General features: G+C 36.4%; 1 pseudogene; it reads right to left on the bottom strand.

Annotated features, from left to right (window-relative positions):
* Positions 1–26,703: 26,703 nt before the first annotated feature.
* On the bottom strand, positions 26,704–65,674 carry LOC134381606 (transaldolase-like; annotated as a pseudogene).
* Positions 65,675–72,089: the final 6,415 nt, after the last annotated feature.

Below are 72,089 nucleotides of genomic sequence, written 5' to 3'. Positions count from 1 at the left end.
GAGACAGATAAGTTTGCATATATTTGAGACTGTTTTCAGCCTCTCTCCTCCCAAGTTCCTCCTCAACCCTGTCACCGCAGTCCTATTTCTAATACCCAAATGTCATCCTGTCATTCTCCTGATTAAAACCCTTCAATGGTTCCCTTCCCTTTGCCTACAGGATAACAATCTAAACTTAGTCTGATATACAAAGCTCTTCACAGTAAGACTATATATTTCTTAGTTAGACTCCTATACTTGTCCACATGACACAGCCTGTTATTTGCCAGTTTTAAGATCCAGAGAAGGCCCTAGAAATAATAATCATCATACTTACATCCATTGACCATTTGCTGTCTTCCTAGGATGAAGCTGAGAACCTTTTGAACATTATCTCATTTACATAATATAATAAAGATAAATATTTATTAATTGCTTTATGGATAATTAAACTGAAACTTAAGTTAAGGTTTAAGTTAACAGACACATGCAAGATTTTACAGCTAGTAAGCTGCTGAGATCAATATTAAGGCCAGGCCATCTTATTCCTCGTAGGTGGTGGCCTCAGGCCTTTGCTGGGAACCCCATGGACACCCACTGTCATCCTCCCACGAAACCATGACCCCCACCTTGCCATTTGTGTATGTCAGGATTTCCAAAAACAAAATATTTCAGTTAAGATAATTTCTGCATACTGCTTTAGTAAAATTTAAAATTCAAAGAGGCATAGGGAAAATATATAACAAAGTGTGTTGCCTTTCTGATGGCATAGACAGAAAAGAGAGGTCTTGATCCACTTCAGGTAATTAAAGAGTCTGTGACACATCTTGAAAGTGAAGAGGTATGAATTCCAGTGCCCTGGCCAAATTCCAAACCACATAATTATACCTTTCCCTTTTAACTAAAAATTTTCCTCAGAGTTTCAGCTGAAAAATAAATTCATTTCTCCTAGTAAATGTTACCACTGCAGTTTGTAAGACATCTCTATGCTTCTTTAAGCAGGCCTTTCCGGTATTTCATTGAAGAGTCAAGTTTCCTGTGCAAAGTGGCCCAGAATAGAAGATACTGTTTTGCATATCTACCCACACTCTGTTAGATACATACAGTAAGCATGGCCAGCTTACTCATAGGAAGGAAGTAGATGTACATGTACATATGCATGCATGGATAAATAGATAGGTAGACATTAGTAATATATATACTAAAATCAAAGTAATGGGAAATAATAAATATTGGATTTCTTTAAATTATTGTATGAATGCTTCATTTAAACTACAATTCACTTCTTGCAAAAATGGTGGTTCTGATTCCTAGGGATTTTTGTCTGCATGATGAAGTAAAAGAGATATTTTAACTTTAACTTAACAAAATAAAGATCAAGATCACTTCCAAGTGACTTTCTGAACTGCATTATGCTTTGGCTTTCAAGTGTAATTGAAATTTGTCTCAGTTAGTTGTCTTAAAAGTTGCAACAAACTAAAGTGGATGTCTCTTTATTAGAACTGATAGTATACTTTTTACCACTCTGTGGAGATTAAGTAGAAATCCTTGCTAAATATTCATAGAGATGAAGTACAGAAACAGGAAAAAAAAGATCAGTTTTCATTACACTTTCATTTAAAATGAACCACTAATCAAATTTATTAAAATTGCATACTTTAGTAAATTAGTAAGCTGCTGACATTTATCGAATAATATCCTCAGAATTCTGCTACTATTTTGCACACTTTGTTCTGAGAGCATTGTGGTCTTCCCGGAACTGCCAAAGTGGGGAAATAGACCTAGAGCACCCACTCATCTTACTGTTGAGGAAAACGACTCAATTTTTTTTTTTTTTTTTTTTTTTTTTTTTTTGGTGCCTGGCCAGTACGGGAATCGGGACCTTTCACCTTGGTATTATCCAACATTATTTTTTGAGCTAATGTTGAACACATTGTATAAAGAAATGACTTCAAACTATAAATTAATATTTGGATAAAACACACCTTTCAGATGAATTTTGCACTTGTAATGAGGCTGCTTAGTCAATTGAGAAGAGAAACAGATGGCTAAAATAACCTCAAGATGAATGATTGGTCTGTGAATAATAATTGCTTTAACACTATAAAGCCATATCTCATTCCAGGTCAAGAAATCTCTAGGTTTTCATTTTTTTAAATCTAAAATTTTATTTTTTTAATTATTTTTTTATTTTTATTTTTATTTTTTTCTTCCCAGCCCGAGCCTTAAATCTAAAATTTTAAAGTGTTCTAATCCACTTTTAACAGAGTTATCCTCTCAACCAAATGGAGACTCCAATTCAGTAATAATAACTTAGTCTCTATAAAGCAGAGTAAATAGATATACCAGGAATTAAACTTCTAATCTAACAATCATTATGCCTGTGTTTATCCAGTAAACCATGCAAAAGGGTCTATAGGGGTCCAGGTGCAGAATATATGTTATGCTTATTTGATCTGTTTTGCAGGTACCATGTCTATACATTCAAACACATATCTGTTTGCCAAAGAAGTAAAAACAGGATTCTGAAGTCTCCATTTGAAAGTTGAAATCTTGATCTTTTGGGGTTTTTTTTAACGGTCTTTTAGGATTTCATCATTTTGTTTCATTTCTTTCAGTTCATAATTATCTTTATGTGATGCATCTTGTTAATTGTTATTTTCTTCTTAAGGTAAATTACAGCTTTGTGAAATGGTCGATGCTACTCACAAAATGCTGTCAAACTGTGAATTCCAGAAGCCTTTGATGGAGATAATAAAGATCAAATAACATTGCCCTTTCTTTTCTAGGCTGCATTTCTCTCCAAGATTTAGTTTCAATCAATACCATTATTGCTACTCATGCATTTTTGTCATTCCAACAAAAAATAAAATTCTTCTTTGTCTTTATAACTTGTCAGATAACTGTGTCAGCCATTAGAATCTTCTTTTTTAATTTATACTTTTTAGTGGAAAGGTATTAATTTTATAGTTCCTACACTTTGCCCAACAGCCTCCTTGTTCTTGGGCGTAAGTGTGGCGGGTTGTACAAACATTTTGCAGCATCACTGAGAGCGGACCAAACACCAAAACATTAAGAGACAATGAGTCGTTCCACTTCCTCAGCACCTTATTCTTTCTGTACAGCACCCCAGCAGAGGGAACCATTTTAGAAACAGTCTGTGATTCAATAATATGTTGAACTTTCAAAAGGAGAAAACAGAACTGTGATTACTAGAGCTGGGAAAGGGGAGGCAGTTTAGCGAGAAATGGGAAAAGGGTCAGAAAGAATGATTACATTTTATAATGGTGAATATACTTAATTATCCTGATTTGATCATCATATATTGTACATTGGTATTAATATTCAACTCTGTACTCCACAAATATGTATGATCAATTATGCTTCAATAAAAAAATAGTCTTTGATTACTGTAAGCCCTAAATCATGCCCAGGACCAAACCTAGGCATTTCTGGGGAGACTTAGAAACTCAGCTTCCATTTTTTCAGGAATCTTCCATGATGCCCCACTCCTCAAGTTAGATCACCAGATTCACACTCCCAAGCACTCAGCATTTCTCCTACACAATACTAACCACACTTATACTTATTTACACAATGTCTGTCTTGCCCTTTGGATTGCAAGCCTCATGAGAGCAAGGACTTTGGTTCATTCAAATCTATCTCCCTAGGACCTAGCAGAGTAACTGGCATATAGTGTTTGCTTAAATAATATTTGTTGAATGGATACATGATCAGAGATGAGGTTTGCCTTCATAGGTTAGGTCACTATTTTTATTTCTCCCATTCTAGACTAGAACAAGCCTATTTGGCTATAAGCAACCGCTGAGGTGAAACAAGAAGGGTGTGGTGGAAATGGAAATCTCTACAGGTGCCAGGCAGGGCTGGACCCAGAGCTCCTTGTGTGCCCTGCCAGAAGAGGGCTCCAGCTCAGTATAGCCATGTGGCAATGCCAAATCTGACTTTCTTTTAAGAGAAGCCAGATTTTGTATTTTTATATAACATAACCAGATCGGCAACATTTTCTTGGTTTGTTTTTAATCTTCTTTAGGCTACCGTGATATGTCTGCTGTCCATCTTCAGTGTACAAATAGCAAATCTGAAATCTCTGATCTACCTCTTCTGTTCTTCCCTAGTTTATAAATTTGTAAAGAAATGTTTCTTGGTAGGGAATGCTTCCATTGGCTAAGATATCTAGCATCCATATTAAAATCAAGGTTATAACCAACTTTTTTGCTGTTTTTTTGGTTCTTTGGTTCAATTTTAACTTCTGTCTCCTCTCATCTCTCCTCCACGACAGGGCTCTTTTGACAATAAAAGGCTGCTGTAGTTCAGCCCCAAATGGAGTCACACTTAGAATGTTTTCACCTGTCACGAGAGATCAGCCTGAAACAGCTATTTCCAGTCCTGTTGACTCACACTGAAGGTGATCAGAGACAGGAACAAACCTGATACAACCTTTGTACCTTTCCCTCCAAGGGTAGAATATTCTCTGTCATCCTACAAGACATATCAACAAGATTATGTTTAATTTTAATCAAAGCCATATCAGACTCCCACTTCTGCCTCCATCACTCAATTTCAAGGCTACTCATGTGGACTTAAAATGCTTTCTATTCTACCTTTTGAATTCTCATTCTTTCCTACGGGGGAAAAAATCTGTGGTAGTTCTAATCAATTTTGTTCTAATTCTGATGTTAGTGTTCAGAAACAAGATGTTCCCTCTTTTCATAGATTCTTCATAACTAGCATCAGCTATGAACCCAAGGTCCTAAGTCTACTTCTTATGAAGCCTCATTCTGGACTAATGACTGCATCTCTGCCTGAGAGGTACCCCCTGCCAACCCCAGCAGGGGTGTCTCTGGTCTTTAGTCCTGGCTCTGAAGAGAACAATGGCATTATCTTCCTTTCCCCAGCCCTTTTTAAAAATTGCTGGGACAAGTCATAAGTTACATATTTTTGTCATTCATATCCCAGGCTTCGTTCACTCCATTGTGAATCAGTTAACTTTGCTTTGGATTGTCTAAGAAATATTTGTGGGTTTGGATTCTTTATCTATTTTCTGATACCCAAAGATAATTGTGATGGTAATGTTGACAAAACTCATGCTAATCTACTCTTTTTCACCTTATGTTTGCTCTGATTTTCCTTACCATTATTCCAGTGTTCAAATATTTTAGCCATAACCTATATGAACTGCCTGATGCACTTGTGGATTTAGATGCTGAAACTTTTGTGCAATAAAATCTGAAATTGGACAAAATACTTTACATTTCAGCAAATTAATAGGAGCACTGAAATCAGAAACTACAGCGCAGTACCTTAGAAGTTGTGTGGTGTTCAACAAACTAATTAATCTCTATATGGATTAGTTTATTCATGATTTGAGCAAGCTGGCCTTACAACTTTGGTGTTACTATGAGAATTAAATAAGATAATATTTTTGAAAGTACCTTTAAAACCTGAAAAGTACTACACAATATTATTAAATAATTCAACTTTAGATTCTACATTTATGAGTATTACTGCCTTGAAAGTTAAGATCATATACAGCTGTGAGTATCTTAATACACAGATTGGTATGTATTTCCCAGTTTTATACTATCTCCTTAAGTAAGTGAAGATATATATGTTGCTTGCGGCTGTAAACTAGAAAATGGGGTATGGTCTGGATTGTGAGAGGTTGTGACAGGTTGTACAGTCATATATTACTGAGTCTTTAGTCTTACCAATTTTAACTTTTATCAGTTTCTCTATTTAATGGCTTTGATCTTTCTTCTATAAATGGGATTTGCTGTAGTCAGGTTTTTTGGGGTTGCAAAAGATAGAGAGTCTGACCTGATGACCAATTGTTCCGATCTACTGGGACAGAGATGTTTCCTGGCAAGGACTTTCAGTGTCAAAACTGGGATGGTCTCAGGAAAATTGGGATGATTGGTCACCCAACTCTGTCAGGAAGCTTACTGAGAGAACATACTAGCAAAGAATGCAAAGAAAGCTTAATAAGGTCTCAAAATAACCACCACCAGTCAGTTTCATGGCCACTGATCTTCTCTGTGTCTCTTTCGTGATGTCATTTCTCTCCGCATATGTCAACTCTATGCCCTTCTGCCCACTGACTAGCTTCCCTTGCTTAATCTTTGTTTCTGTTCCTGCACAACCTCAGTTTATACTAAAATGCAAACTTCACAATGACAGCTTACCTTTAGAGCCAGAATATAGGCTACATAGAATATACAGTTCAAGCAAGACTTGAACAAGCTGTTCTTAGATCTGAATTGGCCATGGCAAGAAGTAAACAGAGAAGTGAGGTCATGTGCAACCAAACAGTGGGACTTTGGAGAGCAGAGCCTATAAGTTTGAATATATCCCTTAGATGGCCGTGTGAGTAGGACAAGCTTTGCAATCTGTATCTGGCTTACCATTCTCACTACTACTCAGTCTTCCCTCCGTAAGTTCAAGTTTATTCTCAGACGCAAGTTCACGTACAAGTGCGAGATACAAGCATAAGATTTCTCAGTCTGTAGCCAAATATCCTTAATTGATCTTAACTTTTCACAACATAGCCTTTTCTTCCAGTAGACAGTTCAAAGCATCTGCAGCCTTCCTCAGGTCTTCGGCCATATGGCTCCAAACTTCGTGGTGGGCTCTTAAAGACTTCTAAACTGCCCTTTTACAGGAGAAACATAACATCACAGTCTGCCCCAAGATTTCCTAATTCATTCATAAGACTTACTTCTTCACCAATAGAACGATATCATCTGCTTATTTTTGTATCCTAACATTCTGATTTTACCAAGTACGAGGCCTTTATTTCCCAATAATTTGAAAAAAAAATGCAGCATGGCTTTCAACAGTTAAGCTTAAAACCTCACATTCCTCAAATTATCTATGTAAAATGTATGATTCATAACATAAATATCTTAAGGTAAGTGGTAAAAAAAAAAAAAAAAAATCCACCAGAATTGAAACTTTTGATTTGGTAGCTTCTTTTGTACTTGAACTATGCAATGAAACCAGACAACAATTTCTATTACTTTCTGAGGAACATTCTGTCTTGCTATCTTTCTTTGCATAATGTGATTACTGATTAATTTCTGCTTCTCATCTCAGGGCTTTAATTTACTTTTATTATTACTTGGATTAATACAGTATCAATTTTAAGAAATACTCTTTCAATAAAGATGTATTTCCATAGGAAACTATCCATAAAAAGAAAAGCATTTTCTGTAATTATAATTGACATATTTTATCTTTTATATTATAAAAATCAATAACATCTGTCTTCCAAAGAAATCCTTCTATTTCTATTTATCAAGAAAATCCACTTCTAGAGAATCAACTGGGTTCTCATGCATTTGATATAAATGATAATTTACTGGATTTCTACTGCTATTCTAATACAGCCATTGAAACTTTAATAACACTTATGACTTACACTTTGGCATCCACTTAGAATTTATTAAACTCAAAGAGCTGAGGTGACTCATTGATCCAGAAAATACCTTCTGAAATATTGATTTTATAGTCAGCTTGATACATTCAACCTTCAGATGTATCAGCATCAATCACTCAAAAGAGGATATAAATAAGAGCTTTTCATTTACTGGATGAGCATACACATTCATCTTTAAGTCTGTGATGCAGTTTATAAGCCCTAATCTACAATCCATGGGCATTTTAAAAATTTTCCTGAGATGGCCAATGAAAATCCTCTGTCATACTGACTTTACTATACATTCATTTTATTCAGTTAAAATTTGGTTTTCCTTTATAATCAACATATGTGTGTTCCTCTTATTTTTCTCTTGTTTACTCTTCCTACAACTACCTTAGTATAGGCCTTCATCATCCTCAACTGGGTTAATTCCCTCCTAAGTAGTAAAATTCCCTACAGGATCTTCCCTTCACAATCCACATAGCATATTCTGCCATGCTGATCTTCTTAAAACCCTGATTTTGATATGTAACTTCTCTACCAATATCTTCTAACTTTATGTCAAAAAAAAAATCATCTTGATGTAACAAAATTTTGAAATTATAAATATCTTGGATAGAAGGAATCTTGGAGAAATTTAGACTATCCTCCCAAAGCACCCATAGTATATAATTTATTCATGTAGTCCACAAATATTTATTGTATACTTACCATGTTTCAGACATGAGTGTAGACCCTAACGATAATGGTGGTTAACAGAACAAATTATAGTTGCGCTCTTAGAAATACATTCTAAGTGAGAGAGAAAAAAACAAAGAAACAAGAAAAATAATCAAGTAATGATAAATACAAGGAAGAAAACAAAATAGCGATGGTGACTTCAAGGGTACTTTAGATTGGATGGTCAGGGAAGGTGCATTCGTTTCCTAAGCTGCCATAACAAATGACCATCTACGTGGTGGCTTAAAACAGTATAAATTTACTCTCCCACAGTTCTGGAGGCCAGAAGTCCAAAATCAAGGTGTAAGCAGGCTTGTGCTCGCTCCAAAAGGCTCTAGGGGAGAATCTTTTCTTGCCTCTTCCAGTGTCCAGTGGCCTAAGACATTTCTTGATTTGTGGCTGCATATAACTCCAGTCTCTTCCTCAGTCTTCACATGGCCTTCTCCTCTTCTCTATGTCTCTCCTCTGTGTGTCTCTTATAAAGACAGTTGTCACAGGATTTAAGGCCCACCTGTATAATCCAGGGTCATCTCAAGATTCTTAATTAGATCTGCAAGTACTTTTTTTCCAAATAAGGTTATACTCACAGGTTCCAGGGGTTAGGACAGAGTCATATCTTTTGGGGACAGCCATTCAACCCACTACAAAAAGATCTTCTAAAGAAGTGACATATAAGTTGAAACCTAACTTTCAAGAAGAAACAAAGACATGTGAACATCAGGGAAGAGACCACAGGCAGAGAAAGCAGTCAGTACAAAGACCCCAATGCAAAACCAAGTTTGACATGCTTGAGGAAGAGAAAGAAAATCAGCATGGCTGCACACATTTAGGATGGACAGTTTTACAGAATGGGCTGAGAGTGCTGGACTGATGATGGATGTTACAGTAGATGCTTAACTTAGTGGCGAGGCTGGGGTTATAGATTGTGTGTCTTAGCGAAAAGTCACTGAAGAGTTGTAAGCAGGACCAGGTATGATGCAACTGAAGTTTCAAAATTTTAATTTTGGTTCGTATATAGAGAACAGATTCTAACAAGCCAGGAGGAAAAGCAAAGAGAAAAGAAGTTTATCAAATAAATAGTTCAGGCAAAAGACAAATGTGGCCACAGCTGGCATTACTTGGTAAGAAAAGTGTATGGATTCAGAATATATTTTGCAGATATAGTTGATAGGATTTGCTGGTTGACTGCATCTATGAAAGAGGAGGGAAAGAGATGAATCACAGCTAGCCTCTAGGTTTTCGGTAGAAAGTATTACTATTTCCTGAGATGAGAAAGACTTTGAGAGGAACTTGTTTGAGGTGGAAAAACTAAGTGCTTGGTTTTGGCCATTGTCCCTGTGGAAATGTCACATACTTTGATACAGAAATCTAGCATTAGGGCAAAATGTCAGAGCTGCAGACACAACTGGTAGTTATCTTATCTCCACTTGGACAGTATTGATGATCATCTAATTTTTAGGAAGTAAGTTATTTTGCAGGACTTGTAATTAGAGCCAGTGTATAATCCAGGCACACTCATTGCACTCTTTACTGGCTGCAGGTCCCTAGGCTGTGCTGCCCCCATCAACACACACAACCAAAGGAATATTAAGCTCATTTACCTAGTTTATTCACTTCATTTCTTAAAGTCAAGTTTTCACTGAAATTACAAGGACTCTGGAAGAAATTCCAAAGGAAAAATTCTAAAAAGTTGGAATTGTAGCAATATAGTCATAATAATTTACATGGCTTCCCAAAGTACCAAACTACTCTGTAGGGAGCAACATTCATTTCAATATTTTGTGAGTTCTGGAGTATTTTTTAAGACTGTTTATATTCACATCTTACATACATTTATATCTATGTATATGTGTGTGTACATATATAGGTAGACATGATCTAAATATGTGTGTGTGATAGATTATAGGTATAGGTAGAAAAAAAGAAGAAACACATCATGGCTTTAATTAAGAATACCATACTAAGTATGTGAAGAGCTTACAGCCTTACTGCAAGAGTAACAAATGGCTTTTAGGGTTTTCTAATGACTAGAAAGTATGCACATAAACAAACTTGGGAAACTCACAGTGCAAATTATGTGTTCTGTTGCATGCTCCCACAATTGCTACTCATTTTTGTCCTGTGTAACAATCTAAAACCCAATTGAAAATGCTATTCTGCGTAGCAGTGTGGTGGCTCTTACTGTGTCAGAGTGCAACCCTCCCCTGGCCAGTCCTCTTCTTTTTAACTCTTCCCAGGTGAAGAGCAGGGAGCTTCAGGCCAGTACCATTCACTTAAATTTGAGAGTAAAATTAAATTTAGTGCTTAAGCAGTCTCAGTTTATGATTTGATCTGGGACCCTTCAGTTTTCCTTACTTCTCAGCAACCATAAGGAAGGATTATTTCTAGAATAAGCAAACTGACAACATAAAAATACACAAAGAAGCTGTGAAGTACCAAGGTGGAGGCTACAGTCTACCTCTGTGTCTGTGAATGGAAACCTGGGGATATGGAGAGCCGACTATAGGGACTGGAGCATCCATGCTATCTGAGGGGGTCCTGGATGCAATCCCCTGAAGATAACAAAGGACAACTAGACTTTGATACAGAAACAAATAGGCCCGTGTAATTTGCTGTCCCAGAGTCATCACTGGAAGGTGGCAGTTGCCATCTTCAGACCCGCTTTGCCTCTCTGGCAGACCATGCGATATTTGGAATTTGAACCAAAGCACCTGGGTTTGAATCTGACTGTATACCACTTAGTAATGTATGGCTTTATGAAATTTGTTTAAATTTTCTGAATCTTCATTTTTTTTTCATCTGTAAAATTTTAACAATATCGCTTACCTCATAGGGAGCTGGCAAAGTGATTTGAAGTATATTCATATTGATTTTTCTTAATTATCATCAATATTAAAACCCACTTTTTAAAAGTTTTCAGGGGATTTGAGTCTGCTGACATCAGTTTTAGGAATGTTGGTAAAAATAAAAACTGTGGGGAATGATCTAGAGAAAGGTTTGGGATCATAAAAAGAGCTTAAAAACCCTCCATGGGGAAGAAGAAATGGGAAGAAATGTATGGGACCTTCAGAAAAGGGAAAAATGCAAACTTTGAGAAGAGAGAGAGAAAAACGTAAAAGTGCCTTCTGGTGGGTGGCTGAACTAGAGTGAATTGGGCCACGAGAAAGGAAGTGAGTGCATTGAGTAGAGATGAAATGCAAGCATAGAAGCCTGGGAGGGGGCTGTTTACCCTGGATTCAAAGAATATCTGTCAACAAAAGTAACTGAGCCTTGGTCTGTGTATAGAAATGAAAAGTAAATTTGCGATAAATAAATAAATAATATTAAAGGTCAGCTTGAAAAATGGCAAAATGTGGACTTCTCTAGATTGATTAATGTGTTTGGCATTGCCAATCTATTTGCATAGGTTGCAATGTATACTTTAAGCTTGCCTCAACTGTAATATGCACCATAAGAATTTCTCCACTATGTAGACTAATTGTGAGTTTTTCTTGTGTAGCCTATAAAAAGATAGCAGCATCATGAGCTAAAAGTACTGCGGAAAAAAATAAACAGAAAAATGGTGCAAATTAGAGATGTTTATGGAGGAGACATTGCCTTGGTCCTTCTTAACAAGGAATCAACCAAACAAGCACAGAACCTAACGTGGGAGTCTTCTCTTCTCACTCCTTTGAAGAGTGAAGGAGGCATTTATTCACAAGAAGAAAAATAAAAAAGTTGCTTGGATAGGGCATCATGTTTTTGGTTCCCAGATCTTTCACTGATCTGTCATTTTGCTATCTAGCATAGTGCCATTAGCTAAATTCAGAGCTAAAGGAGGAAAGAGTATTGTGTGTACTTAAAATTGTAGTGCACCAGAGCTCTCAATTTACTAAATTGAAGTGGAACCAGTCCTGTCTCAGAGACAGTTCAGTAATTTGAGAAAGGCCAGATGAAGTTCCAAGTGAAATAATGATCACAGAGGAAGGAGGATGAAACAGATTATAGCCTGCAGACATATAAATAGTGTTATTTTTAATATCATCAATGAATTCAGGATGCATATATATCTAAATTGTAAATCAGCTGACTTTTTTTTCAGCTTATACTCTCTAAACTCCTAAAGAGGAAATGAAAGTAGTAAAATTCATTCATTGGCCCAAGAGCAAATAAATTGCACAAAATGGCCACAGGGTATCAGCCTAGTTGCACCCGTGCTTGGGTTATGCCTGTGGTACCATTCACTGTAAGCTTGCGTGCTTCCCCCAGAATAGTTTCTGAGAACCTAACTTTCTTCTTCCTTGCCTGAGTCTCTTTCCCCTTTAGTGGAACAGGTCACAGACAGTATCACTGTCTTCCTGGGATGTTGTTCAGGATCCTGATTCATGCTCCCCCTGGGATCTCACCCTGATCATACATCCCAATGTAACTTGAATATTATTGTTCCTGTTATTTCTGTTAATTATCGTTTTAACTTTGATTATGTGGATAGGATATGGGCTATAGAATTGAACTATTTCTATTTCTTACTAGCTATGTGGCTTGGTTAAATTATTTCTCCTTCTCTAGGTCTACGTGGACCTTTGTTAGGTGCGCTCTATTGCTCTTATCCCAAAGGGGCCTTTCCTGTGTATTGCTACCAACTAGAAAGACAAAACTTGCACTCTGAAGGGAAATCATAAGGTAAGGTGTGGACATGCTGGGCTTGAGTAGATATGAATATGATAGGCAGGTTAACACATTTGTATCTTCACTTATACCTGAGGCTTATCTGAGGATCTAAAGCTAAATACACTCGGTATGCTATGTACATTACCTGAGCTTGTTCCATGCAGAACGCTTCAAAAGCTTTCATGACTTCCCGCTTTCTTCAGGCTAACATCCAAATATGGCATGAAATTTAATGCCATTCATGTGCCCCACCTCCACTCTCCAGGTGTAATAATGCTCCAGTGTATACAGGATTCTGCCTTGCTGGAGATTACAGGGTAGAACACAGAATTCTCATCTGCATACATGCATTACATATACATACATATCAAGTGCTTATAGATAGAATCTTAAAAAGTTGAACTCACAGCAACAGAGGGTAGAAGGGTGGTTACCAGGGGTAGAGGGATGAGAGAAATGGGGAGATGTTGGTCAAACAGTACAAAATTGCAATTATAAGTTCTGGAGACCTAATGTACAGCATGGTGACTATAGTTAATAATAATGTAATGTCTATTTGAAATTCTCTAAGAGAGAAGATCTTAAATATTCTCACCACACACACACAAAAATGGTAACTATGTGAGGTGATAGACAGATTAATTAGCCTGATTGTGGAAATGGTTCCACGATGTATACATATATGAAAACATCACCTTTTATACTTTGAATATATACAATTTTTATTTTTCAATTATACCTCAATAAAGCTGGGGGGGAAAGCCAAGTTCTGTTTTATTAAAAGCAGATACCACATATTACAGAAAAAAAATAAGCTACAAAAACATGCCTTTGTTTAAATAACAAAATGGCCACATTCTATTATACAAAACAATATTCTGAGAAGAGTCGTGATCCATACAAAGTTAGTATTTCTTTTCTATGTAGAACCCTGTGGCAGATCTATCTGCCTTTCAGTATAAATGCTAAACTTCCATATTTTCTTTTCTTCACCAAAACTTCACACATTTCAAGAATGTATCAATCAACTTTATCTGAAAATCTTGATCTTTCCAGAATTCTAATATTGGTACAAATGACATATGGGTTCTACAATAATCTTATTATGGTTATCTTTATTATTATTACCAAATTATTTTAAAATTCATTCTGAATTTTTTTTCTTTAGTTTTCTATTTTTTTAAAAAAAATATTTTGGTGGCTGGCTGGAGTCACAGGTCCTGCCACACTCAAGGGGTGAGGACTACCAAACCCATGGCCTCGGGGTTATAAGGGTGTGCTCTAACCAACTGAACTACCCAGCCCGCACCCATTCTGAAATTGTTAAGTACAGGCTGAGAAAACAAAAGAAATCTGTCTGAGAGGGATCATTTTGATTTCCTTCATTAATAATAGAAACCTCAACAATTTGTTCAGGTCATTTAGTTAGGCATGTGCCTGTGTGTGTGTGTGTGTGTGTGTGTGTGTGTGTGTGTGTGTGTGTGTGTGTGTGTCATAACTCCCTTTGACATTGTAGGAGTCTTTATTTGCTCTTTTAAAATATTGACCCTAAATATATTTTGAACTGCCTTATATTCGCAACACACTCATTAATATTTTTGACCTGCTCTAGTATTTCAGATAAAGTTTTTACCCTGACACAAATCAATAATGAAATGCAGTTTTAAGGCTTCCATTTAGAAAGCCTGATTTTCTTAGAGATAATATGTGATATAGTAAACATCTTGCTTCTGCTTATGTGGTACTTCCGGGAGCTGAACAGTCTGCCCTTAGGCAAATGAATCCCAAGCCAAGGAGGGATGCACCCTTCATATTCTGTTAATTGATTGAAAGGGCAAATGATCTATAGGAAAAGTTGCATCATTAACTTAATTGAGGGCAAAGCCTAATTAGAGGGGAAATGGAGTAGACAGAGCCAGAGACACAGCAGGCCTTCATCTGTGATGTCAACAAACAGACCTTGTAACTAGAACCAGACAGAGATTGCGGGCCTTCATTTACATCTTCAGTTTCAATGTGAAAACATTCACTGTGTGAGTGTGTGTGTATGTGTGTGTGTGTTTGGCCAGGGGAAAAGCAAAAGTTTACATACTTAGATAGAAATCAGTTCCTCCCAGGTAGAGCTGCCTAGTTGGAATCAATATGTTTTAAACAAGTTAACTGAATTGTATATATTGGAGTGGGTAATCTGAAACACATTTGAACTCTAAATTTGGGGGAAAGGGAAGGGGTGATCCTATTCTCATTTATAGAGTGAATTCAGAAGTAAATCAAGCAAATGTAAGGAATTTTTTTTTTTCCAACTCGAATGTGGGCAGATTACAGTGGGGATTTATTTGGGACACGATTATATTACTGTAGGAGCAGTTATGAAATATTTGAACACGTTTGAGTCAACAATTTATACTATAATGAAGAGTCATTCCAAAATAGGTATAAAATTATACTGCATTACAAAAGATAGGAGTTATTGATTCCATAGCAGTGTAAGTTGCGAATGAGGGTATCCAGGACCCCCTATATGCTGTAAGAGAACTGCTTTCTAGCAACTCTGGGCTCCTTGGGTGTCTTTTTAGAATCAGAAGTTGCTATATCATAAACAACAATACTAAATTTTAGATGCTTCTTAGGTGTTTTAAACTTCGGATTCAAATCTGAGCTGAGACTGAGACAGGTGTTGAAGGTCAGAGCATGTGTTTTTTATTCTTTTGGGAAACTTTCCACATCGAGTTCACTGTTGAGTGCATTTTTCTCTGACTATAGCAATACAAACAAAACCTTTCTCCAGAAATGCCACTTATGAGAAATAAAGAATGCAAGCAGACATGTTTTGGCTACAGCACTAGCTGTTAAAATACATGGACATTCTTTTACCATTCAGCTGTAGTCACTGACTTTACAAAAACTGGACGCCATTTCTTACTTCTCATGCATATGCAGATTTCTATATTTAAATAAGAAAACAATAGCAATGTTAATAATAGAATAGCTAATAAAATATTTCAGCTAAGAAAAAGAAAAGTCACACGTTAATTAACTAAAATTTTATCTAGTTGAGCATACTAACTAGGCATTTATTTGAGCAATAAAATCAGACCTTTTGTATATAAGGGAAATTCTAATGACATTGGGCAGGAAACCAGTAACATTTTGCTTCGGCAGAAAGTAAGATTGTATTAATACATTGTCTTATTAGAATTCTGAGTCAATAATGGTATTTTCAGATTTGCTTAGAAAATTTTCTCTTTCTTTTATTTTCCTGTCATTTCTGCTTTTCAATTTTGATTCATGTGCAAACTGCTAAAGCTTTTAAAATTGTCCAGTCATATTGTCAAAACCATATCACAAGAAAGAACCAATCATAGAGTTGATATTAGTGGTGATGAGGAAGAAATCCAGTTGCAGCCGTTAACGAATGTTTTATCTTTTAGAATAATTACCTTTGAAAATGCTAAACTCACAAATTTCATCCAAAAAGTAATCAAGAAATCAGTAAGCCTATCTGTCAATAGGCCTGAGGGCAGCTAGATTCAATTTAACAATTGAATATTGCATTTTTGGATAAATACAGAGATAATCTCCTTTTTCTCTCAGATTGATTTTACAGAGAGATTGTTGTGAGGCAACACAATGTATTATTTTTAGCGTAATAATAGCATATTCATTTTCTCAAATCTAAATCCAAGGAGTTATTGGCTTTTTATGTTTACTGATATTTTTCACTATAAATCCATAAAAATCCTGACAGACTTGTAACATTTTCCCCATGTTTTAGAAAGAGAAAAGATGGCTCTGAGATAATTTAGACCTCTGCTAGAACAGAAGTTTTGGTTTAACTAACTTTGGTTCTACATCTATACTGCATTTACTTCTGCGGAACACAACTGAGGGCCTTTGCCACCTACGGGCCTTGGAGAGGTATGAAAAGTCCCAGTCTCTTTGTGGCCTAGATGTTAACAACTGAGCTGGTAATAAACACTAGTCAACTGGTAAAAGAAGACGTGATGTAGGCCTTCAAATCTAAGGAGTCAAAATCCTCTCAGTCATGGGTTCCATACCTATAAAATCCAAACACCATCAACAGCACTGTGTAAAAAATCCATAAAGCCTTAAATTTTTATAAAACTCAGGTAATAATCCTAGTAATTTGTCAACATAGTATCAAGAACTATATTATTAATATTTGTATTTTCTTCTAAGTGGTTAATATTAAGTACTCATAATACTTATTATCAGACTGAAACCTCATTCTTGGATCTTAAAGGACAAGGTTTGGGATCTTTTTTTCTTCGGCAACTGGCCAGTACCAGGATTGAATCCTCAATCTTGGTGTTATCGGCATCATACTCTAACCAGCTGAGCTAACTGACTAGCTCAGGGTTTGGGATTTTTTATTAGTAAGTCCTGGATTTGAATCCTGGTGTTATCACTTATAAGTCATGTGATCCTGAGGTGCCACTGAAACTTGTTTTATTTTCGTATGTAAAATTGAAATAATAATATCTACTTCAGTGGTATAGGGAAAATACAGGAAAATGGTCAGGGCCCCTCAGGTGTTCAGAATCTTGCCGAGCATTTGCTGTAAATATGCACGTGGGCCCAGGTGTTCCTTGGTTACTGTCTACTGTAATTGCACAAGTGCACCCAGGTGTCCTGGGTTATGAACTTAAGTATAAAGGACGAGTGGCTCTGATCCACAGGGCCCCCCACCCCCCCCAGGATGCCCCTGGGGGGCTCACAGGGAGGCTCCTACTGCTGGAGGCTGTTGCTACAAGCTGCTGCTGCTGCCAGGGCCCGTGGGATGCTCTGGCAGGCAACTGCCACTGCTGCTGCATCTGCTGCAAGCTGCTGTCTGCTGCTGCTGCTGAGGAAGCTGAGGACTGAGCTCCTGTCATCTGCAAATGGCTCCCAGGATCTTTCCCAATTGTCTAGCCTGAGGACCTGTGTGTGGGAGCTCTGGTGACCCAGCCAGGCATATGAGGGATCTGGTGACCCAGTCTATACAATGGGTTTGAAGGGTCTGTGAGCTCTAACCTGACAAGACAATTGGAAAACTTAGTGTAACTAAAATAATGAAACATTTTGGTTTTAGTTATGAATTTGCCTAACCATACAATTGGCATAGTCATGGGCCCTAGCCCTAGCAATACAACTGGATAACTATAAAAGTTAATGAAAATTAAATGAGACAGGAGTAGGAAACTTGGGGGTCAACATTTTATTCTAAGCACAAAGTATGTCTCTGTGAGTCACAACCCTTGCCCCAACAACACTGAAATGACTCAAAGGAAGTGGAAAGGGGAATAAACTGATAAGAATAAAAGGAAGTGAGGGAGTGGGTGTAGTCGACAGCAGATAAGAGATTTTAACAAATTCCAGGTAGATAGGAAGAAGCAGCTGAAATCTGCTAACCAGAGAAACAAAGGGAAGGAATCCACATTCCAGAGAACGCTCACGAGGAAGCCTTATAGGAGCCAATCTCTTGGCAGTAGCCCTGTGTGCTCAGCATTGACGAGGAGAGAGGAAGTGAGAAATGAAGCTGAAACAGGGGGATTAAAACTACTGCCTAAACCACCCTACTTCACCGGCCCCACTGCCCCCCACCTCCTGCAGGCAGAAAAACTGGAACTGCAGCCCAGCATCTACCCCCGGGCTAACCACTGCAGGGCTTTATCTTCAAACAGTGAGCAAGTTTCCTGTTTAAAGCTAATACTTCCAGTACGGATGAGGAGGATAAAACTCTCCTCACTTTGGCATTTGAGGGCCCAGCTGACCTCTGGCTTTCTGCCAGTTGAGCTGATGTACCTCAGTTGCATCCTGAGCAGCATTCCCATCTGAGGCAGAAGTCACTGTGGAAACCGACTTATCTATAGTACACCTATCTATAGCCACAGCGACTGCCTGTAATAAAGTCGGCCTTCATTTTTTATAAGAATAGATAAACATGGATCACCAGACCAACGCAGAGAACCAATAATTACAGCTATGATTTATTAGTACTTACTATATAGCAGATATCACTCAATGTCTTTACATTTTTAATTTATTTAATCCTACTAGGATTAAAATCTCTGCTAACGAGGTACTGTTATAATCAATATTTTACAATTGAGGAAACAAAGCCACATATAAGTTTAATAACTTGTCTAAAGCCACATAGTTAATAAGTGATAGAGCTGAGATTGAAAGCCAGAAATCTGGCTGCCAGAATCTACATTCTTAAAAGCTATGTAACACTATCTAACATTAAAAAAAAAAAAAAAATGTTTTTTTTAAAGAAGCAAGATTAAAATAATATAAATAATTCAGAGAATAGAAAAAAATTTAAGCTTTGATTATTATGCTCAAAGAGATTTTAGAGCTTATTTCATAAGAGTCATGAAAACAGAAACAGCCTAAGAAAAAAGAATGAATTCTTAGATATTGAAAATAGTATTGGCAAACCTAAAAAAAAAAAAAAAAACCCACAATTGTGTGAGTGAAAGATAAAGTCAAGGAAATCTTGTAAAATGTAAAACAACACTATGAAATAAAACATTGAAGGAAAAGATAAGCAGCATAAATAATCATTCCAGAAAGTCCAAAAATTCAATTGATAGTAGTTGTGAAAAGATAGGAAATAGAAAATGGAAGGGAAGAAATTACACATGTTAGAACAAAATGTCCCAGTACTAAATGTACAACTTTAGTACAAAAAAGTTTGTCATGTTTTAAAGGAGATGAATGAAAAAAAGACCCATATCCAAAACATATCTCTGTGAAATTTTCAGCATGTTAAGGCTAAAGAGAAATGTTACAAACTTCTAGAGAGAAGGAAAAAACACTTGTGTGTAGGGATGAAGGACCAGACTAGACTGGTAAGAGAATTTTTTATCAGCACAAATCACCACAAATGTAGTGGTTTAAAACAACACTAATTATTTTATACTTTTGGAGGTCAGGAATTTGAGATGGATTTCACTGAGCCAAAATCAAGGTGCTGGTAAGGCTGTACTCTCTCTGGAAGCTCTTGAGATAATCCATCCCCTCTCCTTTCTGGCTTCTAGAGGCCATCTTCACTCCTTGGCCTGTGGTCACTTCCTCCATCTGCACAGTACATCACTTCAACTTCTGCTTCCATTGTCACATCCATTGTCACATTCCATTGTCACATTGTCCCCACTTCCTGCCTTCCTCTTATAAGAACCCTTGCGATTACACTGGGCCCAACCATGCAATCCAGGATGGTCTCCCCATCTCAAGACTCTGAACTTGATCACTTCTACAAAGACCATTTCACTGCTAGGTAGTGACGGATGCAGAAAATGCTACCTCAAAATATGGCACCTTGGCATGCTGAGTATTTTAAGCTGAAAGAAACTGAGAAAACTGCAGAAGCAGAAAGGTCACTCTTTGATCTTTCTCCCCTGAGGCCATAAAAATAATTCTTTGATTTACCTCCCCTGAAAGTAGGTTGGTCATAAGACCGTTATTCCAAAGGGGTCCTGACCTATACCTAGAGGCCAAGGAGAATCTGGACAAAGAGGTCTTTCTAAATTTTCCCCAGTTTATTACCAGTAGTTCATATCCCCTTTTTGTCCAATCATATTTTTACACAACTCTCTGTTCTTTATACAACCGAAGCATAAAAATGCACAATTTTCCCTGGGTCTTTGAGTCTTCATTACTGAAGTCTCCCATGTCATGTAAAACTTTGGTTAAATAAATTTGTAATGCTTTTCTCTTGTTAATCCGTCTTTTGTAGTAGGGGTGTCAGCCATGAACCTTGCTAAGGAAAAGATACTACTTTTTCTCTCCTACAGTAACATACTTGAAGGTTCCAGGGATTAGGATCTGAGTATTTTTGGGAAACCATTATTCTGTCCATCACACTGCAATATAAAATTAATCTCAATAATATAGTAATCTAAGGACAAAAAATCATCTTGAAAGAAACCAATAAATTTAGACAAAAATGCATAAACCAATGATACACATTGAACCAGGTTTATTCTATGACTAATACCAGGAAGAAAAAACACTACTTGACATATTCTTAAATTCGTATTCTTAAAAAAATACTTTTACCTTCATGGATGCAAAGTATTAATGAGTATGTGGGAAGTAGGACGACGGGGAAGTTAGGGAAGGAGAGAATACAACACGACTCATTTATCATTTTATTTCAAAATGACTCATGGAAATCATAAAATGGAAACTTTGTTATCCACTTAAATAATTGAATTTGTTACACATAATTCAAAGTAGAGGTCATGAAAGCAGAGTTTTAACAGCATATTGGAAAGAGGAGCTTTGGATCCAAGCCCCGTCTCTTACCACATGACCTTGAACAATTAACCTAATCTGTCTAAGCTTCATATGTGTTTCTATAAAATAAAGCAATACTATCTGTTCCATAGTTAGGCTGTAAGAGTTTGACATAACCCTGTCAGTCTCATAGTGAACAATAAATTACACAGAGTCTCTACAATCTCTACCAATACATTAACCTTCAATATATTATATAGAGATCCAAGTTTATATCTCATAAATTAAGTCTTCAGGTAACTACATCAGACTGTTCTAGTTCAGGAGACACTAAGCTGGGCAGTCATCTGTATTATTTTTTTATGGTGTTATTGATTCTTAATGGACATTTCTAAGGTTAAATCTAACCAATCACCTAAGATTAATGTAAAGTCTGCTATCTGATTTAGACACAGATATAACTTTATTGTAGTTCCATTTGCACTGGTTGCATCTAAATTTAGGGCTAAGTAATTTTAAATGGCTGAATGGCATAATCTTTTCTTCTATGAAGTACTGTTCACTATCATTTTCAGGACTTCCACCTCTAATTTACCCTAACACTTACTTCAGTATAATACAATGCACACTACATCTAACATAATTTGAAGTACACATTCTGTATCTTTTTTCTCTTTAAATTTTGGAGACAATTAAGTATTTACTTTCTATATTCCACAATTGAATATTACTTAGTCTATATCATTAGTTTTGGCCCCAGGATCTTGACCAGATATTCACTAAATAAATAAATAAATCTACATGAAATTATAGAATCTTATCACTAGAAGGGCCTTTGGCAGTCATTTAATCAACCTCTGAGCAATGTTTAAATTCTCCATGTGCTAATGGCACAAGCAGAGTATCCATTTCTTAATTAAATGCTTGATAACTAAGGCCTATTGGACACGAGACTTTCCAGTTTTGTCATCTAACATGCAAAACATTTTCTGGCATTTTAGAACTGTCAACTCATACTCAACAGATGACATACTATCTGCATACATATATCAAAACTCAATTGTAATTTGAAATGATTTTCTTGAAGAAAGAAAAAACAGATTTGCAAACAGGGTTTAGCTCATATATCTTACAACATCTGAAATTGTTCTCTATTTCATAAACTGTAGTTCCAAAAAGAAAATCCATAAAGTCTGGTAGATCATCCTTAATTGGGGGTGATAAAATTGCAAGTACTCAATCAGGCCCAAAGGAGACTGATGTATTGTTATTATCAAGTTTGAAAAATTTTTGCTGTTACATCTTCACATATTGTTTTTAAATTTTAATACCCACTGGTAACAACATTCATTCAGTCTTATGACTTTTCTAAACCCTCTTCTCAGAAGGTAATTAATTCAAATATTAAGGATGATTTTTCGATATTGAAAAAAATAATTGAGGAATTGTGAACACAGAACTCACTGCATTTTTTTTTTAAGGCTTTATTGAAATATATTTAAGGAAGAAAATTATGAGAGAGGCTTTAATGAAATTAAGAAACACAGCAGTTTTTCTAAAGAATGGTCTTGAGGACCACCAGCATCAGATGGCCAAGGTTATTTGTTAAAACTGCAGTTCTATGGGCTATCAAATCCTCTAAACCAGATTATGAGGGAAAGGAGAGGATTGATATCAGGAATCCCTGCTTTAATAAGTGAATACGATTCACAAGTGCACTACAGTTTGCAAACTATTCATTCAACCACAAATATTTGTTGAATGCCTATTATGTGCCAGGTGTTATTCTAGACTGGAGATAGGCAAATTATGGCCCTAGAATCAAATCCAGCCTGCCACCTGCTTTTATATGTGTAGCCTGTGAACTGAGAACGGTTTTTACATTTTTAAGTGATTGAAAAAAAATCAAAAGGAGAATAATATTTTTTTGTTATGTATTTTAGTATCCATAAATGAGGTTTGATTGGAACACAGCCATACTCATTAATTGCCATATTGTCCATGGCTGTGTTCATGTTACTATGTCAGAGTTGAGTAGCTGTGATAGTGTCTATATATGATGCACTCATTCACCTCACATTTCTGCTAAGCACAGTACAAATAACAGTAACACAGTTCTAACTCGACAGTATTTCAAGAGTCGTATCACTCTTGCATATCACTGTACTGAAACATTTTAAAGTCCACTTAAATATTACCTGTGCAAATCATGTTAAAACAAGAAAACAAAAGTAGACTTTGGATGTCACATTTTTAAGGCACAGTTGAGTGTGGATTATTTTATTATGAAATTAGATGACAAATGTGTTGTTTATTATGAAAAAACTTTTAGCTGTGCTAAAAGAATACAATATATTTCAACCTTACTATACCTAGCACTCATTATGATATCTCCAACTTGCAGAGAGCAGCAGTGAGAAAAATTAGAAAAGTTAAACAAAATATCTTATCATGGCAGAATTCCTTCACAAAAATAAAAATTTTAAATGAACTGCACTCAAAAATGTTTCATTTGTTAGCCATGCAAAGAAATCTATTCACTGATGGTGATATAAATAAATTGTGTTTGACACAATAGCCAAAGAAATGTGTTCTGAAAAAACAAATTTATTTAAGACTATTGGCCTCAGTGAGAATGCTTGCTCAAAGAGCTAAGAACATTAAGAGCAACATCCATAACCAATTAAAAGACAAGGCAAATCATTTTGAATAGTTTTCCTTGGCTCCTGATGAATCAACAGATGCCAGAAGTACTGTTGATTGTTGTTCATTCAAGAAGGCTGTGATGAGTTTAACATGACTAAAGAATTAGTCTGTATGGATAGTCTGCTTGTAGCAACTACAAGCAAAAATATTTTCAAAGATGTTGAGAAAACAGTAATTCAGGAAACCTGAAGTGGAATCTGCTAAGATGTGCTAAAACTGATAGTGGTAAAAAAATATGTGGAGCAGAAAAAGGCTTAATTGAACAAATTTGGAAAGTCTGTGAAAACACAAAGTGTATTTTGTATACACTGTGTATTTTCTATACATGCTGTATTATTCATTATATTAATCATCAGCAGGTACTCTGCAGAAAATATATTAATCTACCATGTGCTTTTGAATCAGTAGTGTAAAAAATAAACTTCATTCACTCTTGTCAGCTAACCATTGTCAGTTCCATGAATTTTTGTCAGAAATAGAAACTGAAAATATTCTGACTTGCCCCACCGCACAGGAGTTTGATGGGTTAGTGGTAAGAAAGTTTTATAGTGATTATTATTATTTTTCTTTAGCTCAGGTCCACAGTTGAAATTTTCCTGAATGACAAAGTACCCTCAACCACTATTATGGAGCATGGAATGGCTTTAGAAGTTAGTCCTTGCTGCAGACTTGATAATGTTTCTTAATAAGTGTATCCTAAAATTACAAATTCAAACAGTGCTTTATAAGAAACTCATACTGCAGTAAAGTCATTTTGACAAAAATGACATAGTCTGAATTTCCAGTAATGTCGAGCTGTTTTATACACTTTCAGTTCTGTCAAAGGAAAATAAAAAGCAAGACCTGCATTCCTGTAAAAAGATATAGCAGATATATCTTCTGACCTCACTTCATATTACAGTTCCAGTAATATTTTCCAAACACAATACAATGTGAATAAAATTTCCATATTTTGAAAATCCATTTAAATGGGTAATTGAGAAGCTTCTGCCTAACATTCAACTTGAAGTTAATAATCTGCAATGTAATCACATGCTAAAATGCAAATATTAAGAAAAGCAGCTAATAGAATTCTTATATAAATGCCTTCCGAGTAATAAACATGCTCAAAGTCAGATGCTAATGGATACCTATCTTGAAAATGTCCAATAGTACATTTTCAAAGATTTTCAAAGTACATGAAATCTCATACACATTTCACAAGTTGGAATTGACAGATAAACATTTGCAATCAATTTTGATGATAGGGAACACTAATTCGGAACCTGAATTAAGTGAGACATTATCCCTCTAAAGAATTGTATTCTTCTCATTAGTGTACTTGTATTACAAAAATGTTATACTCAATTGTTATTATTATATTTAAAATTTTATCAACACAATCTTTGTAGAAAATTTTATTCTCTTGTGATGTAAGTGTGTACATAATATCCTTGATTTTCTTTCTTTGCCCCCAAAGCCTAAAATATTTACTAGCTGGCCCTTTACAGAAAGTTTTCTGACCCCTTCTCTGAATACCCAGTTGATTAAAATTTCTTTGGAGGGAAAGACTGAGTCCTACACATTTTTGCTTCTCCCTCAGTGACCAAAACAACTGTTGGTACTCAATGGAGGATAACAATATCTTATAATTATACAGAGTTTTGCAGTGAGTTGAGAAAGAACTTGGTTATTATGATGACGATAATTCTCATGATTTTGATATAGTGTTGTAAAGGAGTTACTCTCTTTAATTTTTCTTTTTTTATTTTGGAAATAAACTCAAGCTAAATAAATGATCAATAAAAGCAATTACAAGGAATTTCAAACAAACTAATTCTGCCAATTTTCCACTGAGAATAAATAGATGCAAGGAACATGTGAGTGCTGGATGGAACTTGTTTGTTTATTTTCCTTTTTGTTTTATACAAATGAAAACTATTACCATCAAACATAGCTTTAATTTTGTATTTTAAAATAGCTTATTTTCTGATACATGTTTATATTTCTAATAAAAAAAAGTTGTTTCCTAAAAATCAAAGTAATCAAATCACATTGTTAAGAATAATGTAATTTTCTTGTATTAGTTTTTATTTTTATTTTTTTTGTCTTTTTCGTGACCGGCACTCAGCCAGTGAGTGCACCGGTCATTCCTATATAGGATCCGAACCCGCGGCAGGAGCGTCGCCGCGCTCCCAGCGCCGCACTCTCCCGAGTGCGCCACGGGCTCGGCCCATAATTTTCTTGTATTATATTTACAAAATTTATTAGGTGTAACGAGGCCATTTGAAGTACTTGCAAATTGTCAGTTTCCCTCTATCTTTTATCTGTGTGTCTCTGTTTTATAACTGCCTCTCCATCCATCCCTGCTTCCACTTCCTTTTAAAAATCTCATTATTTTTCCCTGGAATTTATCACTGAATTACTGATTATACTCAGTAAATGTTTATTAAATGTTCAATGACCAAATCAGAACTGGGTCACTGTTGGAAGCACAATTATCAGGCTGATCTTTCTCGGTCCATTAACTCAGCTCCCTCCCATCCCATCCACATACTCAAAATGATTTTTCTAAAGTTCAGAACAGATGTTGTCACTCCCTGGCATAATAACCTCTCCTTAACACCTTCAATTTAAAATTCTAAATCCTTAACATGACATATAAGACCCTTCATAACACTCAAGCCTACTTCATTTCCTGTAGCTCTCTTGCATCGGTTTCCCCTGTACCTGATCTCAGTGTCCCCAGAATATCGGGATTTTAAAAATTAATTAATTAATTATTTCATTTGGGCCTTTGTTCATGTGGTTCACTCTACTTATAATCCTTTTTTATTTCTTACCCACAGGAAAAGTGACTTCTTTAATGCATTATGCAAAATTTACATTAAATCAGTAATTTATGATCTGTCCCCTGCTCCAACCTGCTCCAACTGGCAAAAAACGCAAGATTCATCGCAAGCCACGTGCAGTCAGCCCCCAACTCAAAGACGGCACAGATCCAGGTCCAGCCCCAGGTGCTGCGCTCCGTCCCGTTCTCTGTGCTGAACCACGTGGTCCTCGTGCAGCCAGCGGAAGGCCTTCTCATCCGGGTGGATCTTCTCCAGGTCACTGGCCTGAGCCACCTTGGCCAGGAGCTTGGGCGAGATCTCGCCTGTGTCGCCGAAGGAGGCGCCCATGACAATGGCCAAATTCTTGTAATAGTTGTAGATTTGGTGACACTCTTCATCCCAAGGTCCTCCAGGGGCTCGTGTGATTTCTTGTCCCTGTTTGCCATGTGCCCATCAAGGATGCACCCCACCAAAGGGGAGGTGAGTGTCACGCCCGCCTCCGCGCAGGCCACGACCCGGGCCCAGGAGGTGCAGCGTCGCTCCCCGAGCTCCTCTCCAGCCTGGACTGGTCGTCTGCAGGCTGGTGACGGCTCTGTGGGAATTCTGTCCTTGCTGATTCCAGCTTCCTTGTAGAGCTCCTCAGGGGCCCGGCTCGCACCACCTTCGCGTCCTTATCAAAGGAGAGCCTCACACACACTTCCCTGCACGCACTGCCGGGGATCTTCTCCAGTATTTCTGCTCCAAACGACACAAAAAGTCTATCAATAGCATTTTTAACCTGGTCCTCTTGTGACCTGCCCAGCTGCCTGCTGTAGGCGATGGCCTCCTCCACCCGCTCCTGCTGGGCGGGCATCCGCACCGTGGCCAGCATCAGAGACGGGTTGATGGTGGCATCCTGAGGCTGGCACATGTCCGTGGCATGAAGTCACCCGTGTCGGCCACCACTGTAGTGAACTGCTGGTCCAGAGCGGACTCCGTCTTCTGGCGCTTTGCAGGGGAGCCCCAGGTGGCGAGACTCTACTTATATTCCGATCCTCTCTTTTTCCTTTCACTTTCTGAATAATGCTTATTATTCTGGGTCTTATCCTTTGGGTTTTTTTCCCTCAGTCTATGCTCTTTGCCCCCAAATTTAGTGCTTGCCAGTAGCTCTCATGACATTGATGTATAAGTATGTGTTTACTCCTTTGTCTTCCTACCAGTTCATAAGGTCCTAGAAGGCACCCCCGCATTCCTTCAGGCACCCATTTATGTGTTGTGTTCCCACAGTTATTACAGTGTTTAGAATATAACTAGTTTCCTGAATCAAAGCCAGGCCATTGTAGGAAGTGAGGCACTGGGCTCCAGACCAAAAAAGTAATATTTACCAAGTACCTTATATGATTAAAAAAAAAAAAATCCTTTCACATTTTATCTTTATGGCAACACTGTTAGGAAGGTATCACTGATCCTCTTTCACAAATGAGGAACTGAAATGTAATTATGGACTTAAGTTTATATAGCAAGGGAGTATTACAACCAGGTTCAAAGCCAAGTCTGTCAATTAAACCTTCATGCTCCTCAAATCCACCTACTTGGGCAATGGACTTTGACAAACCTGTAACTTTTTCCTTGGTTCCTAACTTCCTAAATTTAGCTTATACTGTGAAGTAACTTGTACCGTGATGTTAATGTGTTTATGTGCTGCCATTCATTATTATTTTCCAGAGAAAATAGTTTAAACTCAAGTAAATATTCTAAGGTAGCTATTTTGAACCAACCTGAGGAAATATTTGGGAGTCATCACTATCTAAGATTCTAGGAATTAGGAAAGGAGTTGCTTGGTTCAGTTAGTAGGAGTCAAATGTGTGACTTTACATAAAAACTAACTCTAAGAGCATATATTGGCGTTGTTGCTAATAAACTGAGGCATGATAAACTCATGACAACCCTGAGGCATAGCATGCAGTCTATACAGCTGGCCCCAGAAACAGAATAAAGACAAACACCAGATCCTCAGAGCTCTTAGCTAAAAACACAAACTTGTATAAATATATTACAACAAAAAAAACTAATGGTAACTGCCATTTATAATATTAATATCCACTTTATTCTTCATTTACTGAGGACTATGTGCTAGGCAAGGTGGTTGGCACTTATTTTTTACACAAAGCTATACAGGAAGTACTTACACAAATTACTTTGAACCCTGGCACAGACAAGTTTCAGTTGTAAAATGCATAAAATTTGCATAAGAATACCTCTCACAGAGGGTTGAGTCAAAAAGAAAGTGCCAAGGTTCAGAGTCAACGCCTGAGTTTTTCCACCAGTCCACTCTGTAGGGTCCTAGACTTCTTAGAAAATGAAGCACCATTCATCTCAAGACACATTTACCTGACATAAGGATCAGATCAGAGACTTTGCACCACTGCAAGAGTGGAACAGAAGCACGTACATGCACACGTGTGTTGTGGTGTGTGTGCACGCACACGCGTGTATGTATGCCGGTGGGGGTTGTTTGTGTGGATGGAAAGGTGGAAAACTCCATCACAATAAGGAGCTCTGGAAGTAGTGGAAGGTGATGGGGGCACTGAAGTGGTGCAGTTTTACCTATATTTATCCAAACTTCCTCCAGACCACCTCTCTGAATGCAGAAGAGACACTCACATACCCTCAGAGGTTCAGGGATATTTGCTGCTGTGGAGTGCAGCCAGTGATGTCAGTACTCTTTTTTACTTGTTGTTAGAGGGAAATAGAAGTTAATCCATTATAGGCCAGTTTCCACAAACTACCTCAGAGAGACAAGTGCCCTTGGAAAGCAACCCCTTACCGGTTTCTAATACAACAGAATCAATCAATATGTTATTGAAGAAATAAAGGATTTGCTAACACCCACCACATACATGCATCAAAGATGTGTAGGCTGACACACATTTTTTTCTTTTTGTCATATCCTTAGCCTTTAATTATAATTTTCTAAATTACCAAATGAGCGATGCTTTTGAGGAAAAAAAGCAAATGCTACCAAATTATATAAGGCCAATGGGGCAAATGGTCTCCTCACTTTCTTCTTTCATGTCTCTTCCACTACCATGTGCCCAGTACCCAGCAACAACCCCTGTTCAGATGCTGGTGCAAAATGCCTCTGTGTATACATACACACTTACAGTTTTTTTTTTTTTAATGATAGTTTTCTATCCATATAATTTGCTACTTGCTCTTTTCATTAAAGATGATCCTGGACATCTTTCCATGCATATAGATCCACCCCTCTTTTTCTCTTCCTTTTTTATTTTTCTTTTTAACATGACTAAGTGGTATCCCATCGTTTGGATATGGTGTAATTTGTTTAACTTTTCTTACAGATGATGCCCATATTGGTTGTGTATGGTATTTTATAATTAAAAAAAAAATCTGAGCAGAACATATTGGAGCATATATCCATGTGTCTCTGAATAAAGATTCCTAACAGAATTTATTCCTATACATAAAATTTTAGGGACAAAGGATTTTTGCAACTGAGATAGATTTTTAAAGATTTTAATATTAACTGTCTACATGAATATTAAAAAAAGATCTGTGAGAAAACTTTAAAGACTGTAAGGTTTACTTCTGTGAATATTTGCAGATACAATTTTGATATTTTTCTAAGAAAAGTGCATGACAAAGATATGTATGTAACTATTAGAAACAGAAAAATCCCCTTACCAGCCAGCTATAAAAAAAGGAACAGCAGAAATAGAATATATAAGCTGAAAAACAAGCCTTTGTTATTCTAATTTTTCATTTTCATAATGAAAATGCTCTTATAATCCAATAGTTTTTATAAATCTTTAAGATTCAATGTCTAAATCTGAAGACATTTTTAAATATAGTGGTTATGTTCTTGAATATAGTAGTATCAAAAGTCAAGGATATTATATTTGTATTTTAGAGATTTAGAATAGTATAAACTATTTAAGGAAACATCTTTTACGTAGTTCACGGTATTATGTTAATTTTATCTCATAGAAAAATTGTACTTAAGTTGTTACCAAATTTGCTTAAAATGCCCCAAATATTAAATGTTCTAGAATATGTTTAGTTGGGTTTCTCCAGAAAGCATTTGATTTTTACTGTAGCTATGATGATAGTTTGCACATTATATTTATTTAAGATCATATCCTTGCTGAAATGTAAATTGCTTTTACAATTTTTTTTTTTGTCTTATTTATTTTTACCACTCCCGGTTTCAATCACTAGTCAAAATCAAGTCCTCGAACATTGGTTTCGTATATGTTTCAGAGCAAGAACTGGAGAAATTCTGTCTGATGAAGAGGTTTTAGCTACTGCTAAAAGTGAACAAGAAATTGTATGGTTTGTTTTTAAAGTGCTCACTCATATACACACAAAGTAGTGGGGTTGAAAGGAGAGAAAAAAGAGTAAAAGTTCATTGGAACCCAGTGATTTATTGGGAAAGGCTCAGCAAGCTCACATAAAAACCAAAGCGGGGAAGTGGTTGGACATTGGGTCAAATCTCCATTCACATGTTGTGTAATAAAAGGCTGACTGTAGCCTTTCAGCCTTGCTTCTAGTCATAGACAATGGCAATTGCAGAGCAAGACTAATAACAGGATTTAGCATAAATCCACCACAGGAAGTGAACAGTTGTACTGGCAAATAATTAGCCAGGAAACATTTTATAGCAGCATCAGGATGCGTCCGTGAGCTTTCAGACTCTCAATGTGTTTGTGATCATGAAAACATAATTAGTTCTCAGCGATTGTAATTTTTGTGTGTGTTTGTTGTAAGATGGTTCTTTTCCCCTCCTTTCTTTTCACAAGCAGGCCTTATTTTTCCTGTCCTAATTTAGCAGCTCCTGCAAGGGTTTTGAAGTCTCAAGGGAGGGGTTTAGAATGTTCTCTTTTTTTCTCCTGCTGATGCTTTTTTATTGCAAGGTGGATGGTGTTTATTTTGCACAGCTAACAAGTGAGTTCAAAGCAATACGTTGCTCTTGAACTCCTGCCAGATTCTCAAAGCTGAAAGCTCCCCTGCGTGGTAGAGCCGACCTGTACTATCAAAGCCTAACTAATTTGCAAAAGAATGTCAAAATGACTGGTGCACTGCATTTTCCACCACCCGCTTCATTTGACACTTAAAGGAAAGCTAAGTGGGAGTGTAAAAGGAAGGAAATTCATTCAAGGCAGCACACCCGATGATGTGAATTAATTTCAGAAGAAAATGGGAGCTCATTGCTGAGTACGTCTATTTTCATCTTCTCTGCTTTTTGTTTGGCTTATTGTTTTAGTAAGGGCTGCTAATAAACTTTAGTGCTTCTGTTCTCACATCATCCATATTAGGAGTAAATGCTATCATTAGACTTGGCTTTGAATTTCTTTGTGTCAAAGTGTCTACAGGAAGCTGCTTCATCTGATTTAGTCACACCAGTCAAAAAGAGTGGCCTCGTGAAGACAAACACTTAGTCCAGGCCAGTATTTTTCTCCTTTTAACACTCTAAAAAATTATTTTATCAGAACAAAGAGAGCTACATTTATAAACAGATACAATTTGTTATTGGAGGAGACAAGACTGATAAAACAAAGTCCTAAACTAGACGTTTGAAAGGATAATTCAAAGATGATGTTTAGAAGTTCAATTCAGCTCACCTAAGAAGTATCAATGCTAAAATAAAGAGCACAGAGTCAGTAAAAAACAAATATGAGACTCTGATTTAATTTAGTCTGATTTTAATCGGTGTCCTAATTGCATTTTATAACGTCAAACTTTATTTGAAATTTATGTTGAAGATATGATATTGGCATATTCTCCCAAGTAAGTTCATCTACATATATTTTCCTCAGGCATCGACCCTAGAACTTCATTACTATTCTTATTTTCCCAATGAGTTTGCCATGACTTATGTAAATTGCCATCATCAGCACCTAGGTGAACAGGAATCTCACTTTCAAAGATTGTCCCCCTTGCTTGAGTTTTTACTATGCATTTCTTTAATGTTACCCTTTGCCCAATGCTGAACTCCAATCTCAACATGCTACTGACCATTAAAAGTGTACCTTATCTCTGTTACCAAAATATGAGCTTATCAGGAAGTAAAGCTTCTGGTAATGCCTCAGTTGCTTGCAAATACATTACTGAGGTCTGGCTATGCCATTGTTGTGTAAAAAATGTATTAATGTCAAACTGAGTGCCATGCTGCTCAAGAATGAAGGCTAGAGTCAGGTGGACCCAGATTTGGATTACAACTGGAGCACTTACTAGTGATGCAGCCACCACTAATTAGTGAACCTTTCAAAAGCTTGGCTTTGTCATGCATACAATGAGGCTAATATTATTACCTAACCTGCAGTTTATTGCTGTCCGTACCATACATGTCAAATAGTAAACACTCGATAAATGTTAGCTATTACAAAATCAAAGCAGTTTGGAAATGATACACCTGAAGAATCAGGAATTCTCTCAATTGGGCTTAAAATATAGGAAACTTCTTATGGAACAGGAATCTGGAGGTAAAGCTGGCTCCAAGTTTAGTATGATCATCAAGCTTCCAGCTTTGTCTTGCAATGCTCTTGGTCCTCTTCTCTGGGTTAGTTTTGTATTCAGGCTGGCTCCCCTCCTGGTTTCAAAATAGTTGCCAGCAACAACTGGGATAACCAACTTCTTTCTCTAAGTCTAGTAGAAGACAGAGGAGAGGAAAGTGCTTCTTCAACCATGAAATCAAACTCCTCCCAGCAGTATGACTGAGGACAACTTAAGCTCTGTGCCCATAGCATGTGGCACAGTGGCAGTCACCAGAGAAATATTTTGCCCTGATTGTCTTAAACCTTGTTTCTTGAGCTAGTTTCTAGCATGGAGGATATTTTCATGATTGGTCTATACCAATGAGGATCTCATCCTAGAGATGAATATGGAGATCATCTTCCCCCGAGACATATGGGCTGAATGCAGAAGGGTGGATGCACAGACCAAGTTGGGGTTCTGCTAGGAAGGCTGAAAAGAATGGTGGGTCTATCAGTCAGGGTCCCAGAAAGACAGAAATGGTACACTCAAACTGTATTTGGTTTAGTTAGCAATAACCGAGAGCTGTTTACCATCCCTAAACCTGAAGAGAAACAGGATGAAGTAGTTACTTCAATTCAGAAAAAAGGAAGGACTGTGTGAGCAAGGCCACCTGATAGGAGTGTGACCTTTGTCAAGGGACTCAGCTAGTCTCCCACCCCTCCTAAACAACTTTATAAGGGGTATTTGCAAGGATCGCTGTGGTATCACTCTCCCTTCACGCCCTAACTTCTTGCCAATGTCTCCTAGTGGTGGAACTCAACCAGAGGCCAGAGGCCTGGGAGCCTGTTGCTGCAGTTTATAGAGGTCAGCCTCCTGGATCACAGAGCAGGGCAGAAGGATGTATGAAAGATACTCAGAATAGGAACATAGAACAGGCCGCTGCAGGTTAAGCAAACAACAGAGTGCATGATTATTCTGTAAGACAGAATGAAAATGGAAAAGACAGAGAGAAAGAAGAAGACAAAGGGAAGCAGAAGTATTAAAGAAGGGAGAAGACCTGGGGTGGGAGAGAAGAAGCTTCTAGGTAAACAGAAATAGATTGGAAACCAGGAGTTAAATATGATTTAAAAGCATTGAACATTTTGCTAAGCAGAAGGGGAAGAATATTTTCAGAAGCTGAAGAAAGTAATCAAAGACACTCCCCCTGGAAAGAAATGCATTAATTCATTCTGCAAATATTTTTTTTAGTGCCTATTCTGAAAGGCAATATGAGAGGGGAATACTTAAAAACTGCAATTTGGGGCTAGTTTTTCTGGTTTCCAATCCTGAAGTCACCATCTTGCCAGCAGTGCAACCTTGGGCAAACTATTCGATTCTCTGAGTCTCCATTTCCTCATCTGTCAAGCGGTACTGTTAGTGATACCTGTTTTATAGGACTGTTTGAGAGACAGATAAGCTAAAACATGTAAAGCACTTCAAACTGGCATATACTAAGATATAATAAATGGTAGCTTTCCTTATTACCCCGTACTAGGCATGGTGCTAGGTGTTCTACTAAATCTTACCATTATGGAGCTCACATTCCAGCAGAGAGATATAGGGCTTCTAAATAGGTAAGCACAATAAAATGTTATTATGGTTTGATAAAAATGTGGTCATGTACAGACAGGTCACAGAGGAAAAAGTGGTCAATTAGTTTAGATTAGAGTTTTATACAGAGGCTAGCCTTTGACTTGAGTCTTGAATGAAGATAAGATATTCGTGGGCAGGCTGGGGATGGGAAGAAAAGCATTTCAGGCAGAGGTCATCACATGAACAATATAAAGACTTGAAATAACATAGGACATCAGGGCAACTGAGTGCTGAAGTTGAAGGAAAGGAAGGAAGAGAGTGAGAAAGTGTTGCAAAATTTGTGACTGTCCCTTCCTCTGCCTTTTATCCTTAAAGCAATGGGAAGCCATTCAAAAACTCACTGTGGATAGATAGTGTAGAAAGCACTGTCAGCACTCTTGGCAAATGGGTAGAACAGGTGCAGTTACTAAAATTTCAGGTGAGAGGTGCTGTAGTTTGGTCTGGTGGTGAAAAGTGTGTGGATTCAAGCAATATGTAAGAGGTAAAATCAATGCTTTCATGACAGACTGGATGAGAAGGGGTTAAAAATGATGCCCAGGTGATACTGAAAGAGGAGTAGGTTTGGGAAGACCAAAACATTGTTTTTTGGTTACATTGAATTTTAGGTACCTTTGAGAACAAAAAGGGAGATATCAAATAGACAGCCAAGTGATAGCAAATAGATTCTTATCAAATATAAGTTTGACATTCAGAGGTTTGGGCCAGGAGTAAATGTTTGTGAATCAAATGAGTGTAGTTAGTAGTTGAATTCTTAATGCATGAATGAAAGAGGAGGGGACAGGGGAGAGAGTAGGGAGAAGAAGGTATCTATGCTGAGAAACGACAACATTTAACAGCAAGTAGAGAATGAGCTTGCAAAAGGTCAGAAAAGGAGAAGCTGGAGAGGTATGAGAAGCACTAAGATGGAGTCATCTAAGGACAGTCAAGAGAATGAAGTTAGATAAAGGTTAACAGGAAAACGTTGAAGACTACCAGCAGGAAGAAGCTGAGAAGAACTGTTAGGTAGGAGAGTACTCAGAAAAGAGTGTTCTAGAAGCCAAGAATAAAAAAGAATTACTAGTCAAGAATTTGAAAACAAATATACCTGCACATATTGTATGCTTACTACAAGCCTGGCATTTAGATATACAGCTCATCTGATTCTCTTGTGATCCTGTGAAAATGCCATCTGTAAAAATGAGCTCCATTTTACAAATGAGAGACTTAAATAACTTGCCCATGATCACACATCTTCTAAGTGGTAAAGACAGAATTTGAACCTAGATGCATCTAATCCTAAAGTCTGCAGTCATTGTCTGTCTGTAGTTGCAAAGAGTCCTGTGATTTTAGAAGGTCACTTGTGACTTTTGCCATAATGATTTCTTCAGAGTGTTACAAACACAGCAGAGGCAGGGAGGAAGTGAAGACAGCAAGTGATTTTAATAGCTAATGAATGGAAACACCACAAATGCTCCAAATAGGGAAATTATTAAATACATTTTCAAATGAGAGTATAATTAGATATTGCATGGCCATTAAAATTAGGTTTTGAAGAATGTTTACTGATATCATGTACTTACTTGGTAATAGAAGATTTTAAAAGTAGAGTATTAAATGATATATATGATGTGATCCCTGTTATTAAAAAAGTACATGAACATTTCCATATAAAGGAAATTCCAAGATAAATTAAAAATAATCATTTTCTCTGGATGATGGCATAATTTGGGGTTCTTTTTATTTTCTTTAAACATGTACATAATTCCTAATTTTTCTGCAGTGAATATGAACAATTTATAACCAGAGAAAGTGATGAAAGTTATTTAGAAAAATTAAGTTTCTGTTTTCTGTATTTAAGTGTTCATTTTCTGTAAAATTATGTGTGTACACACATATACTAATTTATACTATGCTATATTTGATCCTAATAAAGATGTTTCTGAGATAAGAAAACAATTTTCCTTTTATTCAGTCTATAAAGATTAAAAAGTGCCTAATGACTTCCTAAGAGATATTTATTTCAGAAATAGTTAATATTATAAATCACCAGTTACAACTTAAGTCTCAATTATTTCTAAAGTTCATGTAGGTGCAATGGCTCACCTTTACAATGCAAGATAAAATGTGATGTAACTGTGGATAACAAGATAAAGTATAATTTCACAGTCTCACATCAATTAAATTCACTTGGCCCATCTTCTCTCAGTAATAAAGGTTTTTTCTTTTTACTGGCTGCCTTTCTTGTTTACCTCTACTTTTTCCTTTAGAACTGTGCAAGGGCTATGTCTCTCACGATTCTTGGTTCTTAGGAAAGGATTAACATTTTTGTATAAACTTCCAGTACTCAGATCCTTGTTCAAATTGTTCTTCTCACAGCTACCAAATACCTAATTTAGTGATTTTTTTCATACATTCATCCACAGAATTTTACTGAGTTTATATCTGCCATATTCAATTTAATAAGCAATTATTGGGTGCTTTTTATCTTTCAGCAATGGGATAGCAAGACAACTAAAACAATGCAATATCTTTAAAGGGCTAAACATATAAACAAAAGGGAACACATAAGTAGATGTGTACACACACAGACACACACACACACACACACACACACACACACACACACAAACTGCCAAATTGGGAGGGAATGAGAATTAAGGAGTCAGAGAAAATTCCAGAACACATGATGGCATCTGAATGGTATTTGACTGCTGAGTAGTAGCTCACCGTGCAAATAAGGTGAAGAGGGCTGTTTTAATGAGTGCCAACAGCTTAAACAAAGATGTAGAAGCATAAAAACACATGACGTGCTTAGCAGATGGTGGTTAAGTTTGGTGAGGACTTGGGCACATGGGAAGTTGTCATTTGAAATGGGTCACATTGTATTTCATGCCACAAAGTCAGGTCTATGCACTTCACTATACAGTGAAGAGGCATTATCAGTCTTTAATCACCAAATCAGAAGATTACAAGTCAGAATTTTTTACAGAAAGAAAATTCCAGTGGTGCTAGAGGAAGAAGGAAAGTGGGGACAGAGAGAGTTGTCAGGAGGCTCTGCGGAAGAGAGGGTAAGGACCCAAATCCAGACCCTAGTGTGAAATGAGGTAGGTAATAAATAGGGCCCACTTGAAAGATGATTCTTGGTGAACAAACAGACTTGAAGAACAAGGGCACGGGAGCAGGTCAGGCTGGCGCTGCTTTCTCAGAGGATCTGTGCTTCCTAAGAGGTCTTCCACTGTCACATATCTGTCTGTATCTCCCAGACTTATATCTTCAGAACAGACACACACTATCTGGTGTTTACCTGTTATAAACACCTGGATGTCTCATAAGCACGTCAAAGTCACCAGATTGGATTAAAGTAAAAATCATACACTTTCCCTATAAATAAAATTCTCGGTTCTGCTCTGTTGCTCAAAAGGTGGCATGTTCCCAGAGTCATCCAAGGGTGCTTTTACTTACCTCCACCCATCCACTTAATCACTGGGTCTGGTTGGTTTTTACCATTGAAATCTTTTTTAAAAAATATGTCCTTGCCTTTCTCTCAATACTATCACTACCTCTGAGTCATCCATTTCCTTGAAGACCACTCCTAACTTTACTCCATCCAACTCATTAAAAACCTCTGCCAATTTCATCTCTTACGATTCATTTTAATTTCACCTTTGTTCAGGCCATTACCATTTCTCAGTTTTATTATTTTATTGCTTTGCAACCTCCTAATCAACTCAGTTCCTCAGAAATTTTCACCGGCCATATTAAGGCACCCCTCACTGGATTCTTGGCTTCCCGTTCAGTCCCCCTTCCACTCCTGTCACCAAGCAAGCCATCTAAAACACAGATTTGCCCAGTTCATACCTCCATTTACAACCTTTCATTGTCTCTCTGTCAGCAACAGGATGCAGGCCAAGATGTTTAGCAGGGCTGACAGCGAATGTCCTTGAAGCCTCCACCCACTTCTCTCCACCATCAATTCCCACCACCCCAGGTTTCACTAAGTAGTTTCTAATTACACACATTGGCATAACCATAAATACAAGTTACCAAAATCAAGGCTATTTAGTCATTTCCTGTTCTTTTATGCACAACTTGTGGTTCTTCAATACCTCTAATTATTGAATTAGAAGATATTACGACATTCTCCAAAGGGCACACAGTAGTCAAGTAGTCTTGGATAATGATTACAAATGTAGTTCTAGGGCTCTGCATAAAGATATTGAAACTTTAATAGCTTTTTCACTATTAAATTACAGAACAATTACTATGGCTCAAACTAATCTGGTTTATTTTTGATTCCAGAAAATAATAATATCAATAATGATGATGATGATTTTTTTTTAAACTTTTATTTTGTCGATATACATTGTGGTTGATTATTGTTGCCCCTTACCAAAACCTCCCTCCCTCCTCCCGCTCCTCCCTCCCCCCCAACAATGCCCTTTCTGTTTGCTTGTCTATCAACTTCAAGTAATTGTGGTTGTTATATCAATGATGATGATTTTTTTAAGCTCCCGTGGTTTCGTCACTGGGAAATGTTTAAGTCTCCAAAAGGGTCCGCCAGCACCCCTGCCCCTCTCCATCAGCACCCCACAGTATGATGGTGAGTCAAGTGAAGCAAAGATAATCCTTCCAATTTTAAGTGAAAAGAACAGGGGTCAGGAAGATAGCAGTTGCTCAAGACTTAGTAAAGAACTCGCTCTCGATCTGCTGGAGCTGGGATACAGTCTTCTCTCCTGCCTGTGGACATCAGAGCTCGAGACTCTTCAGGTATTGGGTTCCAGCACTTAAACCAAGGACACCATCAACTTCCCTGGTTTTGAGGCCTTGGACTTAGACTGAGCCACACTAGCAGCATCCAGTTTATAGACAGCCTATCATGGAACTTTTCTTCATAGTCACAGCTTGTATCAACAAAAACCACATCAAGATCTGATGTAGGGATTCTAGTCTCAGAGGTGGAGTCTGCACCTGAACTCAGCAACCGTGCACCAGGTGAGGCGGGGCCCAGGCGGGAGAGCTGAGAAAGTGGGGGGAGTGATCAGTGCTGCAAAGACTGCCGATGGTGCCGCCTCTGAAACTGAAACTGCCCAAAATCTGATATTGGAACTGGAGGCAGAGCCAGCAGCAGTGGCGCCTGCGGCAGCAGCAAGGGAAGCGGCACCAGCAGTAGCGGCAGCAACGGCTGGAGCGGGGGAAGTGGCGGCAGCGGAGCCAGCGGCAGTGGTGCCAGCAGCAGCAGAGTGAGCGGCGCAGTGGCAGCAGCGGGGGAAGCGGCAGCGGCAGGAGCGACACCCTGCGGTACCACCCCATCACCCAGCAGCCCGGCAGAGTCCAAGCTGACCAGAGAGGTGGCTCCCCAGAGAGGCCCAAGACTCGAGGCAACCACACATGCAAGGCACTAGTGGCCAACTGAGCAGTCACGGAGGTAGCCATACTAAATTGGCAACCACAGCAACATCTTAGTCAGTCAATAGTGTCAAACCTGTGGACTGTGAAACCCCCTGCCACAATGAATAAACATCAAAGAAAAGATACCAGAAATATGAAAAATCAAGAAAGTACACCACCCAAAGATAATAAATCTCAAGCTCTAGATCCTATATAACAAGAAGCCCTTGAAATGACTGACAAGGAATTTTGAGTGATAATTCTAAGGAAACTGAATGAGATACAAGAAAACTCAGCAAGACATCATGATGAAATGAGGAAAAGTATACAGGACCTGAAAGAGGAAATGTACAAGGAAATCAATGCCCTGAAAAAAAATGTAGCAGAACTTGCCGAACTGAAGAAGTTATTCAGTGAAATAAAAAACACAACAGAGAGTTTAACCAGCAGGCTTGTCGAAGTTGAAGAGAGAACCTCTGAACTTGAAGATGGGCTGTTTGAAATAACACAAGCAGACAAAAAAAAGAAAAAAGAAAAAAAGAAAAAAAGAATCAAAGGCATTGAAGAAAATCTGAGAGAGATATCAGACACCCTTAAGCGCTCAAATATCCAAGTCATGGGTATTCCAGAAGGGGAGGAAAAAGGAGATTACATTGAAAACATATTCAACAAAATAGTGGCAGAAAACTTCCCAGGTATAGGAAAAGTCACAGATCTTCAGATCCAGGAAGCTCAATGATCTCCAAACGTATTCAACCCAAAAAGGTCTTCTCCAAGACATGTTATAGTCAAAATGGCAAAACTCAAAGACAAAGAGAGAATCTTAAAAGCTGCAAGAGAGAAGCGTCAAATCACCTATAAGGGAGCCCCAATCAGGCTAACATCAGACTTTTCATCACAAACTCTAAAAGCCAGAAAAGAATGGGATGATATATTCAAAATACTAAAAGACAGAGATTGTCAGCAAAGAATACTCTACCCTGCAAGGCTATCCTTCCGAAATGAAGGGCAAATAGTATATTTCTCAGACAAACAAAAACTGCAGGAGTTCACCACCACACGACCACCCTTACAAGAAATTCTCAAGGGAGTACTGAGTTTGGTTCCTAAAAAATAACTACCACTGCCATAAAAACCCAAGAAAAATCTAAAACCACTAGTATAATAAAAATGGCATTCATGAAGAGAAAACAAACAAACAAAAAGGTTATCTACAACCTAAGGAAACAACAAACACAGAAAACAAACAGTAAATCAGAAAGCAAGGAACAAAGGACACCTAAGACAACCAAACAACAATCAATAAAATGCTAGGAATAAATCAACACTTTTCAATAACAACTCTTAATGTAAAAGGCTTAAATTCTCTAATCAAAAGACACAGACTGGCTGACTGGATTAAAAAGGAGGACCCAACTATATGCTGCCTTCAAGAGACCCACCTCACCCGTAAAGATTCACATAGACTAAGAGTGAAAGGATGGAAAAAGATTTACCATGCAAACAGAAAAGAAAAACAAGCTGGAGTAGCTATTCTTATATCTGACAAAGTAGACTTTAAACTAAAAACCATAAAAAGAGACAATGAGAGACACTACATAATGATAAAAGGACTGATCCATCAAGAAGACATAACAATCATAAATATGTACGCACCCAATGTTGGAGCAGCCTGATTTATAAAACAAACTCTATTAGACCTAAAGAAGGAAATAGACACTAATACCATAATAGCAGGGGACCTGAACACCCCACTGTCAATATTGGACAGATCATCTAGGCAAAGTATCAGCAGAGAAACACAAGATCTGAACAATACTCTAGACCAATTGGACATGGCAGATATTTACAGAACATTCTATCCAACAACCTCAGAATATTCATTCTTCTCATCAGCACATGAATCATTCTCCAGGATAGATCACATATTAGGTCACAAATCAAGTCTCAACAAATTCAAAAAAAATGGAATTATCCCATGTATCTTCTCAGACCATAAAGGATTAAAACTAGAAATCAATAACAAATGAAATTCTGGAAACTATACAAACACATGGAAATTAAACAGCATTCTACTTAATGACATATGGGTCCAAGAAGAAATCAAGCAGGAAATCAAAAAATTTATTGAAACTAATGAAAACAATGATACATCATACCAAAACCTGTGGGATACTGCAAAAGCAGTATTAAGGGGGAAATTTATTGCATTAAATGCTCACCTCAGAAGAATGGAAAGATGGCAAGTGAACAACCTACCACTTCACCTTAAAGAACTAGAAAAACAAGAACAATCCAAACCTAAAGTTAGCAGACGGAAAGAAATCATTAAGATCAGAGCAGAACTTAAGGAAATTGAAACTCATAAAATAATACAAAAGATCAATGAATCAAAAAGTTGGTTTTTTGAAAAGATAAATAAAATTGACAAACCATTAGCATGGCTAACAAAAAAAAAGAAGAGAGAAGACTCAAATAACCAAAATTAGAAATGAAAAAGGCGATATTACAACTGATTCATCTGAAATACAAGGAATCATTCGAGACTACTATAAACAACTATACGCCAACAAATTTGAAAATCTGGAGGAAATGGATAAATTTCTGGACACACACAAGCTCCCAAAACTGAACCATGAAGACGTAGAACATTTGAACAGACCAATAACAATAAAGGAGATTGAAGCTGTTATCAGAAGGCTCCCAACAAAGAAAAGCCCAGGACCAGACGGATTCACAGCAGAATTTTACCAAACATTCAAAGAGGAATTGACACCGATTCTTTACAAACTATTCCAAAAGATTGAAACAGACGCAAATCTCCCAAACTCATTCTATGAAGCAAACATCATCCTGATACCAAAACCAGGTAAAGATATAACCAGAAAAGAAAACTACAGGCCAATATCCTTGATGAATATAGATGCAAAAATCCTCACTAAAATACTAGCAAACAGAATACAGCAACACATACGTAAAATTATTCACCACGATCAAGTGGGATTCATCCCAGGGATGCAAGGTTGGTTCAACATACGCAAATCAATAAATGTGATACACCATATTAATAAACTCAAACACAAGGACCATATGATCATCTCTATAGATGCTGAAAAAGCATTTGATAAAGTTCAGCACTCATTCATGACAAAGACCCTCTATAAGTTAGGTATAGAGGGAAAGTATCCCCACATAATTAAAGCCATATATGACAAACCCACTGCCAATATCATCCTGAATGGGGAAAAGCTGAAAGCTTTTCCTTTAAGAACAGGAACTAGACAAGGATGCCCACTCTCACCACTCCTATCCAACATAGTGTTGGAAGTACTAGCCAGAGCAATCAGAGAAGAGAAGGAAATGAAGGGCATCCAGATTGGAAAAGATGAAGTCAAACTGTCCCTGTTTGCAGATGACATGATCCTGTATATCGAACAGCCTAAAACCTCTACAGAAAAACTGCTGGAATTGATAAATAATTTCAGCACAGTAGCAGGATACCAAATAACACACAAAAATCAGTAGCATTTCTTTTCTCCAATAGTGAACATGCAGAACGAGAAATCAAGAAAGCCTGCCCATTTACAATAGCCACCAAAAAAATAAAAGACTTAGGAATTGAGTTAACCAAGGATGTGAAAAATCTCTATAATGAGAACTACAAACCACTGCTGAGAGAAATTAGAGAGGATACAAGAAGATGGAAAGTTATCCCATGCTCTTGGATTGGAAGAATCAACATAGTGAAAATGTCCATACTACCCAAAGTGATATACAAATTCAATGCAATCCCCATCAAAATTCCAAAGACATTTTTCTCAGAAATGGAAAGAACTATCCAGACATTTATATGGAATAATAAAAGACCACACATAGCCAAAGCAATGCTTAGCAAAAAAAATAATAATAAAGCAACATAGTATCTTTAACTTTGCACTTGGCTATAGAAATTCCCACTTAAATTAACTACATATTAAATAACTACCTTAGACTTACCTGCACATCTACCTGTGCTGAGCCCCATGTAAGCCTCAGACAATTGAAAACTTCCTCAAGGAAGACTTTGTTAACTTCTCTCCCACACACATAAGATTAGATCTCCTGCTGTACATTATAACAACACTCAGACTTCCCTTTTCATACCATTTTTAACTATGGTAGTTTAGGATGTTTTTAAATAATTATTTCTTCAGGAATTTCACCCACAGACAGATTATGAAGCCCATGAGGGGATGGGATGGGTTTTCCTTCTTCACCCTGTCTCCTGTCATCTAGCCCTGTGCTGGATACATTCTATGTGCTTTGCATTCATCAGATGGATGAACACATGCATGAAAGAAGCAAGGAATACAGATATGTGAAAATACTGCCAATGTTAGCAATCATCAAACATGAATCACAGGAACTGAGAAATGAGAGCTGTTGAGAGAGATAAAAACCCAGCTCCAGAGGACCGTGGATGCCATGCTCAGGAGTTACAAACACTAATTACCAGGAAGCACAGTGAATAACACAGTGTACTGAGTCTTGTAAGAGAAAACAGTAGATGATCGATTTGATTCCTATAAGTTTCTAGGTATATAAGCTTTTTAAAAAATAGCTTGACTGAACAATTTAGAAAATTCTCCTGATAATTACTTCATATTTTTCACTTACTGCTTTGTAGATAAAAACCTTAAACACCTTTCAGCCCCCCTAAGACATCATTCACACTGCTCTCATATAACTTTCCCAAATCTCCGCACCCGTGAGATAAAAGGCCTTTACAGTCATGACTCTCCATCTTACAATTCCTGGTTTGGACAACGTACAAGACTAGCCTAGGGACCGAAGTGTGATCGAGAACTATGCAGGAGGCATTACAGTCCCTAAGTGAAGCCACAGTTCAGTTCATGGCTGACTGGACTGGCACGTGTGCAGTAGGCCCCGTTTTCTTTGCTTGAACAACTAGCTAGCCATGAATTGAAAAACAACTCGTAAATTCCAGTAACTTAGCTTTTCAAAAACTGTACATTTTTATCATAATGTAGGACCCAATGATTATAGGAAAAAACTTGTGGAGCACATGAGCAAATTTACTGCTACATTCAAAGCCACAAAATTATGCATACGATCTACACCAAGTCAGTTGTTGTACAGATTCTCAGCTGACTTGTCCTTACAATGTCTGATTGCCTATTGTGGTAGCCAGCCTCCCAGATGACCCCTAGTGATCTTTACCTGTTGGTGTTCACTTCCTTGCATGGTCTTCTTCCACATGTCCCAGGATTGGTCTGTGTGACCAAGAGCATACAGCAAAAGTTAATGGCACGTCACTTCTGAGATTAGGTTATAAAAATGACTGTGGCTTCTGTCTTGGATTCCTCTCCCCTTTTCTCTTCTTTTCTTTCTCTCTCTCACTTTCTCTCTCTGTCTATCTCACTCTCTCTCTCTCTTTCTCTCTCACACACACGCACGTACGCACGCACGCACGCACGCACGCACACACACGCACGCACGCACGCACGCACACACACGTATATGGGGTTAGCCCATTGCTAAGGACATTGAATCAGCCAATGGGAAAACCCACATGGCAAGAAACCAAGTCTCTGGCCAACAGACAATGAGAAAGTAAAGCCTGCCAATAATCATGTTAGTGAACTTGGAAGCAGATCCTTCAATCCAGTCAAACCTTGAGAAGACTATAACCTTAGCTGACATCTTAATTGCTACCTCTAGAGAGATCCTGAGCCAGAACCAACCGGGTAAGGTGCTTCCAGATTCCTGACCCTCAGAAACTGTGAAAAAATAAGTGTTTAAGCTGCTAAGATTAGGAATAATTTCTTACATATCACCTAACTCAGAAAATTATGTGGGTAAAATAAAAGAAAATGCTCAGAAAAATGATTTTTAAAAAAGTACTATCCAAAGGTCAATATGTTGTCACGTGTAATTCCATCTCCCACTAACTCTGACAGTATGCAGAATGCCTTGAGTGTCTAAAGAGATGCCAGCATAAAAAATTGGGCTATGAAAATGTTCTTCTCAAATTTTAGTTACATACAAGATCTGTGAAATATCGCAAGCTGAGTTCATTTTTATGGACACCTTTAATTCAACTTTGTCCTGCCTCACAATGAAAATTGAACTATAGTAATTTGCTTTCATAAGAAATAAAAAAAAGAAATGTTTACTTTTTCTCACTAAGGGGATATTACTCTTAGGCACTAAGAAGATAAGGATCCTGCTGGGATTTAAAAAACGTCAACATTACATTCATAATTTCAGCACTCAGTTTAAAATAGAGCCAATGTGGGATCATCACATTTGCATAGCCAGAAATATCCCCCCAAAATATCTGTCTTTTAAAGTAGCTAAAACTTTGGCATGATTCTTCCACACTGAAACTGGTAATATCTTTAACAGTTACTCTGTAAGAAAAACAACCATGTATCATCCTAAAGTAACTTTGGGATGAGAAATTATAACAGCAGTTAATGCTTTCTTTATAGCTTTAAATTTCAGAATTAATATATTTCAGAAATGATTTAAACTACAGGATTAAATAATTCTGAAAGTAGTTAAAAGAAAACCATTTCTGGCAATAGAAGGTCAGTAACTATATGCCTCATTTATGACTCATTTTCCACATTAGAATAAAGTTTTGACATATATATTAAGAAGCAAGATGTAATAAATAAACCAAAGAAATGAAAGTTTCTTTATAAAGCTGTAAAACACCATACAAATACTAGGTATTGTAATATTGGCTATGTTATTATGAAAGCAAAACATAAAATGACATTTAGGGAAAAACATGGACAGTGAGAAAAGAAAAGCTACATAAAAGAATGAGGAAGGAAATTCAGACTCATCATGTCAAGAGCAAAGTCCTTAAGCACTGGAAAAAAAAAAAAAACCAAAACACATTTCAATTAGAAGAACAGATTTAAGTGGCTTAACATTGGAAGGCCATAATATTCTGAAGGATGAAAATCAATTAAAAAATCTGTGAATAATCAAGGAATTGAAAATAGAATAAAGGATGGAGGGAGGACAAGAAAGAAAAAACTGAGTTAAAGGATGTTTCTTAACAATATGATTTAAATTTAAAACTCAGAACATCTGCTTTTTTATAGAAATCTGAGTATATTAGCTCACAATAAAGGAACATGTTGACTTGCGTCTTCAATTTCAAGAAAAAATAAATAAAAAGATTATTAGAGGAAAAAGCCACCATCTTGAAGACAATAAAGTTTTTTTTTTACTAAAAAGGAGCTTCTTACAGACCAGTAGCAGCCGTATGTACATCTCTCAAAGGACACTCTTATGAAAGAATTTAAATCAGACTTAGTCCATTTACTTTTTGCAATAAAAAATTGTATGTGTAAAACGATGTTTATTCTACATTTGATCTTATTTTCCAATCCTACCATCATTTAAAAACTTTGCCTGACAGAAAGACATCGCAAGTAAAAAAAAGTTAATTTTTAAATTAGATAGTCCCTCCAAATGAGTTGTTAAAAATACTTAATCCTTTTTAGTCAGCTGAAAAAGAAAAATCTAGATTCCAAAGTTTTGTGAATTTCTAGTTTTCTTCTTTACTCAAGTCAATGGATTCTTCTTCTGGTAATAATTGCTAATAGAGTACTTCTTTCCTGTAAAGGCAACTTTGAAATTGTATTTTCTGGGAATTGTATGATCTATTTTTTATTAATATCTGGGAATAAAATATATTACTGTAAACTTTTTTAGGTTCTGGAAAAAAATACTAGTATAGTGTTTACTTCCTGAGAATATGGTTTTTCCCCTCCCAATGTAGCAAAATTTTATTACCCTCAGATATTTATTGGTTTTCTACATCTGGTTATATTTATCTTTGATTCTGCATCTAGTAAAACAATTTTCTTCTAACTTGGTCTTGCAAATGACTGTTTATAATATGTCTGAATCTCCTTTCTTATCTCATATGGTTTAGAAAAACAGTAAGATTTGCTAGGATTTAAACATCTTGTGACCACATTATGTCTCATGTGGATCAGGTTAGCACAAAGTGGAAAAAAGAATTTAACTAGGAGAGTGCAGAAGAGGGACAAGATGGCACAATCTAAACCATCAACTGCAGGTGCACAAAGGTTTACCATTCTTCTCTGGCACCATTCCAGCTAGGCCTACAAATTTCTAGCCATTCCAAGTACTGCGATGGCTTAAATTATCTATTTTATCGTCCAAATGATTGGCTACTTGCCAAACCACAACTTTGCTTTAGAAAAAGCTCCTCAAGTGAGGTGGAGAGTTAAGACAATTATTGAGATAATTCAGCCCAAAAGAAATGCATTGAGAAAAACCAGCCTGTTTTGACTTTATCGAGATTGGTATTGTCTACATGGATGAAACTCATTGCACAATTGTATTTTGCTTCCACAGATATGTTCTTGTGTAAAATAGACCTGGCTTCATCTTGCTATCTAATACTAAGCAATTCTTAGTTTAATTGCCTCCTAACAAAGTTTTTCAGAGGCATATCTGTGTTAAAACACAACAGAGATGGCTTTTCGATTACCTACATAATTCATTGTGAAGTATTTGATGGAGTGGTTTTTTGAAACCCAAAGCAGCTTTGTTGACCATGAAAATGACCAGTTATTTTATTTACATTATATAAAGATCATCTATAGTCTTTTGCAAGAGGATTTAACACTTCATCTAAGCAATAGTTGATTTAAAAAATATACCTGTATTTTGAATTTTTGTGTATGTTTTCAGAGTGGTAAAATTGATGTTGCTCATCCAAACCTTATTTTTATCAAATGGGTTAGAGATATCATTAATTTTATACATATGGAAATAAACTGGAAGTAGAACGGCATAAATAAAATGTAAGGACTCCATATAACTCTCTCAGAGAATACACTAGACAATCATGGTCTCCATATAAGTTGTTAGTTTTCTGAATATATTTATTGCCTCCATTGAATATTTTTTCAACTTTAATTTATATAAAGGGGTTTAATAAAGGAATTTAATTTATATAGTAGAGTTTGCTCTATGCTTAAGTGTGATACAAATCCTCTATGAAGTAAGAGCTTTTATAATTGCCCTACTCCTCCATCAAATATTCATGGTAGCCACTAGGGATGTTCACAAATATTCTGATGCTTCTCCTTCTAGGCAATGGTAGGTTGGGAACAGATAAATGACTTGTTTGGCCAAAGAAATATGTGCAGAAGTAGTGAGTGTCTGTTATTTCCATTAAAAAATTTGAAATGCTCCTATTATTTGATACTTAATGTCTCCTTCCCACTGATCATCGTGAGCATGGAAGGTCTTATCAAGATGGCCTTTTCATCAGCCTGAGTCCCAGAGCGACTACCGTGAGTAAAGACCACCTGCAGAACAACCTGAGTAAATGTGAAAAAAAGGATTTGTTGTGTTGAGTCTCTGAGATTTTGGACATGATTATTGCTATAGCATACCCTGGCTTCTCCTGACTGAGACAACAATTTTTCTTCCAACTTACTGTTGGTAGTCTGAAATGGCACAAAGCAATTTTTTGTTTGTTTGTTTATTTGTTTGTTTAAAAGGGAGGAAGGAAGGATATGGGCACGGAAAAGAAAAAGAGAGAGAGAAATACCTTTATGCTGCTGCTGTTTCTTAACGTTTTCTTCTTTCATTTTCCATCTTCCTATCAGAAATCTTGAACACCGAAATGGAATTTTAGAGAAACAGGGTTGGGATGGAGGGAGTTTCTTCTGGATACAGAAAATAAACATGGAAGCTTCCTCTTTAGGACTCAACAGAAATATTCTTATTTGCTGTAATGGGAATATGGTGGAAAAACCCAGCTGACTCTAAAACAATAGTTTTTTCTCTTGCTTACTATCAAAAACTTTGAAGATTCAGCCTGAATTATGTAAAATTGTCATTTTTATGGGTCAAAATGGGTGAATGATTGTAAAGTGACTCCGGAATAATTATCTCTGACCCCTTTATATAACATTGGAAAGAATATTAATTTCATAAGATATACTCATGAGTTACCTAGACTGAGAAAATGGGTGAATGGGATCCTTTGAGTACTGTTATTTCCATAAACGTTTCCTATTCCTATAATACTCATGTCTTCATAGAGGACTATTGTAACAATCCTGTGATCCAGGTAGAACAAGAATCAATTTCTCCCTCTATTAGTGAGGAAACTGAGGCAGATGACTAGACAAAGATCAGAAAGTAGAAATCAAGAGAGAACCAAGGTCATCAGTACAATTATACCATGTGACACTCAATAAAAGGCTGCCTGCTTTCTAATGGAACAATATGTTTTATTTTAAGCTATGCATGATGCCAAAATAATTACTTAACATAAGAAGTCTCTTTAAGAATTAGAAAAAGCTCAAGCCAATTATTTTCTAAGTCTAGTCGTTTCAGTGAGTTGACTAATTCAGTACCGATGATATTGCCACTTAGGCACTATGTAAGCTTTTTAAAATACTTGTTCTCTTGCTCTTCCTAAATACTCCTAAAACTCTCCCTGAAACATCTTCATGGCTCAAAAATTTCAATTTCAATTTTAATTGCTCCAGATTAAATTGAACTTTATGAGGGCATCCCTAGATCTGTGCCTGATGATGTGATGTTTGTTTGTCTTTTCCTTGTCTTGCTGATAGCACTTTCTTCACTGGTTTCCAGGAGATACACTGTCTTGGTTCTCTTCCTAGTTCAGGACTATATCTTCTCAGATTCCTTTGCTGGTTCATCTTCATCTTTCTAACTTGTAAATGTTGAATGGTCCCTAGGCTCAGCCCTTGAATCTCTTTTTATTTCTATCTGTACTCACTCTCTAACTTGTCTGATCCGTTCTCATGGCATTAAATAGCATATATAGACTCAGAAATTTTAGCTACAATTTCAACCACTCCCCTGAACTTCAAACTCCTATACACAGTCACCTACTTATCTTCATTTGCATGTTTAACAGGTATCTCAAGATGCCAAAAATCAAATTTCTGATTTCTCACCAAAACCTGCTCCTCCCACATGCTTCCTCATGCCTCCCGTTGCTCAAGCCAATAACCTCAGAATGAGCCTTGACTTGTCTTTTCTCACATCCTACATTCAAACTATCAGGGAATCCTGTTAGTTACATTTTAAAAATAAATCCAGCATCCTACCATTTCTCACAACCCCACCACTTTTCCACCACTACCTCTTTGAACACATCATCTATTACTTGGATATCTGTAATATTTTCTTAGGTCCTCGCTAAACAAGGTTCGGTCTCTGCACCAGGAACACGGGCATCATCACCTTATTAGAAATGCAGAATCCCAGTTCCCATTCTAGGTCTACTGAAACAGAATCTTTATTCTAACAAGATTCTCTGTGATTCATATGCACAGAAAGTGTGAGAAACTTCATCCTAACTGGTCTCTCTGTTCCTTCCCCAGAAACTCTACAGTCCATTTTCAACAAAGCAGCAGCCATAGTAATCCTTTTAAAATGAAAGTGATATTATATTCCTCCTCTGCTTGAACCCCTTCAGATCTTCCTTTCTTAGCAAAAGTAATAAAGTCCTTACAGGGGTCTACATAAACACCTGTATATTCCGGAACCTTTTCCCTTTCGGACCTCAATGCCTGCAGCTCTCATTCATTAAGAACATGTGGATTGGATAAGGAAAGTTTCTAAATCTTCTGGTCAACTCCTTAGCAAACATCTCTGAACATATCTTATTTCTACATATGGGTGACTTCATCCTCACTTTCTGTTTGTACTGATTTGTTTTTCACTCAGAGAGTGAACTCTACTTTTTCTTGTCTCTAATTTCTGCAAAACACCTACAAAACTTCTCAAACACTGATAACATTCCCCTAAGTGTTTTCTAGCATGTATTTTTTTTTTTTTACAATCTCTACCTATTATAGTGATGTATTGAAATACTTATAGATATAATATATTATGGCTAAGATTTGTATCAAAATAATGTAGGAGGAAGAGAAGTAGATAGGGAATAGATGAAACAAGATTGGCCATAGGGCAGCTGGTTGATAAATACAGAGAGATTGTTTATGTTTTCCCATCAATTTCTGTATATGTTTGAAATTTGTCATGACTAAGTATTTTTATTGCATTTATGAATTTTAAAAAATAATTTTCTTTTTTGTTATCTAAATAATATTGAATAATGTCCAAGTTCAGCTTTGGTGGTAACAAAGAACAAATATGCCAAAGCAGTACTCTGATCATTGTTGTCCTCTGTTTTTAATAATTTTATGTCTCCCTAAACCTTTCTAAATTACATCTTCTTGATAAATGCTGTTTCTATTAGCTTTCCAACAGCTGATCATTTTACTGGAATACTCTGTCTCCCGTGAAATTAGGAGAAATAAATAACTAATTACGTTGAGTAGCATTAAACTTTGAGGAATATTACTATTTGCAGTTTGTGAAACAGTAATGATATCCTACTATTTAATAAGCAGGATTGGACTTTGGACTTTCTAATTCATTTATTGGACTGTTTTTCTGGCACAGAATCTGGCACATAGTAGGCAGTCAACAAATAATGGCTGAATAAGTAAAGAAAGGAATAAATAAGAAAGGAAATTAATGTTGATGACTGTGTTAAAAATGATATCATGGCAAAACTGCTCTTTTTCAAATAATTGCATAACAAAAAGAATTCATATTTCTCATTTGGTTAGGATTGCAACCCAACATTTGTTTTAAGTTGTGTTCTTGGGAACTGAATACAGTCTGAATACAGTCTGAATACCAGTCTGACATCCTGTTACTCCTATAATTCACTTTGTCCACATTAATTCCAGTCTAAGAAGCAGGTAATTTTGCTGCATCTGAGAAAGGAGGAAACTCTATTGATGGTATCAATGTCAAATACATACTATTGAACTTTAGCCTAGTCCTCACTGATACTTTGAAATCTTTTTTATCATATGAGTAATATAGATTATTTGGAAAAGATAAATGAATTTATCACTTCTTACTTAGATTGAAGTTATTTTTGTTCACATCTAATTAAACCTGGTTTTCAGGTTCTATAGGAAAATAATTATGTCTTAGACATGTGTCTCCCCTTAATAATTAGCACAATTTGTTGACCATAGAAGGCAGTGAAAGAATAAATATTAAATAAGAAGCACCAAACATGAAAACTATCTTATACTGAAAAATTGTAATTTACAGAAAGGATCACACATTTTCATACGTGGTGTTCTATGGCTGTGTGTTCTTGTAGAAATTCTTTTGGAGAACATAAAATATTTCATAATGCTATTGTTCTAAGGGAGAGGATAGAGTTTAGTTGAACACACACAGCAAAAGCAAACCATGAAATATCATGTATATGTATATATGGTGGGAGATTCTGCTGGGTGTTGCAGTGTATGTATATTTGTGTAGGCATGTGGGGGGAAGGGCAGAAATATTATAATTATCTTATCGAATAGCAATAACACTCAATAGATGGACAGACCAGAAGTAGGAAAGGGAAAAGGCACAAGGAACAGAATTTGAAAATTCTTGCAATAATAGAAGTAGGTAAAAATTACACATGTTCAATGACAGCCAACAGGGTGAAGAACAGGACTGGGCACTGAAAGATTATAGGAGAAGTAAAAAATACGAAGACAGTGATCATAGAACAGGAAATATAAAGGAAAGGCTTTTAGGAGAAGAGAAATTTTGACAGTTTAGTCAACACTTCTTTTAACTTTCCGGTGCTATAATGTGAAGCATGGGAGTCAGAGCATAGAAATCGGTTGTAGAAAGTTGCTATAGGGATATTACTTTACTGAGATTCCCCCATACTTTGTGTTCTCCTAGCACATTAAATAACAAAATTTGTTATGCCTTTAAAAATAAAATTGCTACAGATGTGGAAAAAGGAAAAAGAGCACAATAAAAACGTTAGGGAAATGAGAGAGTTTGGAGTACTGATGAAGAGATAATTAAAATCAGTGCTGGGGTGAGAGGATGCTCATATAACTTGGTGGACCAGAGCACTGTGCTCTCTTTAATTACCCATCATCTTAGGATATTACAGGACAGAGGCAACTGATCTTTTCTTAGTTTTGTTTTGTTTTTCTCTCTTTGAAAACATCCAATCCAATACTTTATTCATGCAAGAGTGCTGCTTGGGGGAGATTATGAAAAGAAATAGCTACAAGTATTCAACTTTTTTTTTCTGTTTTGAAATAGAAATGGAAAGTGAAAGCAATTCATATGCAAAGTTTTGGAAGATGAAAACAGGCTTCCCGTGAATCAATTGCAAAGTGGCTGTTAAGAAATCAATTCGATAGAAGGGCAATTGCCAAGTCATAAGAGATTTATAAATTGCTTTCTCAATCAATTGGACTGCTGAATTCATCTATTGTCTCCACATCCAAGAAGAAATGTGCCCTATCCTTCAAACAACAAAGTAATCATATTCCAATTACTGCATTCAGTCCTTGATTCACTCTTTTGAAGAGATGTTGACACTACTGGGAGGGTATAGATGAGAAAACTAAAGGTTTGCAGCTTAAATAAAACATCTCTTAAAGTATTTCAATCAGTTGGCACATAGAAGAAGGAGAAGATTTTACTCTTGCAACAGGGGACTCTGCATATTTAATTTGACTTCAAAGATCCTGTTAGATAGTTATCTTAATAATATGAATACATAGTAATAAAAAATCCAAACTGTGTTAAGTAGCATCTAATAAAGTCAGTCTCCCTCTTTTACCTGAGGCTAGTTCTACTCTTTGGAAATATCATCAGTAGTTTCTTCTCTATCTTTTCAGAAAATAGCTGTGTATATACCAATGTATATGTTTATTTTGAGACATAAATGGGGATCATATTATACATCTTGTTTTATGTCATGTGTTTTCACTTAACAATACGTTTTGGCAAGCACTTAATATTTGTATATATAAAATTTAGCACAGACTTTTGAAATTCCATGTAGGATTCCCTCACATGAATATACCAAAGCTTATTTATTTAAGTTGTTTTGAGTTTATTGCTATTATAAGTCATCCTTGTTCACGTTTCCTTGGGCAACTGTGTGAATAGGTATATAGAAGTGGAATTGTCAAGTCCTATTACCAAGTCACATTTTCACCCAAATTGCTGTTCAAAGAAGTCTCATTGATTTATTTTCCCACAAACTTTTAATGAAATTATTTCCTCACATCTTCAGTAATACTCTATTTTATCCAAAGTCTTTAGGCTTTACCAATTTGATAACTACAAAATTATACTTTATTGTTTTATTACCTTAATTATGAATGATGCTGAACATTGTTTCACACATTTTTAAGTCATCTATGAAGTGCTTAAATCCTTTCTCAATTTCTACAATTTGAATGGTCTATTTATTTATGTTGTGTAGATAACGTTAATTATCTTTTTTTCCCTGTTCCACATGTGCATATACATTTTCTCCAACTATATGCATTCATTTCCACATAAAATGTTTATTAATTGTTACATAGTCAAACTGATTAATTGTGTTTTTATTGCTTCTGGATTTGGGAGGTCTTGCTTAGAATCGCTTTCTTAATTCTAAAATATTAAGCTCTCTTCTGGTGTTTTAATGATCTCGATTTTTACATATAAAACTTTAAGTGGGATAAGAATTCAACTTAAGTTTTTCCCAATTAATTAGCACAACTGAAGTATTTCTTGTTATTGTCATTCCTAATCTAAAGAGGAGAAAACAAATTTGGAAAGATTGCATGTCTTTGCCAAGTTCAAACAACTAGTACTTGAATAAAATAACTAGACTAAAGTAACAGGTTTGTTTCAATATACTACATCCTTTGCATTTTGACATTCTACTTTTCAATGCCAAACTCATATATTTTAGTTCTAAATGGGGAAGAAAAAAATTCAATGTTATCCAGAAATAAAATTGACAGATTTCAAACTAGTGAGTTCTTTGTTGGTGGTTTAATTCAAGTGAAAGTTGGAGGACTATTGGTCACAAATAAGAAACATCCTCAAAAAGTTTATGGAAAGATTTGCATTATCTTTTAATTCTGTTTTCCACAAACTTTTTAAAGTATCCTCATATGAATAAAAAGTTTTTGCAATAGAAGACATGACCTGGGATCATCTTTAAGGTCACTTCCTGCTGTTGTTTCAGTGTGTCCCCCAAAGGTTCATGTGTTGGAAACTTAATTCTTTTGTCCTCATGAATGCATTAATGTTGCTATCATGGGAGCGGGTTTGTTATTGCAGGAGTGGCTGTGTTATAAAAGTGAGCTCTCTCTGGCTCCCTTGAGCTTGCCCTCTCACCAAGTGATACCCTCTGCCATGTTATGATGCAGCAAGAAGGTCCTCACCAAATGCTGGCACCATGCTCTTGGACTTTCCAGTCTCTAAAACTGCAAGCTAAATCAACTTCATTTCTTTATAAATTACCCAGTCTGTGGCATTTTGTTATAGCAACAGAAAACAGACTAAGACTCTTCCTATCCCTAGGATTTTACACTCTATGAGAGTCTGAGAAAATTTAAGGCTCTAAGCAAGATACCTTCTAAACAGAAAATAGTCTAGAATATTGGGATACCCCATAATTTGGCTTTAAAAAATGTTTCTCTAATACACACTTTTATTCCATACTCCAGTCTTCACCAGCCCACCCCATCCCTCCCATTCCCAACTTCCCCCTTAGAGGATAGAATTAGGTCCTAATAACTTCAGGTTAGCGGCAAGTGGGTTTTTTAATCCAAGGTTTGAATATATGTTTAAAATATTGCAGTTAAATGTGTGTATGTGTGTGTGTCTATAGAACTGAGATAAGAATATGTTTTTTTCAGTACTATTTTTTTGTAAGCTGTAGATGTAAGTAAAATGGAAATGAATTGAATTTGACAAATAGTATTCATAATTTGGGGCATGGATTCTTTCTATACAACTTTCATAATTGGTCACTCCACTGTCTATTTTCTAAGAATGTCTTACACTTATTTAAGCAGAAGGATTTATTTCAGTTTGTGTTGCTTTCTCTTATACACTCCAAGTTCTTTGTGTCTACCCAGTAGCCTCATTTCATTATCATATGTCCTCAAAAAATATTTACTGAATTGTGGGGTTGAATTTTACTCTTCAGATAACATTGGCTCTCTTAAGTGATATCCTGAAGAAAAAGCTGTCACTGTAGTTTGGTTTTCATACAATTTGATTACTCCTTTATGTAATTCACAATGTTTGAATGTCAGAATTTTCTTTTGTTTTGTACCAACTCCAAATCTATGAAGTGTAGTTAGTTACTTGTTCCATCGGTTTTGTCACATAGAAACAAATGAAAAAAAATTCCAGGACTTCTAATCCTCTAAATCAAAGCTGCTTAAATGTCTTGACAAAGTCCAATCCAACTCAAACTGCTGAGGCCCTTGCAGTTCTTGTTTCAATACATGCATGGTCATGAAGTGAAAATTAGTAGTTTCATACAACTCTAATTAGTAACAGTGGTTTATAAGTTCTTTGCAGATTCTCGTGCAACGTATTTTAGCTCTGTAAGTGGCCAACTAAATTTCAGTTTGCAAGAACTCTACAGGACGTCTACACATCTCCCTATGAGCTTTATTGTTTTCTCCACGTGTGTGCCTATTAATAATTGTTTCCCATCATCTCTCCTTTTTATTTTTTAATAGATTTACAACTTTTATTTTTTATCGTAATAAAAGCAATACACGCTTAATACTGCAAAAAGAGTAAGAAAATTACAAAAATCATCATATCACTCAGAGATGACCACAGTAAATTTTTGGTGAAGACATTTACAAACAGTTCATTATGTCTATATACCTACATGCAACTTTGAGTAAAAGAGACATTTTATGCATGCTTTCCTATAATCTCTTTTTCCATTTTCTGATAGGTTGTAGATTATTTTCTTCATGACATTATAGATCAGCATGTCATATATAGAGCTATTATCATAAAAAGTGATTCTTTGTAAAAATGTTTTACAACTATTTGTATGTACAACTATTTGTATTTCAACTATTTGAAGTTTCCATGCTTCACGCCCCCTGACACCCACAACCAGCCCAGCAACTACCACCAAGCTGCCGCAAGAAGCACCCTGGGCTCCTGAGCTGGGGCTGTGGTGGGGGGCGAAGGCTTCAGCTACACCCCCCTGACATCTGCACCCAGCCCAGCAATGACCAAGACACTGGAAGTCCCCTGGTCTCCCCTGCAGGAATGAAGGGGATGCCACAGGCCTCAACCATGCCCTTCCTCCTTCCTCCTTCCTCCTTCTCCCACCCTGTTTCTTTTCCCTTTTCCCTCTCTCCCTCCCCCCAATTGCTCCACAACATCATAGAATGTAAAAAAATAATATTAATAAATAAATATACTTTAAAAAATAAAATAAAAATTTTTAAAAAGAGTTCCATGCTAATAGACCTATGTCTAGTTTCCAGCCCTTCCTTATTACAGACCATGCAGTGGTTAAGGTTAACATTCTTCACTTACTTTGTGAACATTTGTATAATTATCTCTTGAAGACCAATTCATAAATGTGAAATTACTGTGTCAAAGACTATGATCATTTAACTTAAAAGAAAATTTCTAAAATGTCTTCCAGAAAAAGTTGTCTTTGTGTTTTGCTTTGTTCTGTTTTGTTCTATTTTTGTTTTAACCAACTTAGAGCCCCATGAGCAATCAATGAGAAGGCTGGCTTCCCACATCCTTGACAACTCTGGTATGATTGTTATTGTCATTGCTAATCTGTTTAAGTGAAAAGTGACTTCCTTTCTTTTTTTATTTGCGTTTTAAAATAGTAAGTGAGGTTCAACATTTTGTGTGTGTACATGTATGGAAAATTTATATATCATATTTTGTGATTTGTCTGTTCATTCTTTTTAAATACTTTTTAAAAAGGATATTAAAGTTTTGCTTACTGATTTTTTTAAAGGCATGATATTAAATTTTGTCCTATATACACATTTACAATTTGTCATCAGTCTTTTAACCTTTGTGGAGGGTTTTCGTCTAGCAGAAATTTTTATTTTTCATTTAAGCAAACGTCTTCTCTTTTATTTGTGGTACTTGTTTTAGGATATGTATGACATTTTCCTACATATTCCACTTACATAATCTCTTCATACTCTTATGACTGTTTTCCATTTATCCAGATAAATTCCATACTAATTAAATTGTGAGTTGCCATATCTAAACATACATATATATATTTTTTTTTCTAGAAGTTATTAACTTTCAGATAGCTATGCAGTCATTAACCTTTATGTTTAAGTCTTGGTAGTAAATTTATTTAGGAAAAGAGAGAGACTCCACCTAAATCACAGAGACTATCTCTAAATCACACCATTTCATTGGGATTATCATATTGGTGCATGTATCAGTCTCCCCTGTTAGATACAATGTCTATGTTGTATTTTGGAGAAAAGAAGGTTAAATAATATTAAGAAAAAAAAATGATTCACAGAAATAAATGAAAGTAATAAAACTTTTCTATGAATTGACATGTATTTTCTGCCAAGAACTGCATTATTTTATCTACTTTAAAATATGCTAAAATAGCTAATACATTATAAAATCAGTCTTTTAAATAAAGATTACACTCATTTAGAATGTTTTAACAATATAAGCAGAGCCTAATGTGTTTATTTCAAGCTTATAATCTTAAATCCCTAATTATGCTAGTAAAACCCTACACTTATTCTCTTAAGGATTTGTCAGTTTTAAAGTAAAGGTCTAAAGATGATTGTTTTTTATCGTTGTTTAGACCATAGACACTGAGGTCTTTTCTGAGAAAAATAAGAGTACATGTATATTTGATAACAGAGTGGGGCAAATTGGTGCATTTATATTCTCCAAAGACAGAAAGCTCCAAATACCAGATCCTTGTGGTCTTTTTCTTTTACCTTTTTAAAAATTTTAATTTATTATTAATCATCAAAGAAACCATTCTGTTATCAGTTAGATTACTTTAATACACAAAAGAGAATTTCACTGTCAATGAGATCTCTTGCAGGTAATAATCTAATTTGTCATTTGGAAATTCAGACCATTCTTCTGCCTTTGGAAAGCCATTACTACTCTGCCTGGACTTTCTGCAAAGATTACTAAAACTGGGGCACACTGCTCAAGACTCCCGTCTTACTGAACTTTTTATAGAAACATCTTAGCTTTGGCTTTCTCTATACAATAAAGTAATAGCAATAATTAAAAATATTATGAGAAATATTGTGAGATCTTGATGGTAGTGTACCACTTGCTTCAAAAAATGTTCACTTGTTTTAAGGCACGAGTATTTATACTTCCAGGGATTTCTTTATGCTTGTCCATTAAAAAGTATTTGCTTAATTCTCATAGGTAGAGCCCTAGAGGAAATAGCTATTAAATCTTGATAGGCCCGAGAGTTCATGGTTCCATAGCAGCCTGATTCCAAAACAGTCTTAAGCAACACCTCCACACTGATGACCAAGAGTCTGTTGTAGAAGCCAGTATTTCTTTTGAAGATGTCTTCTAGAATTTGATATCCAAGTTACAATAATTTCTGATGAAGCTTGAATATGAAATGACACTACAAATTTAAAGAACTTAGCAATCTGAGGGCTAGATAAAAATTTTAATTTTAAAATAAAACAATTTAGTCATCTACTAAAGTGAATGAAACTATATTAGCCAATATTATTTTTAAGATTTTTTTTTTTTTTTTTGGCTGCTGGCTGGTTTGGGAATCTGAACTCTTGGCCTTGGTGTTATCCGCACCAAGCTCTTACCAAGTGAGCTAACCAGCTAGTCCTGCCCATGTTATTTTTTAAATTTTTTTATTTTCTGTCTTTTTCGTGACCGGCACTCAGCCAGTGAGTGCACCAGTCATTCCTATATAGGATCCGAACCCACGGCAGGAGCGTCGCCGCGCTCCCAGCTCTGCACTCTACCGAGTGCGCCACAGGCTCGGCCCCCCGCCCATGTTATTTTTAATGAAATTGTAAACTTGTTATAAAATAATCAGAGGGATAAAAAAATAAATAAATATAAAAAATAAAAAGGGGACATAGAACATCTTTCTTTGGTTCGCTGGTAAGACTTTAAGTTTTAACATCATCAAATCATGCATTCAGTTCTAAAGAATATGCTAATTATAAACTCTCCTGACTTGATAGAATAGAAATAACTATTTTTGTGTCCCCTTTCCTTTCACCTTTTTCAAGCCCTAAAGTCTGGTATTCTGATCACCTTTTAGAAGAAAGAATTCTTAATAGTGAATTGATTCTTTAAGCCTGGTGGGGAAACCATTTCCAATTTACTGTTTACTTCAAGCTTCATCTTTTCTGATAGTTGCTTAGTCCAGAAACTCTTCAACAGTGCAGAAAATCAGCTTCATGAGATGGGGGGCTGTCTTATTCATTGCTGTGATCCCAGCTCCTAGAGTGGGACCAGAAACACAGCACATATGCAAAATGAACTAGAACTTACTTCAGCAAACTTTGGAGAGCAGATCTACTGGCAACAAATTCTCTCTCTGTTTTTCTTCTTCTGATAATCTTTATTTTGCCTTCATTTTGGAAAAAAAAAATATTTCACTAGATATAGGATTCTACATTGACAGGTTTGGTTTCTTTTCCTCACTTTAAAGATGTTATTTCATTTTCTTCTGAATTGCCTCATTTGATATTTGTCTTTGTTCCCCTGTACATGATGATATTTCTTTTTCCACTCACTGATTTGAGATTTTTTTCACTTGTCACTGTTTTTTTAGCAGTTTAATTATGACTGATCTCAGCATAATTTTGTTTATATTTATCCTGCACAGGGTTTCATGAATTTCTTGGATCTGAGGATGCTTGCATTTACATTGATGATAGATATTGGTCTATGGATTTCTTTTATTGTAAAGTGTTTGTCTGGTTTTTATATTGGAATAATGTTGACCTCATAGAATGAGTTAGGAAGTATTCCATCTGCTTCTATCTTCTGAGAGAAATTGTATAGGATTGGTTTCATTTCCTCCTTAATTATTTCCTCTGATAGTATTCACTGGTAAATCCATGTGGGTCTGGTGTTTTCAAAGAATTGGTCTATTTTACCTAGGTTATTAAATTTATGAGCATAATTGTTTATAGAATTATTTTATGATCCTATTAGTATTCTTGGGATCTGTAGTGATGTTCCCTCTTTTATTTCTAATATTAGTAATTTTTGTCATCTCTGTTTTTTTTCTCAGCCTGGCTAGAGGCTTATTGATTTTATTGATGATTTCAGAGAATCAGCTTTTGGTTTCACTGATTTTCTCTGTTGATTCCTGTTTTCAATTTTATTGACTCTACTTTATTTTATTATTTTATCTACTCTATTATTATTATTATTATTTTACTTTGGATTTAATATCCTCTTTTTCTATATCTAAGGTGGTAGCTTAGATGATTAATTTAAGTTCTTTCTTTTTTTCCTAATATATATATTCAATGCTATAAATTTCACTCTCAGCACTGATTTCACTGATCCCACAAATTTTGATGCTATATTTTCATTTTTATTCAGTTCAAAATATATTTTAATTTCTCTTACGATATCTTCTTTGACCCATGTTTTGTTTAGAAACGTGCTGTTTAATCTCCAAGAATTTGGGGATTTTCCAGCTATCTTCCTGCTATTAGTTTCTATTTTAATTCCACTGGGGTCTGAGAGCAGACATTGTACGACTTCTTTTCTCTTAAATTTGTTAATGTGTGTTTTATGAATGTGGTCTATCTTGGTGAATACTTCAGAGCTTGAGAAGAATGTGTGTTCTTTTGTTGTTGAATGGAACAGTCTGTAGATGTCAGTTATATCCCGTTGAATGAAGGTGCTGTTGAGTTCAACTGTGTCCTTACTGATTTTCTGCCTGATGGATGTATCTGCTTCTAACAGTAGAGTATTAAAGTCTCCGACTGTAATAGTGGATTCATCTGTTTTTCCTTGCAGTTGTAACAATTTTTAGCTCATGTATTTTGACGCTCTATCATTAGTCACATACACACTAAGGACTGTTATGTCCTCTTGCAGAAATGACCTCTTTATCATTATGTAAGATGCCTCTTTATCCCTGACAGTATTCCTTGCTCTGATGTCTGTTCTGTGTAAAATTAATCTAATAATTAATTAGAAAATTAATTTTTAATTAATCTATAAATTTATCTATAATTAATCTAAAATTAATCTATAATTTTCTCCATCTCCTTCCTCTTCATCTATGTGTCATTATACTTAAAGTGGTTTTCTTATAAACAACATATAGCTGAGTCTTGTTTTCTGATCTATTCTGACAATTTCCATCTTTTAATTGGTGTATTCAGAAAAATTGATATTAGAAGTGATTATTTATATAATTGAATTAATTATTTGTAAATGTTTTTTATTTATTGCCCTTATTCTTTGCTCTTATTTTTGTCTTCCACTCTTTTTTTTTTTTTTTTTGCTATTTGTGGTTTTAATTAAGCATTTTATGTAATCTCATTTGCTCTACTTTTTTAGCATAACAATTATATTTCTTTTCTTTTACTTTTTTCAGTGGTTGCCCTAGAATTTGCAGTATGCATTTGTAACTAATCCAAGTCTACTTTCACATAACACTACAGCACTCCACAGGTAATACAAGAACCTTTTAACAACAACATACTTTTAATTTCTTCTGTTACATCAAGTAAGAATAAGAAAAAAAGTTTTTACTTTTCCTTCACTTATTCCTTCTTTAATGCTCTTCCTTTCTTTGTGTAGCTCTGAGTTTCTGACCTATATTATTTTTCTTCTCTTTAAAGAACTTCTTTAAATATTTCTTGTAAGGCACATATACAGGCCAAAAATTCCCTTGCTATTTTTTGCTTGAGAAAGTCTCTATTTTTCCTTCGCTTTTGAAGGATGCTATCACAGGATACAGAATTCTAGGTTGGTGGTTTTTCTGTCAGCACATTAAGCATTTTGTGCCACTCTTTTGGCTTCCATGGTTTCTGAAGAGAAGTCAGATATAATTCTTACCTTTGCTCCTATCAGTAAGGTGGTTGTTTTGTTTTTCCATCTAGCTTCTTTCAAGATTTTTCTCTTTACTAGAGAGTGAATATGACATGCCTACCAGTTGGCTTTTTGGCACATCCCGCTTGGTGTTCTAGGAGGTCTCTGAGTCCATAGCTTGGTATCCAACATTAATTTGGGGTAATTTTCATTCACTCTTGCTTCAAATATTGCTCCCATTCCTTTCTCTCTTTATTCGCTTTTTGAAATTCCCAGCAGTTGTCATTGTCCCACAGATCTTAGATATTCTGATTTGTTTTGTTTATTTTGTTTTGCATTTTTTCTCTTTGCTTTTCAGTTTTGGAAGTTTCTATTGATGTATCGTTAAGTTCAGGGATTCTTTCCCCCACCATGTCTAGTCTACAAATGAGCCTATTAAAGGCACCCTTCATTTCTAGCAGTGTTTTTGATAACTGGTATTTCTTTTTTATTTTTAATTAGTATTTCTATCTCTCTACTTACATTACCCACCTGTTCTTGCATGTCATCTATTTTTCCACTAGAACCCTTACCATAGCAATCAGCAGTTGTTTTGATTTCAATGTCTGATAGTTCTAACATTCCTGCCATATCTGAGTCTGGTTCTGATGCATGGTCTGTTTTTTCAAACTGTTTTCTGGTTGTTGTGATTGTTGTTGTATTTTTGCCTCTTTCTTTGCATCTAGGTATGTTTTGTAGCACTATAACAGAATACCACAGACTGGGTAATTTATAATAAACCAAAATTGATTTGGCTCATAGCTCATGAGAATGGGAAGTCCAAGATCAAGGGACCACATCTGGTGAGGGACTTCTTGCTGCATAGTAATATGGTGAAAGGCATCATATGGGTGAGAGAAAGTAAGAAATCAAAATTACAGCCTCAAACACAATTAATTATCAAACTCAAATGTTTATAATTGGCATTAGTCCATTCATAAAGACAGACCCTTCATGAACTAATCACTTCTCAAAGGTCTTACCTCTCAACACTGTTGCCCTGGGGGTTAAGTTACCAACACATGAACTTTGGAGGACACCTTCAAACCATAGCGTTCCACACCTGGCCACCGTAATTAATGTCTCTCTCACATGCAAAGTGCATTCATTTCATCTCAGTAGCCCCCAAAGTCTTAATTTGTTCTAGCACCAACTCAAAATTCCAAAGTCCACAGAATCTCATCTAAATTACATATGGATCAGATACAAGGCATGATTTGTCATGAGGTAAGCCTATGAAATCAAAACAATCTATGGCTTTCCAGAATACAATGGTAGAATAGGCATAGGGTAGACATTTCCATTCCAATAGGGAGAAATAGGCAAGAAGAAAGAAATAACAGGCTCCAAGGAAGACCAAAATCCAAGATGAAAAAAAAAGTAAAAAAAGAAAAACATGAAGGCTTAAATGTGGAGGATAATCTCCTTTGACTCCATTTCCTCCATGTCTTGCATCCTGGGCACACTGGGATGGGAGTTGGGTCCTCCACATCTTGAACAGCCCTTTCCCTGCAGCTTTGCTGAACTCAGCCCACCCGGCCGCTCTCAGAGATTTGAGCTTCATGCCTACAGATTTCCTAGGCTGGAGTTGCACAATGGTGGCCCTACAGTTCTGTGGACTTATGGGCTGCCCCACTTCCACTGCTCCATTAGGCATTGTCCTAGTGGGAACTCTTTGCGGTGCTTCATTTCTATGGCTCCTCTGGGCATTGCCCTACTGGGGATTCTCTGCAGTGGCTTTGCCCCTGACACAGGTCTCTAAAGGGGCCCCTATTCTGTTCATGGCATCCTTTGAAATCTTGGTGGAGGCTTCCAAGGCCCCTCAGCTTTTCTATTCTGTGTGCCTACCAAATAGCACTATGTGGACACTGCCAAGGATTATGGCTTTTGTCTTCTGGAACAATGGGTTTAGCCACACCATGGCCGGCTTGAGCCATGGCTGGGGTGGCCAAGGGGTGCTATGCCAGAATTTGGGGAACAGAGTACCAAGGCAGTGCAGGGAAACAAATGCTGAGGGTTCCCACAGGCACCTCTCTGGAACCTTCTCCTAAAGGTCATAATTTGCCCCATGGGCCTCTGAAATGCCTTTGGGATCATTCTCCCATTATTTTAATAGAACCTGGCTTCCTTCTATCCATATTAATATCTTTAGCAAATGATGACTTGCCATACCCTTAGTATTTTCTCCTGAATACATTTTTTTAAAAAAATCCTTTGCATGGCCAGGCTGAGAGTTCCTCAGATTTTCCCATTCTAATTTCTTTTTGATTATAAAGTTCATGTTTAAACCATTCTCTCTTCTCTCACTTTACTGTAAGCACCAGAAAGAAGCCAAGCAGCACCCTGCATGCTTTGGGGCTTAGATAGTTCTTCTGCCAGATATTCTAGCTCATTGTTGTTAAGTTCTGCAACCCACAAAGTCCTAGGACACAGACACAATTCTGCCAAATTCTTTGTAACTGTACAACAATAATAGCCTTTACCCAAGTTTCCAATACTTTGTTCCTCAGAGTCATCTGTGACTTCACCAGAATAGGCTTTACCATCCATATTTCTACCAACATTCTAATGATGAACACTTAAGTAATCTCTAAGAAGTTCCAGACTGTCTCTACATTTCTTCTTCTAAGCTCTCACTAGAATCACCCTTAATCCTCCATTCATAGCAATCTAGGCTTTTTTCACCTGCTCTTCTAAATTCTTTCAGCTTCTACCCATTACCCAGTTTCAAAGCTGTTTTTACATTTTCATGTATTTGTTATAGCCACAGCCCCACTTATTGGCACCAATTTTCTATCTGTCTATTTTGTGCTGCTATAACAGAAAACTCGTAATGAACACATGTTTATTTTGCTCATGCTCTGGAGGCTGGGAAGTCCAAGATTGAGGGATCATATCTGGTAAGGGTCTTCTTGCTGCATTATAACACGATGAAAAGCATCACAGGGTCTAGAGAGAGTAAGAGATTGAACTCACAGCCCCAAGCTCTTTTGTAATTGGTGTTAATCCATTTATGAGGGCAAAGACCTCATGACCCAACCACCTCTTAAAGGTCACATCTCTCACCACTGTTACACTGAGGATTAAGTTTCCAACACATGAACTTTAGGGGACACATTCAAACCATAGTAGTATGCCTTATAATTTTTTGTTGAAAGCCAGACATGTTGTATTGGGTGAAAGGAACTCAAGTAAATTGACCTTTAGTAATCTGGTGTAAGAAGGAGGGGGAACTTCTAGTCTTATAAATTAGGTTTCAGTCTTTCATTGAGCATGTAGCCCTGGGCTGTGAACTTTACAAATGCCTCCCACTGTTTTCCTATGCCTTAGGTGGGACAGAACAGCTAGAGAGGGCTAAAATTGGGTGTTTCCCTTGCCCCAGGTTGATTAGGTTCTGATAAAACCCCAGTAGGTTAGGCCCTAGTAAAATAGTTCCTCTAGAGGGCAAGTTTATTTTTTCCTCCCCCTGCAGGAAGTAAAGAAGGGATTTTTCTCCAGGAAAAAAAAAAAGTAAAAAAAGCTCCAGGAGGTAAAACTAATGAAAGTGTGAGATCTCCTCATAATTAGGCTCTTCTGAGTTTTTAACTCTCAGTCTTGTCAACACTGAGTATCCAGAAATTTGTCACATACAGTTCACGTTTTCCTACCCAGTACTGGTTTCTGTAGAGGTTTCTGTTGCAGGTTTGTACTCTGGTAAATTTTGATTCTCTGCATCTGCTTGTCTCCCTCTCTATTTTGACAATAGTAGGTTGTCCTTGTATTTCATTATCTATATTTCTAATGCTATGCTTCAAGTTCATTGATCTTTTCTTGGGGAGTGTGTAAACTGAAATAAAATTTTTATTTAAGATATGGCATTTCTACCTTTACATTTTCATTGTTTTTATTTGTATCTTTCAGTTGCTCTATTCATTATGTTTGTGTGTTCCTTTTTAAGACTGAACTCTTTTAACATTTTCATTTGATAATTCTATCTCTGCCATTTGGTGTCTTTGTCTATTAATTGTTTTTTTGTTTTGCTTTGGTTTGTTTTTTTTCTGCTTCTTTGCATTCTTAGAATTTTGTTTGTTTGTTTGTTTTTAGTCATGTGCTAAACATTTTGAATTTTATATTGTTCAGTGCTGGGTTTTTTTCTTTTATAGAATGTTACACTTTGTTCTGGCATACAGTTAAGTAACTTAGAATCAGTTTGCTCCTTTCCAGATATGGTGTAATGCATTATTAGTAGGCCTACAATAGCCTTAACTCCATGGCTAATCTAAAATCCTGCCATGAAAGTGGTACTCACTAATGGCCTTATTTATCCAATATGATCATCTCACTCTGGCAGGTGGAAGTTATAATTCTAAGCCCTATACATAGCTTTATGATTTAGCTTACTTTACATACTAGATAAAGAAGGGAGAAATTAAAGAAACACTTTCACCTCTGCAATTACAAGGAAAAGCTTGTGGTATTCTAGTAGAACATTGAATGAATAATGTTTAAATGTCATCACATAGCTTTGATGAGATTAGGTTAGATAACTATTCTTACTGTGATTAAGAGGGAAAAGAGAGAAGAGGCTCATTTTTATATTTTCAAGCCTTTTTAAACAGTGTAGATTCTGAATTCTTTTGAAAAATTCACTACAACTAGAAAGCAGTAATGCAGCTTGATCAACCTATCACCAATAACCATCGTTTAAATTTATGTGACACAATTCAGCTATAGGGAGACTGAGGCATGCCGCTGTCAGCTGTGTATCAGATATGTCAGTTCTGCTAAACATTTGCTTCTAAGCATGATACACAATTTGAATATAATACATATCATTTTTAAAAGACAAGTTGTAAACTGCCCACTAAGAAAGAATTAAATGGCAACATATTTTTTTTACAAGAATGTCCTTCAATCTAATTAGAAAAATGAAATTGTGCAGTCATTAAGAGTAAGGACTAGAAATAGCGTATGCTACCTTCATTCACATTATTAGTACAATTAGTTGTGGGTGCTCTTGAGCAAGTAACTTAACCTTTCTATGCCTGTTTTCTTATCTTTTAAATGGGAAAATCATAGTATCTACCTCATAAAATTGATGTGAGAGTTAAATGTGTTTTGAATGCAAAACACTTTGAACATATCTACCTTATAGTGATCACTATGTAAATATTAGCTACCATTATTACTGTTGTATACCTATCTATGTCTTAATGTTATTTTATAACAAGTATATGCCCAGCTTGGTAAATTTCAGGAAAAATTTATTTATATGGCATGTCAGGCCTTAAAAACTAAGGCCACCTTAAGTGACATTACAAGTGGCGCCATTATGGGCCCACAAGGGTGTATTAACGTGGCAGCCTAAGATGGCGCCAGGAGGAAGTATGGTGGGAGTGTCTGCGGAAACCTTGCCTTAGCCCTTATAGGCCAAATATGCGCTTCCGGGGCTGGTGAACACTGCGTGATTGCAATAGCTAGGCATTGAGACAGGATGCATGCTCTCGTAACCTTTAGGCTGATTGGAGGATGTAAAAACCTCCCTTCCCCATTTGCCTTTAAAAGCAAGTGCTTGTGTGATAATAAACGGAACTGCTCAACAGAACCCCTGCCGCGTCTCAGTGTCCTTTGACCGGGCTGGTTGGGGCCGGCGGTGTGCTCACCTCTCTTCACGGCTCTCTTCCCTGGTCTCCTTCCCACGGGGACCGGAGGGAAAGAGGAATCCGGGCAATTCGCTCGCCCACCGGAAGGGACACCAAGGGAGAGACTGATAGCAAGGCAAGGGCTGCTCGGGTTGGCCGCCGGCCAACCCAACAATGGCATAGACAAAAAATTTTGCTGATCTAGAGACTATAGGAAAGGTCCCTCTACAGCCTTGGTCCTAATCTTTGGAGGACAAATTAGGTTAATTGAAGATCCATTTTAGATTTCATTTTCTCTTCCTTCAGACCTGAAGATTGCAGGTGCAGAATATATGTACCTGGAGAAAAATAATGAATTAGGTCAAAGTCTAGCTAGTCTCTTTAGAATGACAAAACATGGTACTGTACAGAGAAGATGTTCTAGCTCTTCCTGGAAGCAGATTCTCAGGGGTGACATCCTGCGACTCTTTCGGTAAGGATCATGTACATCAATAAAATGGGTCATTTCTTTTTCTTCTCTGTCACAGAAGGAACTGGATAAATTGGCCTTGGCTTTGAATAAATATGTGCTTCAAATACGAGTAGCTTCTTAAGCATATAATCAAAGGACCAGGGAATTTTAGATCCATCAATAACATGAAAAAAGCATTTGAGCCAAGGTTCTCATTTAAGAGAGAGGAATATTGCATTGAGAACTTGAATTGCTAGTCTCAGGTCACGATTTGGTGGACATACAGGAATTAGATTTGAGCTCTCTAGATTCCCAGGTTAACCTTTTCTATTTTTATCACCTAAAACTTTGGGGAACAAAGCTTTAAATACAGGTCTATACACAAAAATGCAAAGGAAGAAAAATTTATTTTTTTCAGTGCTTCTCTTTTCTCTCTGGTGACTTTTCTCCCTTTTCAGCATGACTTTAATTTCTCTGCAGGCTCCAGTGTTTTCACATTGATTCGTCCCCCAGGAAGAGAGCCTAAAAATGAATTCATTCTAAGAAATAAGTGACCTTAACCCAAAGGAATTATTTAACCTAAAGGAATAACTTTATAGCAATGAAGTTTTGATAGTGAGTTACCTGGGTAAATAGTTTTTCAAAGGTTGGATGTTCCCCAAACTCCCTCTATAAATTATAGAGCAGGGGAATATCTAAGACTGGCTTACCTTTGAGAAATTACTCATAATCTCATAATCACAGGAAGGCTCTCAGCTTTTGAGAGCTTCCACCATCTTTCTGGTAGCCCTGGCTTCATATCCCACATATTCTTAAGGAGCAGAATAAAACAGAATCTCCATTCAAGGGTCTTCAATCTTTTCCTAAGGAAGAACTGCCTTTGACTTCTACTTGGGAAAATTACACTGACTGTGCCAAATACTGAATTGCTAATGAGAGGGACAGTGGGTACAGCCAGGACATTTCTGGCATCATTACCCAGCTTCTAAAAGTGACAGGTAAAGAGGGAAGGCTCCAAGATCAGCAGGTAATATCTTAATATGCCCATCTGAGTCCTGCTTTAGATCCTGAGAGTCTAAATTCAAAACCTAGCCACAGATTTCCCCTTACATTCAGTCCCTAGAAAGAAAAAATCGATTCAAACCAAATGAAAACATTTCCTTAATTGTGTTTCTTTGGGGACATTATCCCACCCTAATGACTGCCTCACTTCTTTAAAGGCTACCGCTATTCCCCACCCTTTCAAGTTAAAAGTTATTACTTATTAAAGATGATGGCATACTTTTCTTTTGAGATTATCAGAAAGTCCCCAAATAACCCAGGATAATTTAAACTTCTCCTGCCTTCTGAATTTTATAAGATATAACTGTAATCATTAGTTACTTAGAACTCTTATCAAAAAAAGATTAAGTATAAAGCTCATTTTAATGAAGGCACCATGTCCTCCACAAAATTTAACTATAATTGCTCTTCAAATTTTATTTGATTTTTAAATTTTCAATTCCTCTAAAATTCATATGTAAAAGTAGAATAATCATGTGAGGTTTCAGTATTTTAATAAATGTGTTTTAGAATTGTACTTAGAAATTGAGAATTATGCTTAAAAAAATTGTCACACCCTACTAGTATTTGCTGCCAAGTATAGATTTCTACTAACTTCCTCTTTATGGCAATAACCCAAAGCTATAGTTTTCTGGAGAAACTTTTCAGACTGAAGGTAGCTGTCAACAATTTAGAGATAGTTACATCAATAACAAATTGATTATTTTTATTCAGTAACGCTTCGCTTTTATTAAGTTTTCTTCGCTATCTTGGTTAGTCATTTTAATTGGTAGCATTTTTTCCTCAGCTGAATCCTAATATCGATTATTAGGATAATGAGAAATTTTTCCAAGTACTTCCTCACATATTTGATTATTACCCTAGCCCTTGAAATAAACAAGGTAGTGTCCTTGTCCTAGTGCTATTAGTTAAAAAAGAAAACTCAAGTGCAGAGAGAA

The sequence above is a fragment of the Cynocephalus volans genome, chromosome 7 (assembly GCF_027409185.1).
Source record: "Cynocephalus volans isolate mCynVol1 chromosome 7, mCynVol1.pri, whole genome shotgun sequence".
Taxonomy (NCBI): Eukaryota; Metazoa; Chordata; class Mammalia; order Dermoptera; family Cynocephalidae; genus Cynocephalus; species Cynocephalus volans.
Note: the sequence above shows the minus strand (reverse complement) of the source record. Positions and strands in the feature narration are given on the sequence as shown.